Source organism: Scleropages formosus, chromosome 17 (assembly GCF_900964775.1).
Source record: "Scleropages formosus chromosome 17, fSclFor1.1, whole genome shotgun sequence".
In the NCBI taxonomy this organism is placed as follows: Eukaryota; Metazoa; Chordata; class Actinopteri; order Osteoglossiformes; family Osteoglossidae; genus Scleropages; species Scleropages formosus.
The window spans coordinates 3,162,760-3,234,848 of NC_041822.1; the positions used below are offsets into that span (position 1 = coordinate 3,162,760).

Here is a 72,089-nt window from a genome sequence, read left to right on the forward strand (position 1 = left end):
GTTTCTGTAAAAGAATTAATACATTTTGGAAGACATGAATTGAATTTATAACCAAGAGAAGACCTTGGTCAAAAACTTTTTCTGGACAACACCGCGATGTGAGAGGACGCTGTCAGCACCAAATGATTTCGTTTCAAAACCGCGGAGGACCGACACAAGGGGATCCTTTCTCACTGATCATATGATGAAAATGTGTATTTTTTGGCCGTTCAAAGAAAGCTAAAAAAAATGCTGCAAATGCAAAACATGCAGCTGAGGCTTTGTTGCTGCAAAAAAAAAAAAGAAAAAAAAAAGCCGGTGGAAAACAATCTGAGATATAGGAAGACAGGATGCTTTTTTCAAACATCAACCACATGCGCTGAGAAAATCAAATTTAAAAATGACTCTGTAGTAAAAAAATATGTAAAAACTTTAATTTAACAACAGTTTAGCTTGGTACAGCTGGTAGCGTAGTGGTTACAGCTCCTGCCTTTGAACCCAAACGTTATAGGTTCATGTTACATCCCTTCCCCTCATAGTAGCCTTATGTAAGGTATGTGCCCCAAATTGCTCCAGTAAAGATATATGTATGAATGGGTAAATAATTGCAATCTTAAGGTTGTAGGTCATTTTAGAGAAAAGCATCAATAAAATGATGTTTATTCTGCTTTGGATGTTTGTTTCTTATTTCTTTTCATTTTCTTTGAGAAGGTCTTGTCAAATATGGAAATGATTAACCTGTAATATGTGAGCTGAGGAACTAGAATAATGAGAACCCAAGTAACAATTAGTTCAGAGCTGTAGCTGCACATAGTCTTTATATTAAATTTGTGTGGATTTAGGTGTCTCTCCAGCTAATTCTTTTAAGTTCCAAGGACCTTCATGTAAAACTGAAAGCTTTTCCTCTGATAAATTATTATATTATAAATTAAATAAATATTGTATATTATACACACACACACATTGTCTGAAACCACTCATCCCAAGTGGGGTCACGGCGAACCAGAGCCCAACCTGGCAACACAGGGCATAAGGGTGGAGGAGGAGGAGACACACCCAGGACAGGATGCCAGTCCGTCGCAGGGCACCCCAAGTGGGACTCGAACCTCAGACCCACTGGAGAGCAGGACCCGGCCAAACCCGCCACGCTGCCGCACCACCACGCCCTCTCTTATTGTATATTATATTAATTTTTAAATGCAATATTAAGTTCACAAAAATAAGCTGCAAGCGCACAAAAACATGAGCAGAGTAATACATAAAGCTAGAACTAAACATGTAAGTGAAAGAAATGATCAGGAAAAAGAGGAGAGGCAAACGGAGGGCTGGCATGACCGAAGACTGTGCTTTATTCGAGGAAAAGCTGAGGAAGCTCACATCATTCAGACAGTACAGAGGAGAACAGGAGCAGCGCACCGGGCGGCGTGAAGAGCCGGGGCAGGAGCAGTGAGGGACAGCGAGAGCGAGAGACCCGTCACACACAAAACACCTCGGCTCTACCACATCCAAGAAATCCACTTCTCTCTCTCAGCTATTTAAACAATTATTAATGCTGCTAATACACAATGTACAGAGTATTTGGATGGCTACCTTTAAACAGTTCAGTATTGATTATTGATCGATAAGTTAGGAATAAAATTTATTTACATCAGTGGACCAGCAAGTGAGTCAAAGTTAGTTAAGGCCTTGATTTCATGCCAAAGAGATGCAGATTCAGATCCAGGTGCATCCCTACACTGGTATTCATCAAGTCACTGAAATGGGCTGTAATTAATACATGGCAGATTAACGATCCACGCCGTGTCAGATGGAAGCACTGCCTTGTGCCAGTGGCACAACCAGAATGCAAATTATCCTTTGTTTTTTTTTTTTTAACTTTTCAATCACAAGTTGTTTACTGAAAAAACAGGAACGAAAGGTTAAAGAAGGGAGCAGCCGGCACAATGCGCTGCTGCTCACAGGTAAATGGAAACCGTGTCTAATCACAGACGTGTACCAACAACAGAAACAACATCACTTGACATCACGGACGAAATGAGAACCATCTCGGCAAGACTTGACTATAAACTCTGAGCCAGCAGTTACTGGGCAAGATCCTTCTCCGAATATAGCTATATACAGGTGCTCCCCAATTTACGATGGTTCAGCTTCCGATTTTTTCGACTTTACGATGGGGAGCTGGCGATAGACATTCAGTAGAAACTATACTTCATGTACGGTTAGATGTACTAAATGCATGTTCGACTTATGATATTTTCGACTCATGATGGGTTTTGCAAAATGTGACCCCATCGCAAGCAGGGGAACCACGTATATATAGCTACAGCTATATAGTGCTGCCGCACTGCTGGGTAGACTTCAACAGTAGTTACTTATAGGTTTTGTGAATAAAAATATAATTTTTTGCCCCACAGAAACTTACATCAGCTTCTGCTGAGAAGTAAATTCAGTTTCTTCAGTGATGTTCTCATTATAACTTCTCAGCTGAGGTTTTCACACTGCCTTTCATTTGCACTGTCCATTTTCTTTAAAGTACAACTACAGTCCTGATTGAGACTGAGCAAAACATGCTCACAGATTCAACGGGATAAAATTATTTTTTTGTAGCGGATCCCGCACCAGAACACATAAAAAGAACGCATTTCTTCCCAACGCAAGCACAAAGCAGCAACACGGCCTCCGAGGCCGACGGGAGGGTACAGTGAGCCGGACACTGGAAATCCGAAAGCCGCTAAGTTTGCTGTTGCAGTCAGAATATTTGTAATGCTGCGGAAAACTTGTAGCGTGCCCCTGTATTTCAATTGTGCATTGGGATATAATGTAACATATTCTTTTAAAATTAAACAGAAAGAGATCCGACAGTTGTGAATGTGAATACAAAATATTGAACTTATTTTTGGATCATTGAACGTCTTACAAATTTACACTGTAATTTAGAACTTTACATAACGGTAAATGCTCGGTTTCCCGAACAATGCTCTTTTTTCAGAGAAACACTGAAAAGTAGCCTCTAAGGAACAGCTGGTTTCAGTGCTCTGTGTGTATTGTCCCAAATCCACTTTGTGCTCTGTGTATGTGTAAATCAGGGTACATATATTATAGAGAATACTTGGTGTGTAGATCTTAATAGGGTAAAGGAGGGATCCCCTGCTCCTTGATGAAAAAAAAATCTTTTTTGAAGTTTTAATGCTGTTTCACATTACACATCACATTAACGCACAAAAGTTAAGTTAATATATATATGTATATATTATTACTGAAGAATGGAATGCTTACATTTTGGGAGCTGCCTGTGTATCACTTTAGTCTGATCAGCTTAGCAGAGCACTGTTCAAAATCCCAGATAAAACATTAAAAAAGTGTTTATACATATTAGGTTCAACAGCAGCTTTATATACACTCACACGCTTAGTTAAAATATGTGCCTATAAATACATCGGTGTGTATTTATTTGTGTATACACAGATACATTTTTAGGTATCCATTTTTATACATATTCATGTATAGATATTTTCATGTATTACTGTACACGCATACAAGGTATTTTGTTTACATACTTGTACTCAGAATATTTTTTTTTTTATTATTTTCGAGTGTCAAGCTATTAAATGTAAGGTCGTTAAGCTGAATTTCACAGCCTGCACTGCATAACCCCAGAAAGGTAGGAAATAGAAAGGAAAAGATACACCTTGATGTGAGCTCAGTAGCAATTGTTAACCAGCGCAGCATGTGTCCCTCTGGGGAGATCTTACCCACAACCGAGTATCAAAGCAGAAACCGCTGCAGTTTTTTTTTTTTTCTTTTTTCCAAAATGCAAGCTATATATAGTACATTTACAGGTTTTGTCTTTTTAAATGTAATTCAGACTGTATTTCAAACAGGAAGAGATTTAAGGGTCCAAGTTACAGCAGAAATCTTTAGGCGATAAAAAAACATTAGTCCTTTGGTCCCTAAAAACTGATAAGGAATGACAGGTAATAAATACTCCATGGAGATTTTACTCTGGATGTTGCTGTGCAATGGCATCCCCAGGAAATGGAGAGGCACTCCAAGTGAAGATGAGTATCCAAAATCGGGGTTTATATCAGCACACTCACTTCGACTCATCTACAATTATGACCTCGAGTATCTTCTATAATGTTTTCTCCACGGTATTATTTTTCCAGACATGAGAGGATGTTTGCTTTGTCAAGGCTCTCCAAAAGGCTCTCTTTCTGATTTGAGTCTGATGGTGATGCTTTTCTTGTTCGGCCCACTGCGCACCGGCCAGTTTTTTGGTATTGGTGAAGTCTTCTGTGACAGTGCCTAACAGAGGCTTCAACAGCGGAGGAGCTGGGGAAACAGATCGATGGCACCGCCAAGAAACAGGACTGCTCTCTCCTTCGATTTCCTGCTCACTGAAGTCCAGCCAGGAGGCCCAGATGCACGCCATCTCCATATTTCGTCTTCATATGTTCATTTTTGCCCCGATAGAGAGCATTACCAGCAGCATTTTGTTGTGTTTCACATCATCTGCGTGCATTCCAATACCTGCAAGACAATCATGGCAAATAATAATAATAATAATAATAATAAGTTATTGATAAATTAATCATATATTACACACACACATTGTCTGAACCACTTGTCCCATATGGGGTCGCGGGGAGCCGGAACCTAACCCGGCAACTCAGGGCGTAAGGCCGGAGGGGGAGGGAACACACCCAGGACAGGACACCAGTCCATCGCAAGGCACCCCAAGCAGGACTTGGACCCTAGACCCACCAGAGAGCAGGACCTGGCCCAACCCACTGCGCCACTGCGCCCCCCCAATCATATATTAATTTATTCATAATACAGATGCTCCTCGACTAACAATGGAGTTACATTCCGATAAACCCATCTTAAGTGGAAAAATCCTAAGTGGAAAAAATACAGTACCGCACCTACCGAACATCATAGCCTATTCTACCCTAAAAATGCTCAAAACACTTACCATAGCCTACAGCTGGGCAAATTTAAGCAGGAGACACACATGGGCATTTAGTAGACATGATGGGATGTGAAAACACAAAATAAAAAAATGCTTTCAACACAGTATCGGTCCTTTACACTTGCGGTTGTTTACGCTCATTGGTGTGATCGCTACAGAGACTGCGAGCATGGTTGAGTGGATGCTGCGGCTCGCTGCCACCACCCAGCATCAGGACAGAGTATCGTACCGCATATCTCAAGCATGGGAACAGATCCAAATTCAGAATTCGAAGTCTGCATTCTACCAAATGCGTACCGCTATCGTACCATCTTAACTTCGAAAAATCATAAGTCAAACCATCGTAAGTTGAGGAGCATCTGTACATTAATATATTAAAAATAAATCTGTTTGTTGTCTAGTCAGACTGAGGAAACAACTAATCGTTCATTCATTTAGTTGATACTTCTCCCTAATATGACTTGCAGTGATTTATCCCATTAAAGCTTGGTCATTCTTAGTAGTACAATTTAGGATAAATACCTTGGTCCATGAAATGCAAGGCAGGAACTTGAAGAGCTATGCACCAGCTGCCCTTATGTGAGTAGTTCTAGTCTCAGGGCCTCACCTGTTCACACTGCGCTGTAGAACAGGCTGTAAATGTGGCTGGCTAGTAGGGCCGGTTTGCATCCTTTGGTCTCTTCAGCTGCACCTTTAGCCTCTTAATGCCGATCTGGAGGCCGTTTGTGGACTGAATGGCTGCCTGTGCACTGGCAGGGTTGTCAAAACTCACAAAGCCTGCAGGGGAGAGGTTGCAGCAGGAGGGGCATGGAGAAGGACAGGTCGGCCAGGACAGGAGGGGTAGAGTTTGGGTTAGAGGCAGGAGAATGAGTGCTGCACTGGTCTGGTCTGAGAGTCATTACATGGAAGAAACGACAAAAAACAGTCATGACAGAAGTGAGCGGCACAGTGGAGAAACAATTGATGATTTAAAATAATCTACAGAGCGGCAAAAAATGAGATTAATATTGGCTATATGGAACAAAGTACAGACACCCCTCGACTTACGCAAATAGACCCGTTACGTAAGTCAGAAGTTACGTATGTCAGATTCTAGCACCCTTCACTATCGTATTCACAGTCGATATGGCCAAACCTGGCTCCCGTGCTATAGACTAATCTTTGTCCACCTTGATGCTTCCTTATTATTTTCAATTTCATCTCCAAATCGATTGCTGTACGCTTGCGAGATGGTTCTCATTTTTCTTTCAAGTGTACGTTTACCACCAAGCAGTGTGAATAATGAAAAAAGGTCAAAAATATGCCAAAAAAGCACTACGCTGAGGAGAGGAGATGCGTTCACAGCTTAAAACACGCAGGAACTGGGAAGATGCAGCTTCCTGCCTTGTCTGGTTACGCCGAATTGCGCTTAACGTATTTCAGATGTTTTGCGTAAAATAAAAGCGTTATCCGTAAATAATGTGTATGCTGGGATTTTTTTTTTTTTACGTAAATCCGGATTTATGCAAGTCAAATTTATGTAAATAGAGGGGTGTCTGTATAAGCTATTCAGTAGAGTAGTCTGTCAAACTAGCCAAACACAAGAGTTTCCGGTGCTTTGTCATACAAATAGAGCTACAGTTTCGGTTGTTGCAAAAATTTTCTGCCAGGCTCAAGTACACTTCACCGCAACCCTTTTCCCACTGTCCCCACGCTCAACTTGGCATTTTTTGCGCGACTAGGAATCTCCCTCTTTTTCCATCCTCACATTTTGTCTTTCTGTCAGGATGACGTATGAAATGAAGTGACACAATTAATGGTGAAAAAATAAGTTGTGATGGTTTTATGGTTTTTACCCACCAAAGCATTTACTTTGGTTTGTCGCCCGATCCACAAACACTTTGGCGGAGATGACATTACCGAAAGGCAGGAACATCTGCGTGAGTTCGCCGTCCCCAAACTCCTGAGGGAGGTGGTAGATAAACAGGTTACACCCCTCTGGGCCTGGAAGGAGATGGACAGAAATAGAGAAAGAGAGATAAAACAAGGGATGAAGAAAAGTGGAGAGGATAGGAGAGGAGAGAAGAGGAGAGAGGCACCAGAGGACAGGGAAAAGAAAGAAAAGTTATACAGAGTTCATAGAAATATGCAGAATTCACAAGCATTTGAGAGCATCACGTTAAGACAAGAAAAGGGGATTATAAAACAGGAGGTACTTGTGGTAGGTAGGCACACACACACTCTCGCACATACCCAAAAAGAGGCACGCAAACACACACTTGTATATGTATACTTGTATTACTTGTATACTTGTATGCTTGTATTATATTTACTCATATAATACAAGTATATACACTATACAGTATATGCATATATAGTATATATACTTGAATTATATAATAGAAAGAAATAGAGAAAGAGAGATAAAACAAGGGATGAAGACTATATATATGTAGTATATGCATATATAGTGTATATACTTGAATTATATAATAATAATAATAATAATAATAATAATAATAATAATAGTTGGGGTACAGTGGTGCAGCGGGCTTGGCCAGGTCCTGCTCTCTGGCAGGTCTGGTTCGAGTCCCGCTTGGGGTGCCTTGTGACGGACTGGCGTCCCATCTGGGGTGTGTCCCCTCCCCCTCCAGCCTTGTGCCCTGTGTTGCCAGGTTAGGTTCCGGTTTGCCGCGACCCTGCTCGGGACAAGTGGTTTCAGTGTGTGTGTGTGTGTGTGTGTGTGTGTGTGTGTGTGTGTGTGTGTGTGTGCGCGTGCGTGTGTGTGTGTGTGTGTGATAATGGTAATAAAATACTGTAGAACACCTGCATCGACTCATCCATCCATGAACAGTAACTGCTTATCTGATGCAGGTTTGTAACTTGTGTGTGTTTGCATGCCTGTTTTTGGGTATGTGCGAGAGTGTGTAGGCTTGCAAAAGTGTATGTATGTACTTGCCTTCTCTCTGCTGCTGGGTAAGGAGCAGGGGAGCTTGGGGAAAGGCCTGACTGATCTGTCCATATGCTGCAGGGTAGGCTGCTGAGACACACACGTACAAGCAGCATTTTACACACATTCAATGGATCTCCCACAAAAGCACAGGCAAGTAGCAACAAGGCATCCTGCTGCAGTACATTTACATTCATTAATTTAGCAGACGCTTTTCTTCAAAGCGACATAGAAAATACAATGTATTCATTACATTAGCAGGAAGAGACACTTAGATGCATATGCATGATTCTTAAATACAATTACTTTGTTTCTTTCCACCATATGAACCGATGTTCATCACACGAGTAGCTGCATGAAACTTTATCCGAATATCCATGATTCCTAATAACCTTCCTAGTAATATATATATTTTTGAAATACATATAAACATTTACATTACATTACAGGAGAAGTTGAGTAAAGGTTTATCTGGACATCATCTTAAAGTTATAGTGCATGAACATTTACACCTTACATGAACTTAAGAGATCATGGGCGAAGTGAGTCTGGAAGAAGAGAGTTTTAAGACCCTTTGTAAATGTGGACAGAGATTCAGCAGTTCTGAGTGAGAGGGGGAGGTCGTTCCACCACAATGGAGCCAGTACCCTTCAACAAGGTACTAAAACTGAATCCATCTCTATTGCAGAAAATCACTTTGGTTGAAGCCATCAGCTAAGCTGTAACAACCATAACAGCAACAACCATAATAACTGAACCACTGCACATGGAAAAGAAACATTTTTCCACACTTATCCCAATACCCATAAACACACATAACAGTGATAAAGTGAGATGTTTTTCTTTGAAAGAGCCACGCATGCTAAGCAGTGAGGTATAAAAAGGGGTTGCACTGATATACAGAAACATGGGTGGTACGGCGGCACAGTGAGTAGCACTGCTGTCTCACAGCACCTGGGTGGTGCAAGAGGATGTGGGCTTGATCCCCACTCAGTCTGTGTGGAGTTTGCATGTTCTCCCCATGTCTGTGTGGGTTTCCTCTGGGTGCTCTGGTTTCCTCCCACACTCCAAAGACATGCTGTTGAGGTTCCCCATAGTATGTGAGTGACAGAGAGAGTATGTGTGTTCCACTGATGTATGGATGAGTGACCCATTGTAAGTAGTGTATCTAGCAGTGTAAGTCACCGCGGTGAATAAGGTGTGTGGGCTGATAACACTACATAGAGTTCATTGGAAGTTGCTTTGGAGAAAAGTGCCTGCTAAATAAATAAATGTAATGTGAACATGCGGTGACTGACCTGCGTATTGCTGGACTCCAGCATACGCTTGCTGTAGGGGGTCTGCTGTTGTGGGACTCTGCGACGCTGTAACACACAGAGAAAGAGTGAAAAAAAGAGAAAGTGAAGATGAAGGTGCTGCAAACAGATGAGAAAGAGAATGAGTCAGAGCGACACAAGGCATGTCTGCAGAAAATGCCTCTCTGTTTTCCTTCCCAAACCCATAGCCTGAGGGCGAATCTCCACAGGAGGTCTGCGGAAAGTGTCTCAGATGAACAGAAGTAACACACAAAACACACAAAGCCAAATGTTTCCTTTTCTTTCCACTGGTCTCAATTCAAAGGTGTGAATTTACCAGCAGGAATAAAAGTTTATACCTTCACAGTGTATTGGGAAACAATAAAATGTGAAAATAAATAAATCCTGTTGTTCAGTGGATTAAATTCATTTTAAAACGCATCAGTTTAGAACGGAACATGTCATGCCCTTGCATTCTTAAGACGGACAGGTGTAGAGATACTGCTTCACCCCAGTGTTTTTTCCTTTCCTGCAAATAAATGAAATATACTATTGCTTTAGTATATAGTATGAGATGTGGGACCAAAAGTCTGTTTGTAACTCAATTAGTTTGTAACTCCAATGCAATGTTTACCAGAAAGCCATTATCAATACAATATGCATAATACAGATGTCGCTCAATTTATTTGCAGTTTAGGTTTTGTAATAGCCTCAACTACACTAATAATAATAATAATAATAATAATAATAATAATAATAAAGAAATTAATGAATAAAAATACTCTGTAACACTTGCATCGATTCATCCATCCATAATCAGCAACTGCTTATCTGATGCAGGTTTGCAGCAGTCCAGAGCCTGTCCCTATCTGAAAACCAATTTGAAACAACTGCATTAGAAAACATGTATTGTTTGATGGACGTCAACTCCAATCTAATATGAGTCTTCAAATATTTTACATTTATTTCCAATCCTGAAAGACCCCTACTTCTGACTAACTTTATTGCAAAATTATGCTACAGATTTAAGGAAAGACTTAAATTAATGCAATTAAGACATAATCCAATTTCTTAAATGTATTGCTCATATTTCATGCGAAACAACTCACTGATACGTCTAAACAACTGTTTATTTTTACCGGAGCAATTCTTGGTTAAATAGTTTGCTCAAGGCTATACAGGACAGAGGGTCCATATTAATATAATAACATGAGGATGAAACACGACAAAAAAACAGTGCAAACAAGTTAACCGCTGGACCAAAACTTCAATAAGCCGTAACAACAGGCCAAGATACCTCTGCAAAAATGAACAAAGTAAAACATTAGACATTAAAGACCCTCCCGTTCAATAGAGTTCAATTCAATAACACTACTGTATGTGAAAGAACTCATTACTGGCACTAGTGTGTAGGACAGGAGACAGACTGACTAGTTCTGCTGCCTCTCAGCTGGGCTGTGATTTTGAGGCCAGCTCAGTCTGGATGGAGTTTGCATCTACTCCCTGTGTGGGTTTCCCCTGGGTGCTCTGGTTTCTTCCCACAGTCGAAAGTCTTTTTGTTTCAGGCAAACGTATAACTCCAAAATGCCCTTGATATGTGCGTATGTGTAGGTTTGTGAGTGCAGCTGCCCAGCGATGAACTGGAACCCCATATAGGGTGTGCCCTGCCTTACACCCTATACTTCCAGCATAGGCTCTGGACCATCGTGACCCTGCATTCAACAAGTTGTTATCGATAATGGATGGACAGTTAGATATGGAGCATTACTGACTAAACAGTGGAATAAGGTGTAAAAAGCAAATTGTCTGCATAAAGTTAAGAAGCAGGCAAAACTTGACTAGGTCTCTCTTCTTTTTCCAAACAGAATGACAACGTGCTTTTGTCTAGGTTCTTTTGACACCTCTGCCTTCAAGGGATTAATGTTTTTAACGAGACTCGCTTCAAAAATCACAAAACTGGCAATACATTATAAAGACAGTATGACACGTAACTACAACAGCACTGTCATGCACGAGTACACCACTGAAACACTACAGCCACCAGCCTGACGTCAGTGTGGGATGCTGGGGTACCTTCGTCGAGGGAGAAGTAGCAGCTCCCCTGAACCCCAAAACAACTCCGCTGGTTAACGCCCACCTGGCCCTTCTGGGAGTCCTCTCTAAAAAGGATCCCCTGCAAAACTGTGAGACATTGGAAAAGCATTTCCTCCCTGGTGCACAGCACTGACGCGCGCAGTGCCCACGCACTCTATCACTGACATCAGCTGTGAAGACAAAGAGGACATGCTAAACCAGCCCTTCTGAGCTTCAAACTAATACAGTCATCATGATATACAGGCAGTCCCTGGATTATGAATGACTTCTGCTCCTAAGTCTGTCTTTAAGTCAGATTTGCACGTAAGTCGAAACAGTTCGGTATGGTTCGTATCTAACGTCAATTTGTCAAATGCTTGTCTTAGTATATAGTGTACCTTTCTATGCATAAAAAACATTTAAGAAACACTTCCAGATACACTAAAACATCTTTAACATAATAATACAGAAAAAATAATAATACAATGTAATTATGTAATGATAATGATAACAATAATAATAAATGTTACTACAGTATTTATAATACAGAGAGAGAGAAGGAGGAGGACAGAGAATGTGTGTGGGCATAAAAAAATTAAAGAAACTTTCATGTTCACTTTTTCAATGATTGTTGGTGTTTCACCTTTTACCGATCGCTTTATTACTTCTACTTTACTTTCAGTCATGATCGTTTTCCTTTTCTTTGATGCATCACCATCACTTGCATCACATTTACGCTTTAGTGCCATGGTTAGAAGAATAAAAACAAAAAAATTAAAGCCGAATACAGTAACACATGAGACACTGTTAACAGCAATGTGGTCTGACTGTAAAGAAGGAAGTCTTTGTCCTACCTTGGGCTCACGAACCAACGAACCGCTGTAGACGCGCAATGTTTTATTGTGCATCGCAAAGTAGTGCCCGTTTGTTATTATGAATCATTGTATATAACTTGAATTTTTAATATAGTAGGCTGTACGGGGGGATGGTTTGTAACCACGGGTTGTATGTAAGTTGAATGTTCGTAACCTAGGGACTGCCTCTATTGCAAAACAAGATTTGATTTTAAACAAAAATATCTTGAGAGGACCTGAACTTGGGGATCAAAAAAGTTAAAAGTGATGTTGCACAGAAACAGTAGGAAAAAGGTAGTACTTCCTAAACTGAATCTACTTCTTTTTCATGTTGCAAAAGTTAGAATCTTGTGATGGTGTAAAAAAGACCTGATCAGGGAAATCACTGTGAGCGAAAATCTCTGACAGCCCTGAAGATGCCAGCCAGTGACACTGCTGTTAAATGATTTAAAGGCCATCCTAGCTGTGTAAGTCAGTACTTAAATTTACATGAAGATCCGAATTAAATTATAATGCTGTCTTTGCGTATATCTCCCTCTTTAATCCACATTCCCTTACTCGCACTTTCTCTTTGCCTCAAGTTAAGAAGTGCAACAAGTGGAAATGAGAAGGGTCTTGCCCCAAGAAAATAATTATTTCCGCCAACAAATTATATAAAGGTGGTCCCCGACTTTCGATGGGGTTACGTTATGCAAAACCCATCGTAAGTAGAAGATATCGGAAGTCGAAAATGCATTTGGTACACCTAATACCCACCTCTGCGTGACAGACTGGGAGATGCAGATTACTGTCGTTGCCCAGCATCGCGAAAGAGTATCACACTGCATATCGTTTGCCTGGGAAAAAATCTAAATTCAAAATTCGAAGTATGGTTTCTACTGAATGCGTATCGCCAGCTCACCATCGTAAGGTTGAAAAAATCGTAAGTCAAAACCATCGTAAATTGGGGACCACCTGTATTGTGAATAAAAGGAAACCTAAAACGAAACTAAGAGACATCTGAAAATCAAATAGGTTTAAAAATGGTTCGGTCTGGAGGTTTTTTCACTTTTGCGTGAACGATGTTGCAGCTCTGTTTCCGACACAGAGGGCAGATTCTCTGCAGTACGAATATGAACGTGGACAATCACGGCTCTGCGTGAACAACGATGTCACCTGTCTCCTTCTGGCGCAGAATGTGGCCGAGGCTCACCTGGGTAGGGGTGGATCCCGTTGGTGAAGACAGCCTCGGCATGGGCTGGGCCATTGGCCTGTGGAGGGGGCAGCCCTGTGAAGCCGTTCATACTGATGGAAGAAGGAATGCTGGTGACGGCAGGGACAGGGATGCCTGGAGGTGTACTGCCGCCTGATTGCAACCAAGAAAGCAGGAGAATGAGAGAAACAAGCAGAAGGAATGTTAGGCAAGATGTTTAGTTGTTGTCTTAGAAGCTGCCAGAAGGTCTGAGGGGACTTCAGGAGGTACTACACTCTACACAAGAGGGACCTGCTGTTGGACTCTTGAGAGGAGTACTCAAACTGAATTGCTTCAACAGTTGTGTCTGATAATTTAACCATTCAAGATTAAGGTCCATGGCAAAGCTGCTCCTTGCCTGAGGTGGGTGTCATGGGTGGCCCAGGAAGCCCATTGACAGTGCCCATGTGCTGCATCTGAGTGGCTGCAAACGATGCCATGGGGCCAAGGTAGCCGCCCTGGCCCACAGATGCCATCAGAGCTGCCTGCTGCTGGACCTGCAGCGGTGGGGTGGGTTAAGAACAAAGACAGAAGCGATAACCAGAGTAAGGTGCCATGATGACAATTCCAAAACAGACATCATGCAAATCATCATGGCAGAAGTTCCCAAGCCTGGTCCTGGAAAGCACCAGACACACTGGAAAACATGTTTGACATCTGAACTTTTCACGTGAAGGGACCAGCAAGAATATGTAAGCCTACCTGTACCGAAACTCACCAAACCCAGTTTAGGCATTTCTTCATTTTCATGCCTACGGAGCCCATTTTTATATAATTAGGCTAATTTTATATAAAATATATTTTTAAATAGCCACGGTTGGGCCACTCACTGCCTGAGCGTAGGCTCCGTAGGCCCCGAACTGTAGAGCCATGGGGCTGAAGATGCCCATCTGGCCTGCCATCTGCTGCATGCGCCGAATGGTGCGCTCTTTATCTGTGTCGGCGAACTTGACCACCAGGCTGGAGGAGGCTCCCTGGGACACACGGGCGCACAGATACATACAAACACACACACACACACACATACACACAGCCACAGTTAGAGCCGTACGAGTGTGTCCGATTCGCCAGGCACTCTGCTGATCTAAATGATCCAACCCGCACGCTAGACCTGGGGTCGGTCCGATCTCCTTTGTATCACAGCAGACTCAAAACTCAAACCAAGTATTTTTGGATAAAATCATTCTGCCAACACTTTACTTTAGACTTACGCTACTTTCAGTTTTTTTTCACCAATTTAAAAATAAATGTGTTTTTATCAATCAGTGTATGTGTAGTAGAATACTGACTGATTTCTCATTGTATACCACTGCTGTCTCTCTTAGTACCACATGTGTTCAGTGTTTCAGTGCTGTAACTGTCATTGAGTAACTGTGTGTGTGAACTGGTTACAGAGGTACATGGTACCTGTGTGTGCATAGCGCTGTGTGTGTAGTAGCGCTGATGTCTCACAGCACCTGGGTAGTATGAGAAGAAATAGGTTCGATCCCTGCTCAATCTGTGTGGAGTTTGCATGTACTCCCAGTCTGCGTGGGTTTCCTCTGAGTGCCCTGGTTTCCTCCCACAATCCACAGACATGCCGTTCAGGTTCCTATAACCTCAATCTTCATTGGACTTTTTACTACTACTGTACCCTACCTGTTCAGCATTACACCCATGTGCAGTATGTTCTTACATCTTTTGTGTAATATCATATGCAATATGTTTCCTTATAGCTTTTGTGCAATATCATATCCATGTGCAATATGTTTCTTATTTCTTTTGAGTAACATCATACCCATGTGCAATATGTTCTCCAAATAACTGACAATCACTGCACTGTAATGTCACTTTATGATACAGGTCAACGCATACTTTTTCCTATGCTTGGTCATTTAGCTGTATCATGTCTGTATGGTTTTGTGTTCTGTCTGCATTATACTATGCTCTTGTCTGCTGCATTATTGGTAATCATGTTTGTATTAGTCTATGTCTAGTTCAGTATGTGCTTATGTAGTCTGTATGTGTGAATGTGCACTGTAGCTTTGCTTTAAACTGGAAACAAATTCCTTGTATGCTCAGGTATACTTGGCCAATAAAGCTGATTCTGATTCTTCTGAATAAGGGTGTGGGCTAATAACACTACGTAGAGTTCATTGGAAGTCGATTTGGAGAAAAGCGTCTGCTAAATAAATAAACGTAAATGTATAGGTGAGGTAAACGCTTCTCACTGGCATTGTCTGACTTCCATGGAGGGCATTGATGGCTGCCTGGGCCTCAGCATGGGAGGAGTATTTCACAAAAGCACAGCCTGAGAGACAGAAAGAAAGCATCCATTATTGGATTACAGCTTTCTGAAGTGTGCAGACACAAATACATGTGCACACATACACACACTACCCTGTGGAAAACTAGAGACACAAGTTAACTAAAAGTCATACCAAAATAAGCATTATATTCTCAGTAGTGGTAAGAGGTACAAACTGTAGATGGTCTCAAAGCAATGAAGCTTGCCTTTGCTGTTTCCATCAGGACCCCTGAGGATGGTGCACTCTTCGATGTTGCCAAAAAGCTCAAAAAGGCGTCGCACGTCTGCTTCCGACTGCTGCTTGTTGAGCATGCCCACAAAAAGTTTCCTGTCTTCTGAAACAAAGAGAAGATCATAACCGAACCTGACAATAAGGTCAGCATCTACAGATGTTATTTCAAAAGTGCAGCGCTATCTTACATTTATTTGCTAGATTTATTAAAAAACTGTTCTGCTGTACAAAATTCTAAATATTCCTTTTTTACACCCTAAATGCAACCGTATCAAATAGAATATGTCACGCAAAGGACGATTACAGAAGCAGAGCGTATAATATTTTCATAACGGAAACAGCAAATCACTGCTACAACTGAAAATGACTCTTTCAAACAATGTGGTCATACATAAAATAATTCTAATCAAAGCAATAGGAAAGCAGCAAGTAAAACGTAACAAAGTAAAAAGAAGTAAAGAAAGCAAGAAAGTAAAACAATTCTAATCAAAAGAATATGACAGTTTATTTGAATTTCTAAATTATTCTCAAAATGCATATTGAGAATGAGTTTTAGAAAAACATCCAATAAAGTCTTCGATTCACTGTAAATAAGTAGCACAATTTTTTACAGCTGTGACAGTCCCATGTTTTATTTGTTTTGTTTCCAATAAAAAACATTATTTGATGTTGGAAAACTTTCTCTCATGTCATGTGTCAACCTCTACTCCACAACTGGCCACACAACTTATATGACAATTCATGTGAATAAATCATGGTGGCTTACTTTAACTGTCTCATATTGTCACAATGGATGAATAATTTTCACTTTATCTTTTTATGTGTTAGTGGTAAACAGATTAACACTTCTGAGTAATGCATAGTATCACACACAGGTAATTTATACACAAGTACAGAGACATAGTCTTATGTAATTTCATAGCTGTGAACACTTTAAGTGGATTAATTGAGTGAACCCCATATTCATTACAAATGAATTTTACCTTTTTTGTAATATCAGGTGTCAGCATTCTTAATGTTACACAGTGACAAAAAAAACCGAGTGATAAAAAGTCTGTATTTTGAATGCAAATTGTGATTTAATGTTTTTAAGCACTTGCTTAAATCTGGCTTTTTCCATCATTGAAACTCTGCAATTAAAATTGGTCAAGGCAAAGGTAAAAAATGTAGTCATTCTTCCCCAACAGGGAAGAATGTGAAGAATATCTTTATGAAGAGAATCTCAGAACCTAAGCCCATTCCACAGGTAGTGGCATCACTAGGGTTGGTGTCACCCAGTGCATTATCTCACGGTGTATCCCTCCTCACGGACCTCCTCCAGTACCAGAATCCTTAGTAATGTTTTTTGTACTAATGTTACTCGTAAATCATAATTCCCGTATATCTTGAATGTAATGGCAATAGTAATGGCATAAACAACTGGCAAAATTAAAATAACAGCTTTAAATTACAATATCATACACACAGCCTAAAATGTATTTACATTTACATAGTTTCATGTGATTAAAGTGGAAATTTGGGAAAAAAACAATAGAATTCAAAGTAAAAACGTATAAGAACTACATCAAAATTACGTTTATTTTAACGTTATTGATATAGGTTCACAAATACTAATTACTGCAATATTGTAGCTAAAACACCAGAAAATGCGGCAAAATCAGTGACTATAAAAACAGCTACGGCGACGAAAACAAGAGCGCGTGCTTGTAGCGTGTGGAGACAAAACTACGTGATTCGAAGCGTCAGTGTAATTGGGTAATAATAAGAGCCTTGAGTGGAGCACATTGGAAGGTTCGAAAAGTAAATGAGCACAGAGTTTTATCCTTGTAGGTATATTGATGCATGTCAGCTGGGCTTTATTACAAAAAATGTTTCTGTTCTTATACATTACATTTATTTATTTAGCAGATGCTTTTCTCCAAAGCAACTTCCAATGAACTCTATGTAGTGTTATCAGTCCACACACCTTATTCACCGCAGTGACTTACACTGCTAGATACACTACTTACACTGGGTCACTCATCCATACATCAGTGGAACACACACACTCTCTCAGTCACTCACACACTACGGGGGGAACCTGAACAGCATGTCTTTGGACTGTGGGAGGAAACCAGAGCACCAGAGGAAACCCACACTTGTCCCATACAGGGTCACAGGGAACTGGAGCCTACCCGGTAACACAGGGTGTAAGGCCAGAGGGGGAGGGGACACACCCAGGATGGGACGTCAGTCCGCTGCAAGGAACCTCAAGCAGGGCTTGAACCCCAGACCCACTGGAGAGTAGGACCTGGTCCAACCCACTGCACCACCGTGCCCCCCACTCTCTGTCACTCACTAGTTATAACTAACTACAGGGATATTTTTAATAAAAATAATACATTTCTGCTGAAACACTGCACAAACATTTTATACACAGTCATTTTGGTGTCACCTGGTGCGGTCCCCACCCCCCTGCACCCCCCTAGTGATGCCACTGTCCATAGGGCTGCCTTGTAGAATAGTTGTTGTACACATGTTGAGAAACCATTCATCATCTAATGTAAAATTCTTCTACCCACATTCCTTAACCCACTTTACCATGCTAATTCAGGACATATAAAAATTACCAACATTTTCAATATAACTTTATTATAACTACAGTACCCAGTTTGGATCTGTGTAAAACACTACTGTTACTATACATTTTTTCAATTTACAAGCTCTGTACAACATGTTTTAAAAATAATTAACTTTTATGCACACAAAATATTTAAATGCAAACCATATTCTACAAATGGCTGCAACATAATTTCTGAGTTACTCTACCTGTTCATCTTTTCACAAAGACTGGTAGAACTGGCCCTTTGAGTCCATAACAAGGGCTTGGTGTTCCATGGTGCGAGTTAGTATGACTAAGAGGACATATCTGAGGGTGAAGTAGATGCAGGGTCTTTCTTTTGACATGAAATAATGTGCAAAATGCACAACTGTCCTTGAGATCGGCTTGGGATTTGTCAGTTAGATAGAACTAGCTACCCACACCAGTAAGTTTCGACAGCTTAAAGATGGATGTGCGGAGAGTGAAATATTAATGAGGTTGTGTGCGTATATTTGTATGTGTTTTTCTTGGAGAGGGAGGGTGATTGTGTTTATTTTATTGGTACTGCTGCTTAGGATGCCTCTAACTGGATTACCTTGCCAAATCAACATGAGAAATTGCTGCTCTACGTTCGCAAAAAAGGCATTTTACAATTCCCCAGAAAGGTTTGTATAAATCGGCGGATGGCCATACAGACAATGAAGTAGAATAGCAGTACAGACGCTTGAAATTAAGGCAAAATGATACGAAAGATAAAGAAAGAAAAAGGGATGTTCAGATGTATTATAAGGGCTGATGTTTCCAAACTGTTCACATACAGTAGCTATCTGTGTGAATAATTAAAACTAAACTACATGGTTGTCCTGTTGCTACATGAACAGTGGACATAGAAATTTATGGATTGTGACTAATGAGTCCATGACAACTACTGCAGTCTGACAGAAACCGCAACTGGGCAACTGCCGATAGCAGACTGTACAGGAGCATGGCTGTCACTTTGACTGTTCACTAGAAATAGACTTTGAGTCATGGTACACTCAGGCAATCAGAGCTGTCCATCTTGTATTGGCTGGCGCACATTTTTGAGCAAAAATGTCTGCCAGGTGAAAGAGATTAGTTTCCTCAGTGAGACCCAAAGGTGACTAATTGAGGTACCGTAGGTCTCTTTACTTTAAAGATATTAAAATGGAAAAAAAAAAAAAAAAAAAAATGCATTGAGCTTGGATTTACCGCGAAAGCTAACCAAATTAAGACATCAAAAGTTCTATATTTTCAGTATCCAAACATTAGACTATGACTCAAATCCTTATTTTCAAAGTCACATCCACCTTGAGTAATATTAAAAAGGCAAAATTCACACGTCTTAGCCAAAGATGTCACTGAACGGCTCATGCTGCTGACTTACATACCCTTTTATGGATTCACGTCCAAAAATCCCTTCAGGACTCCACAGCTTTGAACACTGACTGAGTAAATCGTACCCATCAACATGTATAATATTTCTGTTACTGTAAACTCTCAGAAGCAGTAATGATGCATTTAGCTTGTATTGGGGATTGAGAAAACAGGAAAATCAGGCCTTCGTAGGGCTTTACGAAAATGGGTGACGTGTCAGAAATGGAGAAAAAATGTCAAAGAATTCTTTTTCTTCTTTAGTGCTTTCTCTATTTTGGCTGTCAAGTCTTCCTCTTTGCTTTTCACATTTAATTTGTGCCTTGATTTAAATGCATTCTCCACCCTCTCTCTCCATGAACAACAGCTAATTTGAGCAGGACTGACATAACAACGCACCATCAATGCAGATGACTAAACATGCATCGGCACCTGATTGACTTTAACCTGCCTTGCTTAGCAAAAAGCAAGACCAAGAGCAATATTGTAGGAATAAAAAAACATGCAGATCTTCATCTTTTCTACCTAGTGTAAACAAGGGCCTGACCTGATAGAAGCATTTGCTAACTGCTGAGCTCTTTATGTCCCGAAGCATTATTTAACAACACTGACACATAAAGCATGGCTGGGAGACCTCATTAGTGCAGACACAAACAAATAAACCAATATGTAAATATATTCATAAGAACAGATAACAGCCAAATTGTTCACTTTGCTATATACATGAACCATTAAACTACACGACAGTCCTCTCTCATATAATAAACACTCATATTATGAGAGCTCGCATTTACATTCACATGGAAATTGTAACCTCAGATCTGAATAACAAGCCCAACTCACATGAGAAAGGCCTTACGAGAAAAAATTTTTAATTCTTCTCTTTTGCATCTCCCATGATCTCTAAAGTTAATGTCAGCGTATGTTTATGGTCAATAACTTTGTAATTAGAACTGTTTAGTAACGGATAACCTTTATGCAGCCAATCATATGATATACATTGGTTCATACGATGAAAAGGAACAAATTAACTCTGCTTTAGAATCACATGTCTGTATCCAAGTCTTTCTTTCTCTTGATGTAATGCATTTTCCCATGAGATGTAAGTCGCTTTGGAGAAAAGCATCTGCTAAACGAATAAATGAAATTCAGAATACAAGTCTTGGTTATGTCAAGCACCACACAAGGCAAGCATCCCCCACATATGGCATAGCCTCTCTGGCACATTTCAGTTAACTTGTAGCCATATATCCACTTACAGCCATTTCTCTGAAATTATGTGATTTTAATGTATCATAACAATATGTTCTAAAGCAAGAAAGTTTTAAAGGCAGTGCTAAAAAGATGTTGAACAAACAAAGGAAAGCCTCAACGATGTTTCAAACCTGAAGTGAAAAGGCACAGAGAATTCTCTTGAAAGACAATATCATTACAAATTGCTTGTGCTTTGATTTACAGTCATTTATTGCCAATGATATTTAATGAATAGGTCAGCAGAAAGGTGTTAAAGGTGTTATGAGTGGTAAAATAAAAAAAAAAAATGTTAGGTAGTGTTCTAATAATTATAATCTTAATTTTATATAAAACCTTTAAAAATGTCTTGAACAGCTTTACAACAAAGAAGTAAGGGATGTGGATTACATCACAAACTCATTCAGTCTCATATATACACATGCCATATGCAGATGAAAGTAATAAATTTACTTGAAAACACATATTTATGCAAGGAAACACATATGCACATGGCATGACCGTACAAACTCCACACACAGTGAGCCAGCTTTAAGCCTATAGACTAGGAGTTGTGATGCATCAGTGCTACTTGCGCCACCATACTGGAAATAAACAACAAAATTAAAAACGAAAAGTAAAAGGAAAAAAGATCAAGTGAAAAAAAGAGGTGAAGAACACAGAAAAAAGAAGCATGGGGCTATGTTAAGTGTCAGCAATTTTACATTTTGGACTTAAGCCTGGATTTAAAGGTTTTCAGAGCAGTTCTGACAATGTGGACTTGGTCTAGAAATCAACTTTGTCTATTCTTAACAGATAAGACACATATTTTGCATGTTTTTTTTGACTCGGGAATATTTTTTGTCCTTTACATTAATAGTAATTAATTTGTTTTACAATATTTCCCCTTAAAAGTAGATTTTTAAAGAGTAAACTGTGCATGTTATTTGAGCAAAGTCTGTATATACCATAGAAGGCATCAGAAATTTATGGCCTGGGTTCACTGGCCTTCCCATTATTGCACATGAGCAAGCAAACTGCTTGTGTATGAACTCTTGCCTTAGCAGAACGGAGTTCATTTGTGTGTGATTATGTCAACAGGCTAGAGTTCATGGATTTCAGCAGCTGAGAAGAGCACAGGAACACCCCACCCATACCAATCCCCAACCCAATGACATGCCACATAATGTTATGCTTTATGTGTGATTATTTAAAACATTCGCATTAATGATATGGGGTACGAACTGTTCTAGTGGGAACAGCAAATGTATGTATTACAATGAATGATAAATTTACAATGAGTTCCATACTTCTAACAAAATAAATCAAATGTCAGTATATGACACAGGTAATATTAAGTGATGTACAAAGCATTGATATAAAAGTGTTCAACTACCTCCTCTGGTCTCACTGTCTGCTGGTTTAACCTGGATTGGTCTGTTCATCTAGGGAGAAAGAAAGAGAAATAGGGATTCAGAAGAGAGAGAAGAAAAGAGGACACCATTCAGAAGCGTGGAGAAAATTACAGAATTAGTGTTAGGTATACTTTTCCATAAAAGAGTGTGGCAGTTTTAAAGGTCTTGTAATAGATTTAGCACTTTATTCTAACTACGGAATAGGATCCAGAGTGAGCCCATATACCACGGACAGTGTGCTGTAATTGTAACCACAACCATTAATATGCAGCCATATTTATGATAGCCTGATAATCTGATAGCCCCAACACATGTCTACCCCTCCAAAAACTAAAGAAGTTACAGTAATCCAACCATATTACTGTTTCCAGTAATATATTTGTTCTTGATTTGTGCTTTACATTAATATAACTGTTTTTTTCAAACTTGAAAAGCATGAGAGTAGTCAAACAGTTGAAGGAATTTAAATTATTGCTTAGTTTGTAATGTACAGTATTGTAGAATGTACAGCTATATGGCTTTTGGTCATTAGTTTTTTTCATTATTCCTCAGCTGCATTTCTATGAAATATTGCTTGACATCATGCACATATGCACCATGCATTTGCAAATGTCCATAACTGCATCACACCAAATTCAAGCAGAAATTCAGCAGAGCACATGAATACCGTTAACCCTTGGAACGTAAACATTTATAAAGGGAATAGTAAGTGCAATTTTAAGATGAATGTTTTCCGATATAATGTAAAACAAAATACAGGTGGTCCCCGACTTACGATGGGGTTACATTTCACAAAACCCATCGTAAGTTGAAAATGCATTTAATACACCTAATACACACATCTGTGCCCAGCATCACGAGAGAGTATCACACTGCATATTGTTTCCCTGGGAAAAAAATCAAAATTCAAAATCTGAAGTACGGTTTCTACTGAATGTCTATTGCAAGCTCACCATAGTAAAGTTGAAAAATCGTAGGTCGAACCATCGCAAGTCCAGGAGCATCTGCATAGCAAGTAGCCATTTACTGGGCCTCTGTGGTGCAAGACAGTTTATGTTACCCAAACAGTGTCCTAATTGTAATAGACCGCGACTCATTTTCACTTATATCATATCACTGTAGGAAGAGAATGTGAAGAAGCTGAAACCACTTTTAAAGAATGAGTGGAACAAAAGTATTTGTACAATTTATCTTCTACTTATTACTTGGGCAGTTTGAAAGCACAATAAAACAACTCTAAGGATAAATAATACCTCTCAGTGTGTGCGCACACTACAGCCAATGATTGTGCTACACATTTAGTAATCTACTTTAGAAAGAGAACAGAACTAATTGTTCCATGGACTGCTTGGCGAAACAGAGCACAGCATGTAGACACAAAATGCATCTTTTAGTATCCTTTCAAGAACGTATCTGCTCCACAGTTTAATTCGGTAAACACTTATGCATTCAACTTCAATACGCATATGCATGTAGTAAACTAATCATTTATGGAGCAGATTCCTCCACAGAGCTTAAATTATTTATAATGTTAGACATTAAGAAACCCACTTGCACAAACGGTATTTCTCTGGTTATTTTAAATTATATTAACATACTGGGTCAAGGGTGCAACCAAAGTGTCAATTTCTCCTATGATAAGAAACCACAACCCCTGGGTCCAAAACATAGTGTTCAAACCAATACATTTATGTTTATTTATTTAGCAGACACTTGTCTCCAAAGCAACTTCCAACAAACTCTATGTAGTGTTATCAGCCCACACACCTTATTCACCGTGGTGACTTACACTGTTGGATACACTACTTATAATGGGTCATTCATCCGTACATCAGTGGAACACACTCTCTCTGTCACTCACATACTGTGGATGAACCAGCACATCATGTATTTGGACTATGGGAGGAAACCAGAGCACCCAAAGACTTACACTGCTAGATGCACTACTTACAATGGGTCACTCATCCATACAGCAGTGGAACACACTCTCTCTGTCACTCATACACTACGGGTGAACCTGAGCAGCATGTCTTTGGACTGTAAAATATTATTATATATTATATATATTATTGACACCCCATAGTATATAACTAATTACTGATACACACATACAAAAACAACCCAGATCCTGCTTCTCCACCCCCTCTGCTGTTGCATCAGACCAGTTTTTAATTGGCTGGCGGAACATAGAAAATGACAGCGTATACAAGGGCTGCCAACAGTTATTGAAGGACTTTATTCTCCTGACCTGTTTCTTGGATGTCATCTGACAACAATTTACAAGCAGAAATTAATAGGGTCATTTTTTTTAAATAGACCATGTTGCTGAAGATTTTTGCTAAGTAGTTCTGCTGATGGATGTCTTTATTGCGTAATATATTTACTTTAAATTGCAAATACTGTATTAAGGCTAAAATGTATGTGATAATGCAACTGATTAAAATTTTACAGCCCTAAATAACCTAGACCCGTGTACGACGGCCGTCAACGCGAGCCTCTTTGTCGACGGGAGAGGAGTGGAACTTGGCAGTCTCTGCGGAACGTGACAGAGCAATCGGGGCACATTGCAACTCCCACACTGAGCCATCAGTGGCTATATTAAGGAACTTAAGCTGAATCTAGGCACGACATAAAAGAAAATAAGGCAAGAACAGATGAGCTACTGAAGACGAAATCTCAAAGTTATACATCTGCTGTTATAATTTACTGGAGATGAACTGATAAACACATTTATAAGGGGCCTTACTATACAGCAAGACTTCCTAGGTTCTGATGTTGCAGTAACCTGACACTTTTCTCCAAAGCAACACTGGTAGTCAATATACAATTATTTACCCCTTTAGGTAATCTTAGTGGAGCAATTTCAGGTAGGTACTTTGCTCAATAGTACAACAGTCAGAGGTAGGGATCAAACCTGCAACCTTTGGGTCCAAGGACAACAGCTCTAACCACTACACTACCAGCCACCCTTTGGGCTTGGTGGTAACATAGACATCACCTACACATATTTGTGAGCAAACAAAAAGAAGGGTAATGGTGATGGTAAGAGCAGTATGAGGAAAGACATAACAACCTCTTATTAAAGCAAAGACGAGTGGACTGTGATAAGGAACAGCATGAGACTGACCACCTGGGTGTGAAGCCAGAGGGGCTGATGAGTGAGTGAATGGACAATAACGTCTGGGAAATAACACAGGGCAAGCGGAAGAAGGGGCAGTGCGGTCCCCACGCTTTTTAAAATAATTACGGTGCATTTTCTGTACAAGGGATGTCAAAAGCAGATGTTTTTAATTCCGGAAAATAACAATCCTGTGTTTTTGGCAAAACACAAAAAAGTCTGACATGCTCTACTTAGTGAGAGAAACAGAAATCAATAGCTTAATGATCCCGAGCTGGTAATAGAAAAAAAGGTTGTGAAAGGAAAATCAAATGTCTTTTTGATGGAGTGTGACTCCACACTGTAGTGCTCTTTAGTGACTGTGAGCATGTTATACAGGCCTGATGTGCTCTTGAAAAACATTATTGATCTATTGATCTGCTATTTCACACCATTACTTCCTATAATGTTCCTTCGGCTCACTCGATCATCAAGGTAAAAGCTCATTTTTATAGTGACAGAAGAAAGGAATGCGGTGTACTGGAAACTGCAGACATCCACAGAGGGAAACAGATGTCCTCGAATAAAACGCATCATTTTGGGTTCCTACCATCTCAACGCATTGACTCGCTGCTTCTTACGGCAATGCTTGAATTCATTCTCTCAACGTAACAAAGTAAGGCGGCCGATCTCCCACGACGGAGGTTCCTCTCCCACACAGCGACTCCTCGGATGATGACTTCCCTGTAACGCGATGTCTATTTTCGGAGGGATCACACCCAAACCTGGTTTCACACCGCAGTTATTTCTCAGGGAAGCATATCTTTACAACCCTCCAGAATCTATAAAGGAAGCAAAATGACAGAAGTTTTATAACTCTGAATGTATCTATTTTCCCTTACTACCCCATGAAAGCACTGCAGTATCAGAACAACGATGACAGCAAATCGCCTTGGGCTGAGACTTGAATCGTCTCTAACCGTGCAATACTAAAAGCGGGAGGGAAGCTCACGGCAGAATTTGCAAAGTGAGAAATCAGAAGTGTGGGACTCCAATCTTTCGTGGTTGTCAGTTATTTATAAGATGTTACGCTACCCAATGCTGCTAGGGAAATTAAGAGGGGGAGACAGGAGGGGTGAGGCTGTTCCGAGTTGATAACAGGCAAATGCAATTACAAGGGCAGGAACACAGAGGCCTAATCTACTGCTGGGGAGATAACTGGACCTGAAAGTACACATTGGGCTGCATGACAGCCGTTCCATCTCTCCAGAGAAGCAGGGGGTTCTGGCATTGCCTGCTTATCATGACACCCACTCACTGAGATGGATAAGTCATCCAGTCACCTGTTATCCCCCCCCCACCGCATGTTGAACAGTACCCAATGCCTGCTGTGGTGAACCAATCAGCTCTGGTTTCTCTGGAATAGTCTACTTATAAAATTTCATTAAAAAGTCATTAATGCCTTCCTTTCTCTTTTTACTGCCTCAAACCTAATAATTAATTCTAAATGCAGCGGCTTCCCGCTTGACATCGGGGTTGGGGATGGAAATGCTGCCGATATCTGGACTTCTAACCACGGGACAGGAATAAATGCCCCCCCCCCCCATGAGATCCTATGACTGGTACCATTTTTGTTAAGCAGTCGGGAAACTGCAATATGTTCTTGAAATAACACACTGTGCATTTAAAACAGGCACAAAATTTGCAGAATGAATGAAACTAATATTGCAAAGCTGCAGACTGAATAAAACTAAAATATCTGTGGCACGCAGGACCTTGTCCACAAACACCTCCTGGCAGGTGTGACCATGGTGTGTGATGTGTGGTGAACTGATGGAAAAGGAGGGGGGACCTTAAAAGGATGGCCAGCACCATAGTGGTTAGGGCTACTGCCTTTGGACTCACAGGCTTGACCCCCACCTCCAGCTGCAGTACCCTTGAACAAGGTACTTACCCTAAATTGCTCCAGTAAAATTATCCAGCTGTGTAAATGCGTAAATAATTGTAACCTTAAAATTGTAAGTTGCTTTGGAGAAAAGCATCAGCTAAATGAATAAATGCAAGTTGTAAGGACGAGGCTGGAGGTTCGAATATCCAGAAGAGGTTCTTCCAGACAGCTGGTAGTGGAGTGATTACAGCTGCTGCCTTTGGATCCAAAGGTGGAAGGTCTGATTCCCCACCTCTGGCTGTAATACCCTCAAGTTTGGCACTTACTATAAATTGCCCCAGTAAAAGGACCCAGCTGTATAAATAGGTAAACACTAGTGATCATAGCAACGTTAACACTGTAAGTTGCTTTGGTGAAAAACATCTGCTAAACGAATAAATATGAAAGAATCTGGGTTGTACTTCCATGTGTCTTTGTTTCATGTTTTTAATAAAAATAAATAATGTAAATCCACCTTGTACCATCTCAGCCCTGGTCACTCCTCCAACTGTATAATATTTTAAAATACTGTGTAAGAGTTTCTTTTTCTATGGTGTCGCATGATGCAAAATGTAGACAACACACCTTAGCATTAAATATACATAACAAAACACACACATATATTTATTTTACAATTACACCGGATTTTTATCTCCCCCCAGCAAAGATGCAGAACACTGGAAAACCCTAACCTCCTTAATTTAAAGTTAGGTATTCATTATAACGTATGCTTTAGGTCTGTATTTGGAAACAATTAAATGGTCCTTCTTTGCCTGTAAGCAACACACACACATACACACTTTCTGAACCGCTTGTCCCATACAGGGTTGCAGGGAAACGGAGCCCAACCCAGCAACTCAGGGCATAAGGCTGGAGGGGGAGGGGACGCACCCAGGACGGGACGCCAGTCCACTGCAAGGCACCCCAAGCGAGACTCAAACCCCTGACCCACCAGAGAGCAGGAGCCGGTCCAACCCACTGTGCCACCACGCCCCCCTGTGAGTTGTATAGGTTTGGCCAAAAACATGAGTTTTAAAGAAAAAATACTTATGAGTCCAGTACCTAAAGTGAACATTAGTGAACATGGCTCAAAAACAGCACGGTTATAAAAGTGCACGGTGTTAACTGCGCAATGCACATATGTACTTATATAAAATGTTATATAAAATGTTGTTTCTAAATGTGACTATAACTTACACTTTCTGTTTACATATCACTAATATGCTTGTATTAGTATTTAATTTCTTTATCTCACTTGGATTAATTTTTGTTTGCTAAATGTTATCATTTGCTAACCAGCATATCATCACTCTTACAGAATATAATTATTTTGCATCTTAATTTTGTGGGGGAGGAAGTGCTGAAGCAGCTTGAACTCTATATTCAGCTCATTTTAATTGACAGGAATTCCTCCTACAGTCTTTCACATATTAATCAGCATTCAGAAAAAAGTACCCATAAGCAAATACTAAGAAACATAAGACTGTCTAAAAAAAATGAACCAGATTTGAAAATGTCATGACTAAGGACTAATTTCAAAAATCTGAAAGCTATTATTACTAAATTTTTTGTAATTCTGACAACTGGTGATTGACACACTCTAATTAAACTTTTTTTTTTGGGTAAACAGCTGTGTGGCTCCTACTCTTCTTCCAGAACTTTTCCAAACACAGTATTATCACCTCCCACCAGAATTTCACTGAATTCAGCAACTGGTCATTTAGTTGTTATATTGTTCGACATCTAGTAGATACCAGCATTCACACCAGGGATGCGCAAAAGAAAACGACAACTTCCTTATCCACACTGTGAGGAAGAGTGTTTTCTTTGTATTATTCTTCTGTCCGGGGGGGTTGCAGTGCATTTGACTGGGTCTGGGGTTCGAGTCCTGCTTGGGGTACCTTGTGATGGACTGGCATCCCATCCTAAGTGTCCCCCCTCCCCCTCCAGCCTTGCACCCTGTGTTGCCGGGTTAGGCAATGGCTCGCCGTGACCCCACTCGGGATGAGTGGTTTCAGAACCTGTGTGTGTATTTTTCTGTATGTTGTTGTACAGCTCTTGTGGAAATTCAGCCCTTTTTCTATTGATGACTCTTTTTTAACAGTCAAAATTGAACCTGCTCTTCTCTGGTGTGGTTGGCTCACTTCTGCTGCCTTTTCTTAAAGAGGATCAACTTTTCTAAGAGTTAGAAGCCCTCTAACCTGCTAACTTATATTTATATTTATTCACTTAGCAGACACTCTTCTCCAAATCGACTTCCAATGAACTCTGTGTAGTGTTACCAGCCCACACACCTTATTCACCGCAGTGACTTACACTGCTAGATACACTACTTACACTGGGTCACGCATCCACACATCAGTGGAACACACACGCTCTCTCAGTCACTCACACACTACGGGGGGAACCTGAACAGCATGTCTTTGGACTGTGGGAGGAAACCCCACACAGACATGGGGAGAACATGCAAACTCCACACAGACTGAGCGGGAATCAAACCCACATCCTCTCACACCACCTCAAACCACCACGCGAGACAGCAGCGCTACTTGTGGAAAACAACGCTTTTTTTAACCATTATTTCCATGAGCTGAAGTGACAGGGCACGTGTCCCGTTATGCTCCTGCACTTCTGCCTCCAGGTCATTCGTAGTCAGGTTCTTTGACTCTTGAGCTGTGTCCAACACAGACAGTTTTAGCAAAATTTAGTTCTAAAACGAAATAAAACAGTCCGTCCATATCACTGTTTATCAACAAAATCCTTCGCCAGACAGACTCTGGCCACCCAGCGAACTCGAGAGGTAAGGAAGACAGATGCTCAAGCCCGCTCTTCTAGAAGCTTTTGTAGTATCATTGCTTGACTGACAAGTGAGAGAACTTAGGTGCTTCTCTCCAATCTGCTGGTTACATTCTGTCCTTCTGGCTCCCCTTGTTACTCTGCAGAGACATCCTGTACCTTTTTTTTGGTAAATCAACATAATGGGCAAAAACAGTTAAAATATGCAAGGAGGAAAGGTGTAAAGTGCGTACAAAAAGCAAAATGTGAACTGGGCATAATGAAAACTCAGCTATAACTATGCTCACTCCTAATCAGAAACATGCTGGGTATATGAAAACATAAATCCATTAACAATTACAATCCCACAATCACAGTTTTATTTCTCTCGTTTTCATCTCAATTATGTTTTTTAATGTTGGGGTAAATCATTTGTGGGCAAAGCGCCATAAGAGATTAAATGATTATTTTCATATCCCTTCGGGTGCATAAATTAGAAGAGAAAAGGAGTGAAAATTTGGCATATGAAATCAACAAATAATAGCAAACTGTTTCGCTGCATTGGATTTATGCATATATCTCTTCTCCAGTCGATGCACAGAAGAGCTCAGTGCATGAAAACTGTACCGAAAACTGTACTAAAAGTGTATAATTTAGATATGTTTGCCGTTGCGGTCTCCGTCCATATCATCAGAAGAGCTGGAGCGACTTGGAAAAGCTTCAGTGGACCACACTGAAGTTCTTAGTGGCTGCCCAGGTCTCTGCTGAGATGTATTAAAAGCTGCATACAGTGAAGGAGGAGATAAAGAGCTCCAGCTGCTCCATCTTCAGCAGTACACCAATGCCCCCATACAGACACACACACTAAAACATCAAATAATCCTCATTTCAAAAGTTCTGCACATTTTCATCTTCAAAAGCATCAGCATGAATCAGCAAAAGACGTACTTATATGATAAACTGCTATTCTCAGCAGCTTGGCTCGTTCTATACCAAAGATGCCTGCTTTATTTAGGAAAGCACTGGCAAAGGCCTTAATGGGAGGCTGATGTGATGAAATGGGATGATGGGGTTATTAAAAAAATATAATGAATCAAAACAAACTTCACTAAGTGTAAATGATAAACATACAAAACAGTAGCTGTCGGAGGATAATAAAGAGTAGGAAAGAAAGGAAGAAAGAGACATTGATGGCAAAGCGGTGTATTAAGTCAGGGTGGACTTTTTGGGCCTGTGTTACCATTTATCTGTCAAAGAATGTCCTACCCACACACCGGACTTGGCAGCACGATGAGCTATCCCACAGCAAGAGCTGTAAATACTGTCTGTGGACAATGACACCAGCACATAATCACTTTCTTTTGTTGGAGAAGATGAGGACGTTCAGATGCTGGCTGTGTGTGTCTGTGAAGAAAACAAAGGGATCCTGCCAGGAAAGCTTTTGCATTTAAACATGTGATCAAATTTACTGCATCTGTGTTTCTGTGTATAATATATACCCCATGACAGGGTTTTCATGTTCCGAGGAAGACCAAAAATAATACAAATGCACACGCTGTCTACAACCGCTTGTCCCGAGCGGGTCGCGGTGAACAGAGCCTAACCCAGCAACACAGGGCGCAAGGCTGAAGGGGGAGGGGACACATCCCGGACGGGACGCCAGTCCGTCACAAGGCACCCCAAGCAGGACTCGAACCCCAGACACGGCAGGCCCCGGCCAAACCCGCTACGCCACCATGCCCCCCGGTAATATGAATACACAGTACTGTGGAGGACAAATACGGCTTTCTTGTATAGACACCCCTCTACTTGCGTAATTTGATTTACGTAAATCCGGATTTACGTGAAAAATCCCCGGCATACACGTTATTTACGGATATCACTTTTATTTTACGCAAAACATCCGAGAAGCGTTACGCGTAAGTCGGCGTAACCAGACGAGGCAGGAAGCTGCATCTTCCTCGTTCTCGTGTGTTTTGAGCCATGAAACCATCTCCTGTCGTTATTGCAGTGTTTTTTTATTATATTTTTACCCTTTTCATTATTCACAATGCCTGGTGGTAAATGTGCGCTTGAAGGAAAACAAGCATTGTCTCGCAAGCGTACGGCAATCGATTTGGGGATGAAATTGAAAATAATAAGGACGTATGAAGGTGGACAAAGATTACCGTCTATAGCACGGGAACCAGGTTTAGCTGTATCGACTGTGAATACGATAGTGAAGGTTGCTGCATGTATAAAGGAGAACATGATGATGATGTTGAATGGTGGGGGAAGAAGGGGAATCTGACATATGTAACTTTTGACTTATGGAAGGGGTTGAAGAATGGTCTATGTGCATAAGCTGAGGGGTGTCTGTACATTCATATAACTTTCTTGTTACACCTATTTCCTATATTAGTGTTGCAGTGTTCTCGAGATGGGAGCGAGGTGGTGCAGTGGGTTCGGCCGGGTCCTGCTCTCTGGTGGATTTGAGTCCTGCTTAGGGTGCCTTGTGATGGACTGGCGTCCCGTCCTGGGCGTGTCCCCTCCCCCTCCAGCCTTACATCCTCTGTTGCCGGGTTAGGCGCCGACTCGCTGCGACCCCACTCAGGACAAGGGGTTTCAGCAAATGTGTGTGTTCTTGAGACTTTAGCGCTTAACTAATTTTCTAAGAAATGCAACATTGCTGGTGATTTACTCTGATTTGTATGACGGTTTGGAGAAAGAGAGCTTTAGGATGGCTGGTAGCGTAGGGGGTTAGATCTGCTGCCTTTAGATACAAAGGTTGCAGCTTTCATCCCCACCTCCAGCTTATACTACCTTTGGGCAAGGTACTTACCCTAAATTGCTCCAATAAAAAAAAATACCCAGTGGGTTAATAATTGTAACCTTAACATTGTATGCTGCTTTGGGGAAAAGCATCGGCTATATGAATAAATGTAAAAGTGTTGACGTATAAATACATTTAGACGTAATCTTGTGTTCGACCGATCGTTTTATCCAAGGTGACAAACAGCATTTGACCCACTCATACTGCTAAATGTTTTACTGAAGGAATTCAGTGCAAGTACCATGCTCAAGGGTACTGCAGCAGCAACAGGGAGTGAGGGTTGAACCCGTCTCTTTCTTTAAGGCTATCTGTTTAACTACTACACTATCTACTGCCCTGACATGGGAAGCGATGAGATCCAATCCACCAAGTCAAGGTTTGAACCTGTGATCTCTGCTGTATTTCTATTCATAAAGAGAGAATGCTATTGTTAAACTTTGATTAGCTGATGCTTTCGTCTAGTCCGACTTACAACGTTACCTAAGCAGCTTTACAACGGTTTAACAATTCATACAGCGGGTAATTCTTACTGGAGCAGTTCATGGTTAGTACCTGCCCAAGGCTACTATAGCCAGAGCAGGGATCTGAACCTGGGGCAATGAAAGCGGAATGCAACAGACCCTAACCACTATGTTATCCGCTGCCCCATTAAAGTTTACAGAATAAGCCACTCAGGAGTGTCCAGGAACAAAGCAACAACACCTTCAAAATCAATAGCAGTAGTGGGTAATGCTGGAACAAGGCATCATGTTACATTTCTGCACTTGGATCTGGCACTTTACACAAAGGCCAGCTTGAAGGTGCTTGGGTGGACCGGCTAACCCATGACAGACATTTCCCATGTTTCCTTCGTGATGAGTCAGTATTTAAAATGAGGAGAGGACATGAGGAGGGTCAGTGTTAAATATTTATTGCCCCTTGTCAGAGCAAAAACAATAGGACAAGGGAGGGAGAGTGCCAGGGGTGTGGAAAATATGCAAGTTTATGAATCCTACATTCATATAACTTTCACAGCAAAACAGAGCCCCAAAGTGTCATATATCTTACATCAGCATATTCAATGCAAAGCAAAGGAAAGTCATTAAAATATGACACCAATAGATGAAAATGTATTCAGCACTTTAGCACATCCATACACAAAGGTAAATGGAACATTATTCAAATGTCCCGTTTCAGACGTCAGCAAAATCTCTGTATATTTAAACCTCCGTCTTGCGTCGATTACCATACATTACATTATTCTTTTTGGATTGTTAACAGATGTTCTCACCCAGGGTGACTTAGAGAGCTGACATTTTACACATCACCCATTTGCACGACTGAATATGTTCGAAAGCAGCTGAAAAGGTCTGTGGTCAAGGACAACCTGGGGGAAGATCAAACCGGAGGTATTGTCACGATAGCCTGTTTTTTCAAGGCTCTTCCATTAGAAAAATATTTTTAAAGAAAATCTTTTTAAAAAATAATAAATAAACATTTTTAATATATATATATTGAAATGGATTAAAATGAAAAAATAAAATATAAATGTAAAGCACCCTGGACTCTGCCTATGGGGCACAATAGTGGAGACATAGATCACGTCCCCACTCACAGTTTGTGGCAGAATCCATGATGCAGTTACTAGTCAGTCTGAATGTTAATTGTATCACTTATTAAAGAGCACAATTTAAAATGATCTATGTAGCTGAAAACACCAGCATAATAATCTAGTTTTTGAAAAGATAGGAAAAACTGTTTAAATACGTTTTATTTGCACAAGTCACCGAGTTCGCTGACGAATTCAGCTTCGGCACTGAAACATGTTAGAAATCTGTATGCTTTACTTACACAACCATCAGTCTATCATCAGCAGTAATGCAGATCAAGCCAGTTTGAGCTCCGTCCAGCTAATGCCACATGAATAAGTGTAAACGTAAATAATAATTACAAGATTATTAAAAAATGCAGGAAGAACCACACAAAAACTCTGGATATTTCTTACTGTTGGACATCCTGCCTTTGAAAAGGCATTGACATGTAATACATTGATTACCCTCAGTGATCAGAATAAAAAAAGAATTCAAAACATAACATGTGAGAGTCAAAAGCCCCTCATCTACTGAATAAAGTGTTGTTGTACGGAGACACAGCGTATGCATCACAGGACAAATGAAATGCTTACACTCATAAATATTGATCATCTGAGGATCCTGAGGAATACCTACCCTTATGCGGGTTGGAATACGGGAGTAAAACACAATACGAGACACGCAAATCGAGACGCACATGCTCACAAAACTGTGCAATTTCATGCAGCATTGCAACGCCAAGCCAAGAACAGTAAAACCACAAATCCTTATTTTCACATCATCCTGTACTTGTTCTGTCTTGCACACACAGGCATCACATGCATCACACAATATTTATAGGACAGCCCTGAGAGGCTTTATTTTTTTTAAGTTTCGGTGCAAGCCCTTTGGGTGAGAGAAGTGGAAAGAGTGGTTAGGCAGGTTGCGTGAGGGACTGCGGGGTCTCGTTTCTGGGTGACTGGTGATTGGTGACCTACCCCTGGTAAAGTCTTCTGCTCGTGCAGGGCTGTTTGAGCTTTCAGCGCTGACTCTCTGGCACAGTAGGTGAGGAAGGCACAACCTAAGAGAAGAGCACACGGAGAGACATTTACTTACACCAGTGTTGTGGAACACGATGCTGCTGCATGACTGTAAGAGAGAGACAGACAGGAGGAATGTCGAATACATAAAAAGTTTTAAAAAAAAAACTATATCTATGGATTACCATTGATTTCCAAAGTCTGTTTGCATGCATATCAGGAAGACTATGTTTTGTCCCTGTGCTTGTATCTACTGGTAATGTGAGAATGTTTCTATGTGCAGGGTGAGTATTTTTTAACTGTGTGTGCTATACATTACTGCATTTGTTTAGCAGACACTTTTCTCCAAAGCAACTTCCAACGAACTCCATGTAGTGTTACCGGCCCACACACCTTATTCACCGTGGTGACTTACACTGCTAGATACACTACTTACACTGGGTCACTCATCCACACATCAGTGGAACACACACACTTTGGGGGAATCTCAACAGCATGTCTGCAGACTATGTGAGGAAACCAGAGCACCCACAGGAAACCCACACAGACACGGGGCGAACATGCAAACTCTTCATAGGCTGAGCAGGGATCGAACCTACGTCCTCACGTCCTGAGCTTCAGTCACCTGGGTCAGCTGGCAGTGAAGTCCTGGCAATATCTGAGTGGTGGGATGCTTTGGGTTTCCAGTGTTTCACCATAGTTAATGCTTAGTAAAAATGCTTCAACTTCATTAAATTAATTATTTTCAATGAAATAATTTTCCTCATTTCTGCTTTTGCATTTGACAGAAAACAAAGAAAAAAAATGAACAGATCAAAACAACTAAAACCTGAGAACGTTTCAGCATTTTTAAAGCATATCACTATTCCGAGCCTTACTTTTCAGTTCATTTGGTTGACTTTCCCTCCTTGAGGCAGTCGATAAGTGCAGCTACTTTCACTGGAGGAAAAAAGTGAAGCTGTGCTGTACTGTGATGATGCGAGTGTGTGATCATCTTCTCTAATGCAGACTGCACTGCGCTGGGTTTCATTAATTATAATTTCTGTTAGATTTAATTGTTTTTGTGTATTAAATGTGCTGCAACTGATTCACTTCGAATTTTCGAACAACCAAGGTCGACATTCAGGAGCATTTAAACTACAGAACTGCCATGTCTTGTAATTTATCGTAAGCAACTGGCAGGTACCGTCACACTGTCACATCTGTTACCGTCGGTTCGAATTAAATACAATCGCATGAGATCAAAGTTAGGCACCTTTTCAGCTTTGCATTTCATATCTGTTTCACGGTAATCTTTACTTGTTCATTTAGCTCACACTTTCTCCCAAAAGAACTCAACGTAATTTCTGTAATAAGCTACTTGCAATTGTTTACCCACATAGGTAACCTTTACTGGTTGAATTCAAGGTTAATTCAGGGGAAGCTAGGTGGTGTAGTGGCTAGAGTTGCTGCCTTTGTGACTTTGTGTGATTCTTAAGTACAGTTAGTTTGTTTCTTTCCACCATATGAATCAATGTTCATCACATGAGTAGCTGCATAAAACTTTATCTGAATATTCACAATTCCTGATCACATTCCAAGTAATTTTTTTTTTTTTTTTTTAATTTTGAGATACATATAAACATTTACGTTACATTACAGGAGTAACTGCGTAAAGGGTTATCCGGGCATCATCTTACAGTTACAGAGTATGAACATTTACACTTTACATGAACTTAAGAGATGATGGGCAAAGTGAGTTTGAAGAGGTGAGTTTTATGGTCCTTTTTAAATGTGGACAGAAATTCAGAGGTTCTGAGTGAGAAGGGGAGGTCATTCCACCACAACGGATCCTGAACCGAGAACCTCCGTGCTTTACCTTTCGTACGTGAGACCACCAAACGGGCAGGTGTGGAAGAGCATAGAGGTCTGGTTGGGGTGTAGCGGATGATCGAGGTTACAGGTTCAAGCGTTTCCTCCAGCTGCAGTACCCTTGAGCAAGGTACTTACCCTAAATTGTTTTAGTAAAAATTACGCAGCTGTATAAATGGGTAAATAATTATAGTTAGATGAACACTGTAAGTTGTTTTGGAGAAATTGTCAGCTAAATGAATAAATGTAAATGTAATACCTTGAAAGGTACTACAGGAGGAACAGGGATTTCAACGTAGGGTTTTCAAGTCTACAGTGACAGCTCATTCCACTACACTACCTTCTGCGTTGGTGTTTCATGGTACGTGTGTTTCAAAGAGAGTGAAAAAGGCATGTTGAGTAAAACACAGATCCACTGAGGAAGAGGATGGAGAATTAGTTCTTTCTGTGCTGAGAAGCAGTTATTGCACAAAACATATTTTCTCATTTACATTTACATTGTGATAGTAAAGGTGCTCCCCGACTTACGATGGGGTTATATTCCGCAAAACCCATCGTAAGTCAAAAATATTGTAAGCTTAAAATGTATTTAATACACTTAATACACATATAAATAGCTCAACAGTTACAGGTCATGACCCTCAGGAGGGAATTCAAGTTAGTGAACTAATTGTTTGCTTATGTCAGGTGTATAAATATTGGACTGAGTTTGTCATTGTTGGCTTGATCATGCCATATCTGAACATATTTCAGCAAAAAATTGGGGATTTTTTTGGTCAAAGGACTGAATTATAATGTATCCTGTTTTAATTACCAGTTATTTAAGCACCAATTTACCACAAGAAGAAATACATTAAACGTCAATAAAAACTTGGACAACGTAGTTTTGCAGGCACATCAAATGAAGACAACGGGTAATTATGAAGTTCTCCACATTTAAGCTCAGATGACATCCCACCACCCAATCTCTGGCGTACAGATAGATAAATGTGAAGAAAAGAGAAACGGTCTGATTTAGCAACATGAGTTCCTTTAACTGTTGATGCACAGTGCTGACCTGGTTCTCAAAAGCTGCTGTATTCGTGTTCTGAGAAAAGATATTATACCAAGATAGCAAAGCCAAAAAGGGTTCACCATTAGGAGCAAATGTGGACTAACTCCACAAGAACACCTTAGCGACTAAATGTTTGTCTGACGATAACTGGCGCAAAAACCATGCATTGTGTATACTTTGCTTGGATGCTACCAAATGAAAAATGACGCCACACATTTCCATGCAATACACCTGGAATGAGCAATGATCATAAGACCCCAGTGTGAATGGCATTAGGAAAGGTACCTTAAAACGGCCATGTCAGCATGATTCAGAATACAGATGGTCCCCGACTTACGATGGTTAGACTTACGATTTTTCGACTTTACGATGGTGAACTGGCGATAGACATTCAGTAGAAACTGTACTTCAAATTTTGAATTTTTTTATTTTCTCCTGGTCAAGTGATATGCGGTGCAATACTCTTTCACGATGCTGGACAGCAGCAGCGATTCGTATCTCCCAGTCTGCCATGCGGTTGCTATACAGATACCCCCCATATCTACGATGTGTTTTGTGCATCCATCATGTCTACGAAACACCCATCTGTATCCTCTGTTACTGGTGGGAAGAAGATGAGGGCAATTACTCTAGAAGAGAAACTCAAGATAATTGCCCAACATGAAGGCGGCAAACCCGTAATGGCCATCGCATGTATGTATTAAATGCATTTTCGACTAACGATATTTTCCACTTACAATGGATTTCACGGAACGTAACCCCATCGTAAGTCGGGGACCACCTGTACAATACAGAAAACACACAAGGTTAACACCTCACTTAGAGAAAGTGAGCTATAGTGCATAAAAAAGGCCTTGATATGCAAACACACATACCTGGTGTGACTTGCAGCAATAGAGAGCAGCTTCAGCTGGTGTTAGGCCTCCACAGCTTGAGATGCTTACTCATGCTCATGTAATTGTTTTGTCTTCTAGCCCTAAGTTGTGTTATAGATTAATGCAATTTCCAGATTTCTGCCTGAATAAAGTTCCGACATCAGAAGATTTATTTCTTAATCCTAAAGCTAGTATAGGACATTAATTAGATTTTGAACCTTTTGATAGAGCTTTCATCAGTAGATTGATAAATAACTTGATCCTTATCCCTGTCGAAAGCTTGTCTTCTAGTCATCTGCCCTATTCTAGTTAACATTAATCTGTTTGTCTTCTGATCTTATTTCCCGTGAAATGAGAATTGCTTCCATCAGGCCTATTCTCAAGAAAGAAAACTGGGAAATTCCTTGAGTGTTTAATGGAGCACAAAGTTCAGACCCCAGTTACCTTTTTCAAAGTTTTCAGTCAGTTTTCTGCAAGGCATAGTACTGCTGCATTGGTAAAGGTCTTGAATGACTTATTATTAGCCTGTGGTGATGTGAGCTTATTTATTCTCTGACACACTAGCGCAGCATTTGATAGTTAATCATTCCATAATATTCAAGCACTTGCAGTCTCTGCTGCCTATCAATGGTACAGCTCTTGGCTGTTTCAGGCTGTTTCATATCTGACTGGTGTCAGTTTATTTTCTCTGGGCCCAAGCAAATTACTGGAGGCCTCTTTGCTTTGGGGGTCCCCGTAGTATCAAGACCTTTGCTTTTTAATATATTCATACTCCCTTAAGGCTAAATAATCCATATTCATGAACTTGGGATCCATTGTCATGCTGAACAAACTCTGCTTTTGCTTGTGCTACTCCTGTTTTCTATTCCCTATATTCATGTATTTTTTTCTTTTTTTAAAAAAAAATAGTAACAAAATGGAATTCAGCTTAACTGGGTCACTGCAATATAGAGATGGAATCAATATACAGCATAAGAAAACAGAAATACACATAAACAGAGGCAAATAAAGTAAAAGGGCACAAAGTTACAGTATTTAGTAGGGATGGTCGTATGGTCATGTAACGCAATTACTGACTATTACAAAATAATTTGATTAATTAGATTTCTTCAGGATATTGTGTCCTGTTTGACTTCAAATGTTCCAAAATTACTTGCAGACAAAACTGAATTCCTAACAGTTGCAAATAAACGCCAGCTGGCAAAACTGGATGATGCTGTTCTGGTGATAAATGGCTCAGTTGTATATCTATTGCTGTCAGACACTTTGGGGTTATGTTTGACCTTTATTTTTCTTTCAGGCCCCATACTTAGAATTTTGTTAAAATCTCATTTTTCAAACACTGCATTCTTGAAATCATATCACCAACAATGGATATAGAGACCACAGTCCAAGTTTACAGAAAATAAAGGTTAGTGTCCTCTTCCATGGTTTATATTATGAAAATACAAACACTCAACATATGGCGGCAATGTTCAAGGTCCTGACACACTCTAGACCCCTGCAGCACATCACCTGTACTTTGAAACTAGCGCTGTTGCCAGTGAAATCATACAATCATCGTAACATACTCTTGCTGACATACAAGGTGTTAAAGCACCTAAAGCCTACCCATCTTTTTGACCTTATTCCTAATTATTTTTTCCCTAGGAGCGGACATTTACTCTGTGTGACACGTCTTAAAGTTGACTGGAAAGGCACTATATACATAAAATGTAGTGTTATTAAAACTTGTGATAACACTTTCACTTTCCTCTCTGCTCCGTACACACATTCCTTAGTGAAGAGTCTAAATATCATCAAATTAACATCAAATAATTATGTATACAGGCAGCCCCCGGGTTACGAATAATGTACGACTCACGTACAACCCGTAGTTACGAACCACCCCTGTAAAGCCCATTATATTAAAATTTGAGTTACATACATTGATTCATAATAACAAACGGCACTACTTTGCAACGCGCATCAAAACATTACGAGTCTACAGCAATTCGTCGGCTCATAAGCCCGAGGTAGGGCAAAGACTTCCTTCTTTTCAGTCAGACCATGTTGCTGTTAACAGTGTCTCGTGTGAGTTACTGTATTTGACTTTAATTTTTTTTGTTTTTACCCTCGTAACCATGGCACTGAAGCGTAAATGTGATGCAAGTGATAGTGATGCATCAAAGAAGGGAAAAAGATCACGACTGAAAATGAAGTGGAAATAATAAAGTGATCGGAAAAAGGTGAAACACCAACGAACACTGGAAAAGCGAACATTAAAGTTTCCTTAATGTTTTTTATACCTACACACACACACACACACACACACACACACACACACACACACACACACACACACACACACACACACACACTCACTCTCTACTCCTGCTTTCTCTCTCTCTCTATTATAAATACTGTAATAACATTTCTTATTATCTCTTTATATGTCTCTCTCTATTAGAAATACTGTAGTTATTATTATTATTATTATTATTATTATTAATAAATATGGGGGATGCAGTGGCGCAGCGGCCTTGGCCAGGTCCTGCTCCCTGGCGGGTCCAGGGTTCAAGTCCCACTTCAGGTGCCTTGTGATGGATTGGCGGCTCGTCCTGGGTGTGTCCCCTCCCCCTCCAGCCCTATACCCTGTGTTGTCAGGTTAGACCCTGGTTGCCGTGACCCTGCTTGGGACAAGTGGTTTCAGCCAGTGTGTGTATTAAATATGTTTTAGTGTTTCTTTAAAGTGGGGGTGCGGTGGCGCAGTGGGTTGGACCACGGTCCTGCTGTCCGGTGGGTCTGGGGTTCGAGTCTCGCTTGGGGTGCCTTGCGACGGACTGGCGTCCCGTCCTGGGTGTGTCCCCTCCCCCTCCGGCCTTACGCCCTGTGTTGCCGGGTAGGCTCCGGTTCCCCGTGACCCCGTATGGGACGAGCGGTTCTGAAAATGTGTGTGTGTTTCTTTAAAGTTTTTCATGCATAGAAAGGTACACTATATACTAAGACAAACATTTGACTAACTGACGTTCGATATCCACCATACCGAAGTCTGCTCTGACTAACGTACAAATCCGATTTAAAGATTTAGGAATGGAACTCCTTGTAATCCGGGGACTGCTTGTGTTGTTTTTATATGGTGGAATGCGACAAATTGACTATACTGCTGAATCACGTGTCTGCATCCAAATCGCTCTTCTGTTGATGTAATGCACTTTGTATTGCTCTATGAGATGTAGGTTGCTTTGGAGAAAGGTCTCTGCCAAATGAATAAAAGTAAATGCAAAGCAAATGTAAATCAGATCAATTTGTACCTGTCAAACAGGTATTCATTCAGCAACAGGTATTCATCCGGTAATTCATTCAGTATTCAGTAAAAAAGCAATATAAATTCTTCTTTGTTATTGCAGTTTAGCTCAGGGGCAAGTCATGGGGGGGGGGAAGAAAGCTGTGCTTAGGAGAGAATGACTTCAGTTGATGAAAATATGTGCTGGCATTCACATGTGTAGTTTTTTTTGGAGTTGTATTGAAGGAAGGGTGTAATGAAGGAACGATCCAAAGAGATTTGGACACCGCATGGAAAAATGCAGAAATTCCTATTACTGGACATTAAGAGTGACAGAAGATAACAGGAGACAGGAGTGTTGAGTAGTCGTCTAAAACAGAGGCTGCAGGGGGGTAGTAAATGGGAAAGGGGCAGGAGGAAGGGGGAGTTGGGCTGAGCAAAAGACTCAGTGAGAGAGAGCATTACGGCAGCAGGGAGGGAGATAAGTCGTGACAGAAGCACAGCGGGCACATGGCAGATAGCGGGAGGGGGAATATGGAAGCAGAAGTGTGAGGAGATAATATCACAGTGCTTGTGTGAACAGAGTCCCCTCATGTCCCACACTCTTATCTCCACCACCACAGATGCCCTGGAAGGGCAAAGATCCACAAGCACAAGAGCAGTGGGTGAAGAAAACCAAGAAAAGGTGTAATGAAAGAAACACAGGACAAAAAGACGCACAAAAAAACTTCAGCAAAAGCTAGTTTGCAGAGTTCAAGCTTCGAAACGGCATTGTGACTTCCTCTCCCTTTGTCATGACAAACGTGCCATGGCCTCTTAGTTCTTAACCCGGACACCTTCAATGCACGCTGTCTAGCCCACATATGTACAGAAACTCAGTTTTAATTACAGCACAAGGAGCACAATACCAAAAACAGGTGGGAGCTTCATGCACAAAGTGCCAAGCTGCCAGATACAGATGCCATGTTCATTATACCACACATTAGCTGGATATTGCTTTGAGAAATGTGTCTCCTGGATGAATAAATATTAATGTAAATGTATACATTGCATCCTCTATGTAATTAAGATCTGTTTAATAACAAAACGAAGGGCCACTTTAAAGTATATAAGCGCTGCCCCCCAGCTTTAGCCCATTTCAAATTCAATACTGAATATTCCATCCATTAACCCACATGGCTCTTTCTAAAATGATTTCTGAAAATGGAAGGAGTTCTTTCAAAGTGGCTGATATTGGTAAATCAGAGCTTAGTTTAGAACAAAGCCTGATTTGCTCTGCTTCAGTTCTTCCTCTAAAAGCCTCCAACTCCCCTTCCGGTAATGCACCTTAAAATAACACAAACAAGCCTATCATGTTTTCATGTTTGACATCCCCAGTCTTCACCAATCCTGTCCTTAGGCTCCCACATACAAGAAATTCTATCCCCGCAAACACTGACAATGCTGATGGCTTAAATGCAGATGATTACTATCCTGAGTGTCTTGTGGGAGGACTGTCTTGATTGATTTGTGTCGTGTAATTAGCATTATTACTGAAGACAGCTCAAATCTACAGCTGTGGTAGAGAGCTGACGGAAGCGGCTCCTATCTCCAAATCTAGAGCCCCTTTCAGGAGATCAGGGACAATTATCTATCCTCGGTTTTCCTTCTCGTTGTTGAAAGTGTCTTGAGCGTTTCTTAGGAGTAACTGATCCTAAATAATTAACAAGAAGACATTTCTTACACATATAAGCAGTGCCTTAAAATCTTTCATGCAGAACTCCCTGGTATAGAAAGAAACACTGACTATAAAAATCTGAAAGGACCACAATACTTCAGGTTAATTTCAAACAGTGCTGTGGAATCGGAGTCATGGAGTCGGAAGCAGTTATTAGGTTACTGGAGTCTGAGTCGGTAAAAATGTACCGAGTCCGACTCCGACTAAACGTACTGTATATGTCGTCGTATAAGTTGATCCAGCATATAAGTTGACCCCCATAAATTAGATATGTAATATAGGTTTTGGCCGGATAAGTCGACCCCCAAAATAATGTACAATTTTTGGACAGTGCCGTGGGGGTCGGAAGCAATTATTGGGTTACTGGAGTCGGAGTCGAAGGTTTTGTGTACCGACTCCACAGCCCTGATTTCAAATAATGAAACTGTGACATTCTGTAGTTTAAAGAAAATTAAACCCAGCGGCTAATTGCAAACAAGAGCCTGTTATATCAAGCGTAAGCAACACAATAATAACTAGTTTTGATGTTATCTGTCTGATTAAATGACCCAACCTCACACAAGCAATAGCTCAACAAAGATCAGAATAATAAAAACAAGTGAGGTAAAACAGCAATTCCAAGTATCTCTTGAGAGTAAAGTGGACACCACAGCATAAAAAGACAAAAAAGACTATGAACTTCTCAGAAGTAATAATATTTAAACAGCTTTAAATAGGCTTAAGCTTTGCTTCCTTCACTTGTGGGCTTGTCAACATGTGGTAACGTTGGAATGCATTTGCAGTGGATGTCAATTAGATTTCCCGGAAGGAGCAAGAGCTTCAAACTTACTCTTATTGTAGTACAACACTAGGAAGAATCCCCTAAAGTCTCTAAAAAAAAAAACTACTTTGAGGCAAGAGTAAGTGCTGTCACTTTAGATTCATGGTGACCACTTAGATGGTTTTCATGACAAAGGAGGGTGAGTAAGTGGTTTACTATTGCCTTCTTCCACTTGTGTTCGGGCTGCGGGAGGAAATCCACATGAACATACGGAAAACAGAAACTGCTAATAGATAATGCTGGATTCAAGCCCACATTCGAAACCCCAGCCCATCGATGGTGATGCACTAACATTACCCACTGCTCCACCATGCCAAAGTTTGATGTAGAATGCAGAAGGTCAGTGCAGAACAACTAAACATCATTATGATCCTGAAACCCAAACAAATGAGTAAAATCTGAGGTGCACCTCACAGCCAGTGACAAAACCTCCTTTCAGTACATGGCCAAAGGCTGCAAACAGTGAAGGGTCCCCATATGTTCCTGGTTTTAAAACTCACAGCTTTAAAGCACCTCATCTGCAAGCTCTAGAAAGCACTACACATAGTTGTGAAACTCAAGAAAATGTGACATGCTGCACTGCCGACGTTCTAACCGAAAATATTATCATTACACAGAAACATTGTGATTCGAACTTCCTCATTCAGACTGTCTGGAAGCAGCAAACCTATCCTTGTGAGAATCATGCCTTTTCATAGAATGTTTCAAATGGTCAAAACAGGGCTTTGCTTCATGAAGAAATATGAAAAAGAACAGAGCAACATAACAAGGGGACAGCCGGTAGCGCTATTACCTTTTGCTCCAAAGGCCACAAGTTTGATCCCCACCTCTGGCTGTAGTACCCTTGAGCAAGGTACTTACCCTAAAGTGTTCCAGTAAAATTACCCAGCTGTCCAAATGGGTGAATAATTGCACCCTTACCATTGTAAGCTGCTTCAGAGAAAAGCTGAATGTATGTAATGTGACTGAGCTTACCTATCCCACCTGAGTCCACAATTTAAACCCTCAAAGGTACATGAAATAAGTACTTGTAGAACAGTGGCGTGTTATACGGGACTGGAAGGCCCTACCACAGTTGAAACAAACACTTAAAATCATTTTTATGTTAAACATCTCATGATATTACCCTGGCCATAACTTCCTTTTGGTTCTACTGAGATGGTGTAGTACTGAGTCACATTTACTCTGTTACCTCTACTTAAGTACACTTTTTGAGACACTGCACTTTCCAGAGTGGGTTTTTCGATCTTGACACTTTTTACCTTTACTCAACAGTTGTATAGAAAAAAAATGTACTTTCGCTCTGTTACATTTCTGTCACGCCCTTTACTTTTGAATTCTTTTCCAGTGTTTTAAATTTCCCTCCTTAGAACTAAGCATTCCCCTAAACCATTACTTCTGTGGATTTCACTCGCTGTCATTCCCAGCCACTTTTAAGGTGAACCAATGGAAATGTGTCTTCACTGTCAGCTGACTTCTTCTGTTGATTTTATTGGTTAAGTTTACTAGGAGGAAGAACAATCACTCTACTTTAGAATAATAAGCTATAGCTGAGCTTCACCCTTACTTAAATGGCACCCTAATTTACATTTATTCACTTAGCAACACTTTTCTCCAAAACAACTTACAATTCTTTAAACATTTATACAGCAGGGTAGTTTTACTGGAACAATTGAGAGTTAGTACCTTGTTCAAGGGTACTACAGGGAAAAATGGGAATTGAACCTGCAACCTTCAGGGCTAAAGGCAGCTTCTGTAACTACTATGCTACCAGCTACCCCTAATTGCTTTGTTCCAAGAAACTGAACTCAGGAAAAATGTGTTTATATATGTTTAATACACAAGGAATATGTCCTTCCGTATGGTGAAAATTGAATTTTATAGCTGAACAAGTCTTAATTATTTTTGAAATTAGTTATTTGGTGAGGTGCTCATATTTTATTAAGTGTATGGAGTACCACATTTTAGTTATTACAATAATGCTCCTACAAATGAACTGCTAAAAGGTTTGAAAAGCATGGTAAAAATTATGTGGTTTGAAAAATAACCCAGTTATTAAAAATGTTTATAATTTTCAATAACAGTATTACAACATCAGTAGTTTAGTTTGCTTATGAGTGATAGATGAACTTATTATGGGTTCATTTATGGGAGTGAACATCTAACTGTAGAACCAAGTTCTAGAGAGTCTCCAAATATTTGATGCATGTGTTGAATACAGAAGACCAATATAACTTACATTTACATTGATTTATTTAGCAGACGCTTTTTCTCCAAAGCAACTTACAATGAACTCTGTGTAGTGTTATGAGCCCACACACCTTATACACCAAGGTGACTTACACTGGGTCACTCATCCATACATCATGTAATGTAACTTCACTAATGTTCACTGGTTAGGTAAGTAATAAAACGAGTTGCGTGTGACCGTTAAACTGGAACGTGATGGTGAGCATTTGCAATACACTGATATTTTTTAGAGGTTAAATTTCTAGGATTCAAGGGAGTTACTTCTGATGTCATGCTTGTTTAGGTTTACTCTTTTAGCTGATACTTTTCTCCAAAGCAGCTTACAAATATTTACCCAGATAATTTTACTGGAGTAATTTCAGGATAAGTACCTTACTCAAGGGTACTACAGCCAGAGGTGGGGGACCCCACCTGCAACCTTTAGATCCAAAGGTAGCAACTCTAACCACTACAGCAGCTGTCCCATTACATACATATCTAAGGCATGCTACTGTCTAATTTTGAATTCCTTAGAGGAACATTACTAGGTAACAGCAAAATCAGCTTGACTGAAAAAGCAAGTTCAGAGAATGTAATGAACCATACAGGGCTTTACCTTTCTTCGGATTTGAAGCAATTCAACTGACTGGTCTTTTTCTTTTGTTATTTCAATAGTGTCACTTTTGTGTCTGGATTTTCTTATGATTTCACGGTCAGTAGTGTAGCAGTTAGGAACAGTGACTTGTAACTCGGAGGCTGTCTGTCTGAACCCCGATCTTACCACTACTGTATTGCATTTGAGAGGCATTTATCCTGAACTTCTCTTGTATAAATACCCCACTGTTCAAACTGCAATTTCACTTTAGATAATGGTGTCAGCTAAATGGGAAATGAATTAACTTGATTTGGGGCTGCGAGTAGTGTGGGGTTAGAACAGTCACCATTTAAATCCCTACTGTTACTCTTGCTGTAGTACCTTTGACCAACGTACTTACTCTGAATTGCTCTATTAAAGTTACCCTACAGTTATTTCACCTGATACTTTTGTAGTTTCTCTCTCACACAGTCTGAACTGCTTGTCCCATACAGGGTCACATGGAGCCAGAGCCTAACCCAGCAACACAGGGCAAACAGCTGGAGGGGGAGGGGACACACCCAGGACAGGACACCAGTCCATTGCAAGGCACCCCAAGTGGGACTCAAACCCCAGACCCACCAGAGAGCAGGAACAAGTCCAACCCACTGCACCACTGTGCCACTGCACCACCACACCCCCACTTTTGTAGTTTCACTCATGTAAATTTTTGGATGAGTGCATCTAGTTTTATTTGAGTGTTTATGTTTTGAAAGTAACATTACTATTACTTGATTACTGTTTGGCTGCTCTACCCACTTCTGGATATTTGTGAATCGTTCATAAATTCCACTGAAACCTGCTGGACTGTCCAGTGGGAAGAAATGCACTGGGCCGAAAGTTCTCCTTAAAGAGGCATTCAAGAACCTTAAAATATATATTATGTGCACCAGTTAATTCAAGTACTCAGTATTTATATAATTAGTTCACAAATGTGTATGCTCAATATTTATGATTTAACAATACAAAAAGGTAAGAAAAGGTGTTGCTAAATGCTTCCAGGTGAAAAAAAAGGCTTGACAAGTCTTGTCAGTCTATCTCCCTTTCTAGCTGTAAAATAAAAATTCTAATCTTTTCAGTTGCCTCTTGAGCAGCTTGAACATGACTCTATTGCTTCAGCCCCGTGCTTCGTGAGAAACAATGTGCTTTGACATGAACAGGTAAAAGCAGACTGCCATTAGGCACCTGTACAAATTAGAGTCACTCCATGTCCACTCCTGTTGATCTAAACTCAGTTAAATTAAACAGGATAACTCCGTTGTTTCATCTTCCGCTTTCTCTTCCTGAGAACTGCCAGGCATCTGGCATTGTGGTCCTCCTGGCTCTGCATCAAGGCAATCAGCGTGTCCTTCTCACGGGCTGACGTCTACTGGGAGACACCACAGATGGTGCTTGGCTGCTGTCCCTCTCCATCCTGTCTCTCAATCCAGCCCTCCAGCTGAACCCCTCCCAGTGTCAGCCCACCCCACAGGACTGGAATGGAGCAGAGCATAGACAGCTCTATAGCTTTTTGCATAATTGCATTTGAACTATACAAACAGAACAGCCAGAGGAAGGTGGAGGAAGGGGAGTGTGGAAGAGGATTTTTGGCAACTGGCCAGTTATGCTTTTGATGCCTTTAAATTTACAAGAATTTAGCTGTGAGGATTAATTTAATAGTTTTAAATAAATAAATGGGAAAAAATTTGTAGGACACATCAAGAACTCAAAAAAAAAAATGTGATTTTAAACACAGCACAAGCTTACACATATAATGTCACAGGATACAAGAGCTAATACATAAGTGGAGCAAAAGAATGTCATTTGAGTTCATAAAATACAACTTCTTTATATAGTCTAAAATAGTTCTCATTTATTCAGGAAAACACCCTAGAAATACTGATAATGTTAGAATGATTAAAATCCAGGTAAAGAACCAATTTATTGACCATGTTATTTACTGTACTTATTGGGATACACTTGTTTGTGTTATGAAATTTAATTTGTGGCTGACTAAAATTACTTCTGCTGTTAAGCTGCTGAGACCTTTCTGCGTGCGTTTCCGAAGTCTTCTCAAACTCCCCTTGGAGAAATAATGAGCTGCACAACCATATGGTATACGGTGATATACTGACGCTATACATAGTATACGGATCCATATCATTTTAATCCTTTGTGGACTCTTAAGGCTTTCATGGTAGTAATAAAGGTGGAATATTCCTGGCAGCCCATATCTCCACCTAAACAAATCACACCACTTACTCCATGAAACATGGTTCAAGAGGAAGGATAAACAGAGGCTTCCACAGTGACGGCACACTGCCTGATGGTAAAAATTTCTCTGGGTAAATTAAGGGTTATGGTAGTTAAGTAAACAGATGATTTCTAATTAAGTAAGGAGATTTAGTTGCTCAGTAAATGCAAATAAAAGCTAAATATTTGATTAAAGCCTGCAAAGGCCTTCAAATGAACCTGGAATAACAGGCAGGAACTGGGCTTTTATTTTTAAAAAGCAGGAAAAAAAAACCCATATGAATAGATCTGTAACTAACAGAGGTCAATCTGCGTCACCCTGCTTAAGCGACTCTGAAACAAACAGAAATGAAATAAATCGTTAAAGAGATGATTAAGAAAAGCATAAGAAGTCTGTTTTCCTCCTCTAAAGAGCACACATTAACTGATGAGTTTCATACTGATCTCAGGGCCCTCAAATCAGACCTAGCACTAAGCATAATATTAATCGAGAAAACCCGAAGTCTCTACATGAGTTCACGGCCATCAGTTGAGTGCTGGACCCTGCCCTCAAACATTCGTCCTTCCCACACGCATCATCTGTTCTCTCCACACCCTGATTAACTCAACCTTCCACTATTAAAGCAATATCAACCTTAAATTATTGACGGTCACCATAAAAAACTATCCCCTTTTAAAAACTTAGTTGCATTTTTAATTCACAACATTAAAAAAAGATGGGGGGGATGGTGAATATTTTGATTTAATAAACTGACTGGACACATTTAAAGAGGAGGAAAAAAAGCAACAGGAAAACTGATCTGTCGTGCTTAAAATCTGACATTTCCACCTGAGCAAGAACTCCTGCATGAGAGACTGCATTAAGGGGGTTAAAGCAAGGTCTACTGAAACCAAAATAGATAGCATAGCCATGTTAAAAATGCAAGATATGCCACAAAGTCCACGTGCTTTTAATATCACAAGCATTGGTTTATAATGGACATAGAGGACAAATTCGGAAACACGTGTGAAAGTGTTCCGTGACACAGAGCTGAACGGGTTGTTCTTTGAAGAGATTTGACGCTATAAGCATTTGAGAAAATTTTCTTTTACCTTTATTTCTGCAGTGAAAAATCAATAAATATCAATAAACATATAAACAAACGTGTTTTAACTGAAACAAAATATCAAATGTATTTATTACAAGTATTTCAACAAGACTAACTGACAAGTAATTTCACACATATATGGAACAAAGAGCTTTTTAACGGAACAAATTCCCTTGTAAACCTGTATCGTGTCAACACTGTTATGATGGAGGCGGTAATCGTATTGCTGTTCGTACAAAATGATTTATGCTATTGTCCCGAGGTCTCTGTAGCCAACCATCAGGTACAGGGGTGTGTGCACCCAGGCAGCCCAGATGCTGATGCAGCTCTGCTCACTGTCACCTCAGATAGGAAGGCCTCCAAATCAGGGTCATGTGTCCTTGCTGGAATTAAATCACATTAATACACTGTGTGGCCAGAATTGCTTTTGTAGTTTTTTTTGTACTGTTGAGATACTTCATCGCAATTTAGCAAACATGCTTATAATAGGTCAGTGACCCCCCCCCCATTTTCCATAACTTCTATCAGGAGATACTGCATATGAAGACATCGAGGACAACGTTTCTCCTTGTTGGTTTCTTCAATTTCTTTTCCTCGGCTGGAAACTGGCCACTAGCCTTCCTCACTATCCCTCCAAGCAGCACTGCTGACTCATCTTGTGTCTTTCGTCTCCAATCTAAAAATGTAATTATTAAAAACTGCAATAAAAAGTTTCATCCTAGTTGACATTTGGAGGCAAACAGACACAGCAGAGAAATCTGAGTGGGAGCGGAGGAGAAAAGCGGAATGCGTAAGTTAAGGCTGTGAAAATGGGTGTGGATGATGCAATGGCAGTGAAATCGCAGAGACCCGCATAAACATTGTCAAGGAGGAAAAAAAAAGGGGGGGAAAAAAAAGGAACCTTTTTTTCCTCCTCCCGTTTTTAATTTGGAAACTCACTGGCGTGAAACAAAATTATTTGGTAAAAGAGAATCTCTGCATCTTTGAAAACTGCGTTTTAAAGAGTGGCATTTTGTTGCTTCTTAATTTTGTCTCAGTCAACATATTTAAATTTTTAACACTGCAGTAAAATTCGGGGGGGGGGGGGGGGATTTTCTCTGAAAACCTTACAATTTACACTAAAGGGGGGGAAGAAAAAAAAACTTTCAGAACTAAGAAAAGACAAATGCATCACGAAGTAGAACAAGAAGACCTCAACCAAACTTTAATCCAGCATTGATGAGACATGATCCTGAGTAAAGAAGTGGCATAACATGGTACATTTAATCACTGGAAAGTTTAACTGAGAGTCCATGATATTGTTTCAGACACTTTTCCCTGATATAATCGACAGTCTCCTTTCTCATTGCGTGCACAATTTAAAAATACTGATGTGTTAAAATTTAAACACCTAATTTATTTTGATAGGTTAAAATGAGGATACATTTTTGCATTCTTACTGAAGCAGAAGCTTGTATGGATGCACATTACTAGAATTACAACAATTTAGTGACAATGACAGTACAGCAATGCAATGCCAGAGAAACAGCTGAGAAGGTAACAGGAAAGAAAAATTATCTTGAACTGCTCCAGCTGCTAGTTAAAATACCCAGCTGTATAAATGAGTAAAATCTGACACTGCTTTGTTTAAGAATATCAACTTAGAAATAAAGTAATAATCAAGAAATCTCTTTCACGTTCTCTCTATGGTAGTAGCCCCTGATTTTTTTGTTTTGTTTTCCATGTGGTATATGTTCAGTGGGGTGTGTGTTTTCTGCCACTACGTCTGATCAAAATTGGACTGAAGTATTTTCCAACGGGACCGTACACGACTGAATGAAATTGCCAGCACATGGATCAACACACAGGACAGAGTGTACGAAGGGAAGGAAAATGAGAGGAGGGAAGCAGTACGCAAATAAACGTCTATTACGTTGATTCACAAGAGGGCAAATATGCTATTGCATGTAGGGCTGCTTCTAAAGAACTGCACTGGATGGACGCAGCATTAATGAAAACAGTTGTAAAACAGGACAGGCCATAGTTACTGAGGAGGGTAGCTCAGTGGTGACTGGCCTGATGACTGTGGCTAATGACCATAATACAATAGTAGGGGTAAATAATAATAACAATAATTTAACAAACATAATTTCAAATGTGCACGTAATTCCATGATGACCGCATAACCTTTTGAGTTTCTGCAGAGCAACTTGCTCCAAGGAAGCGTTCGGGGCAAAAGATCATTATATTTGAACGTGACAGATGTGGCATATTAAAGCTTAAACATATTTATATGAAAACATGCAATACAAAAATATTTAACATCAGTTCTGTAGCAACTGCTGCAACACCCCCATCAACTGGAAAAGGCCGTGGGTCTTATTGGCGCTGGAAGTCTTTATAATAATTGGCTCAGCTGAAACTTCATGGGGTTAACATGTTCCATAATCAGTGTGCATTGAGGAAAAAGTGAATCAATCTCTCAATAAATCTAAACAAGTCGGCACGTGGCGTGTATCATTCGTGTTTCACTCTTTTGTAATTTAATTGACCTGAATTAGAGAAGGGCCGAATCTGCGTCGGTCACTTTGTTTAGTGCTGGACCTCGTATGTGGTGAGAAGCGCCTGAACTCGGATCATCATGATCATCCAGCTCGAGATTTATGATTTCATTCCAGCATTCAGAAGGTTACACACACTCCACGTGTCGTGTTTTAATAAGGGGGACAATTTGCGCCTCGCCTTATAATAATGGAAAAACAGTGTTAGAAAATTCATGGGACCCCAACAGTCAAATCCTTGTGATCACCACCACCATCAAGATGATCCTCGTTGTAAACACCACCACTACCACCACCACCATCATCATCATCATCATCATCATCATCACGACCACCACCACCAGCACCATCGCACCATTCTGATCATCAACTACTCGGCTGCGCGAAGGCATCCAGGTGCGCACTTTCTGCTTCATCACACCTACCTTTGTGCATGCCTGTGAAGCGGTCCTTCAGCACCGTGAGCTCGTAGATCTTGCCGAATTCCTCGAAGAGGGGTCGCAAGTCCCTCTCGTCCAGATTGCGCGGAATCTGTCCGACGAAGAGTTTCACGGCGTCGTGGTCCTTCATGGGGATGGTGGCGCAGCTCGGGGGACTTTGGCTAGTATGGCCTACAACTCCATTGAGGAGCCCGTTGGCCGCTCCGGCGCCCGGTCCGGTGCCGTCCACCTGGCCCGTGGTCAAAGTTGCCATCTTCTCCGGGCGGGAAGGCGCTGCCACCGCCAGTCCGAGCGAGCGGCGGAGGAGTGTGTGCGGAACAAGTGGCAGCAAAGAGGGCAGCAGCGCTCCGCAAGTTTCTGCAGCGCAGCAGCGTGTAACGGCGCGCCTCGCCGCACTTCACTCTTTAATCCTCCACACACACACCTGTAAACACAAACACAACATCTGCCGCTCGCCTGTCCCGAAGGAAGTATTTCGCCTGCACTTTTATCATCCTCCACACGGCACACACCGATAAATAAATCATTGGGCAGAAGAAGAATATGAGGCGCGCGTCAGCTCTCCGGCTCCCTCTCGCTTGTCTTCATGTTGCCCCTCTGTTTGTTTCTTCCTCTTTATTTCCGTTCTCTTTTCTTTAAACAGTGGCTGAGGGTCCTTCCAGTTGAAGCGCGCGCGCGCGCGCACACACACACACACTCACACACACACACACACACACACACACACACACACACACACACAGGCGCGCGCGCTCGCGCGCACACGCACTCACGCGCACACGCACACTCACAGCGAGAGCGCTCCACCGAGGCTGGGAGCAGCAGGGAGGGCTGACGATTTAGCGAGCACTAGCGGAGCTCCAGGCTGCGTGGCTCTCCCTCCTCCCTCCGCAGCCCGCCAATGGTACCTTCCAGCGGCGGGGACGCGCGACAGACAGTCCAAAGAAATAATAACAGCAATAATAACAATAATAATAAACAAGATTTTCGTTTTGTCCGTCCTCAATTTTAATTAATCCCTGCCCCCGATATTCCCATAAATTTCAAGTGCACGATCAAAACGTGTGTGAAAGGGAGTGATCGCGCCTGTTGGAATTCTTTTGGAACAGAACACAAAAGACACACTATTGAAATATTACTGCGCATCATGCGTTCGAGTCCTGGGCGCTCGTGTTAAATGGCTTCTTCTTTTTCTAGGGTTCGGCTCTTTGTGAACAGGTACGATTCCCCCCCCCCCCCTCAGTCTTTGTGGGATGAATGTATTCGAAAAGAAAAAGAAAAAAAATATGGCATTTAACCAACGTTCTGTTATGTATTTCCGATATTCGACATCAAACACAGAACTTGATCACAACCTATTTTTTTTTTTTAAAAAAAAAAAAAAACAACACGGTTTTGCTGATGGAATCCGAGCCATATCAGAGCAACATCACTTTCGGATGAATGAGAACTGAGGGTTTAAAGAAACGCCCCTCCCTCCTGACATAGCTCATGATCAAGTATATCGGTCCACATGTGGGTGTTTAAAAATCTCAAAATAAGAATTAAAATAGAATAATTATATCGCATGTCTTTCGGCCACCTATACAGCTGTGAGCAGTGCTCCTCCTATGGAATGAATAGGTCCAAGTACTGTATCCGAATCTGGACAGCGGCGCCAGTCACTGTCCGTGGTGCTGAAACAGGGCTGCCGCCCCTAAAATACACCACTATTTGATACTGCAACTTTTTGCCTGTGAAGAAAAGGCAAGTTTCGGCTGAACTGCCCTCTTTCACGCCAATTCATTTCATTTTATGCTAAGTGCCCTCTAATATAAAAGCCTCCTCAAAGGCCCTAGTCTACCTGCTGGAAGGAAACTGCTGCTCCAAGTTATACTGCTGGTGGAAGATGGTTGATGTGTATCTGTCACGTATCGTGTCACGTGACAACACAAAGTTTAGCTGAGTGATGTGCGTGTAGGAATTCTTTTTGAAAAGAACACAAAAGAAACGCTATTGAAATGCTGCGCATCATGCGTTCGAGTCCTGGACGCTCGTGTTAAATGGTTTCTACTCTTTCCGAATACGTATGGGGTTGGGACAGCTGGTAGCATAGTGGTTAATGTTACTGCCTTTTGGCCCAGAGGTTGCAGGTTTGATCCCCAGCTCTTGCTGTGGTGCCCTTCAGAGAGGTACTTACTCTCATTTGCTCTAGTAAAATTACCCAGCTGTATAAAGGGGTAACTATTTGTAACCTTAATATTCTAAGTCACTTTGGAGAAAAGCTAAATGAATAAATACAGATTGTCAACTAAAACCTAGCTGATCATCAGAACTAGAAAACATTTTGTCAATGCAATACTACCCCTCAAAATACAGAAAAACTGACATATGCATCAGCTTTAAAAAGCAAATATGCAGAATTTTCTCCCCTGGCAAAAAAAGTACTCCTAATAAACTACACAGGAAAAAAAGTCTGAGTGTGTTGGGGGGCCTATGGTCAAGGAGAGCCAGAGTCAAAGTTTTAAAATGGAACAAAAGATACCTGCAAGGATTTTTGTCATAGAATGACAGCTAATGACATGACAGACACCTGTGAAACAGGACAGTATGAAGCACTGCTAAACAATATTTTGTGTTGGAACTGGCATCTATGATGCAATCCAATGTAACAGACATTTATGTGAAACCATTACTCAAAACTCATTTGTTCTGTTTTTTACAGAAAATAAATTTAGGCCATTGTTCTTTTTGAGTAATATGAATCATCTGCCAGTTCACTTCTGATTTAATTTTTTCAGATTTTTTTATTATTCAGATAAACCATATATTGAGGAGTACAACTCTTCATCTAGGGAATCTGAGAAAGTGATATTCAGTCACAGGTCAAGCAACACCAAATAATCTTTGTTCTTTTAGAGAATGGTTATTATAAGCCTGACCGGCATTGCATCATTTATTTGTATGGGCAAACAGCGCTAACCCCTGCAAGCTATAATCGCTGTCAACGAATCTCCCCATCAATAGTCTCCAACAGTGCTTGCGCATAATATGCAGTTTTCTTACACTTTCAGGTAAAGAAGCATTTCAAGCCCCTCAGCATAGCAGACGGTTGTATTAGACTAGATGGGAGAATTTTTTTTTTTTTTTTTTTTTTAAATAAAAAACCATAGTATGTCACTCTTGGGTATCTGGAGTCTGTCTGCCCTCTTTAGCTTCATCTTTGCCTGCCATCAATAAAGACTTTAAACAATCTTGGGGACAGCTGTTAATGTAAAGGTTAGGGCTGCTGCTTTAGGACCAAAAGGTCACGGGTTCAAATCTTATGTCTGTCTTTAGCACCCTTGAGCAAAGTACTTGCCCTAAATTGCTTCAGTAAAATTACCTAGTTGTGTAAATGGGTAAATAATTGTAAATACATTAACATTGTAAGTTGCTTTGGAGAAAAGCATCATAAAAAACAAAGTATTAGCAAATTGCTTCTCATCCTTTTATTTACCTATCAGTAGTAATTTTCATATAATTTCATGAAACTAAAGTTAGCTTAAAGTTAGTCATCTTATCCATAATTTTTCAATATTGCACATTAGTACCTTTGTTTTCCATTGAATCCAGTTTGCCTTGAAATTGACATGAAATGCTCATTTATCATGCCTTACGTGGTAGATGTGGTCCTTAGGGAAATGGTCCTTAAGAAGATCTGTGTTACGACCACAGACACAAATGAGCAAAGATATTGTTCCTTCTGTTATTTAGTGACTGAAAGAAAAAGGCACACAAAATCTGCAGAATCAGGAAGGAAAATCCCAGATGTTACCACATTACACTCTCCACCAAGAGACACTGAGCTCAGACCTTTGAAAAATGTGATGGAAAGTTATTCCTTTTAAGACAATCACTATAAGCTCATTCAGACTTCAGCAAGATTTATCACCAAGTTATATCTCTTGATTTTCTTACATTTAAAGTAAAACCATAAGAATTCTGATGCATTAGCCAAACTGATGTTCTCTTGGGAAAGGCACTTGCACTGATTTTTTCATTTATGCATTTGGGAGACAATTTTCTCCAAAGTGATGTACAACTGAAAAGTGTCCTTCACAACATACAATCAGCATCAGACACAAACACGTAATAATCAAAGCACAGCTTGTTTGTTAGATATTACCATGTTGTTAACATGATCCACTTTACTAACACACACACACACACACACACACACTTGCCCCAACCAGGGTCACAGCGAGCCAGAGCCTAACTCAGCAGCACAGGGTGCAAGGCTGGAGGGAGGACACACCCTGGATGGGATGCCAGTCCACCCTAAGGCACCCAGACCTCCCAGAGCAGGCCCCAGCCAAACCTGCTGCGCCACCGCTCGGTCCCCACTTTACTAAGTAGCTACAAAATCTGTTGTACTGGGTGTAATTTTGTTTTTTTTATATGCACCTTAAACTGAAAGGTACACATAAAGTGGAAAAGCCAAACCATTTTATCTGTGAAGGAAGCGCTTATACTGTGAGACTGAAATGCATTTGACAGGTGTTTTAGTGTGTTTCAGTGTGTTTCCAAGCAATAGAAATAAAACCAATATGCACAACTGACTAAACCGATGCTAGATTTGTTGTGAAAATCCAAGCTGTTTACTGATTTCTTGAAGAGTTTTTGAATGTCCTAAAATGTCCAGAAGACCAAATTATTTTGTATTTGTGCCACAACTAGGCAAAAATTTGACGATTTTAAAATTGAAGCTCATTATACAAAATGACACTTTGAAATAGTTTAATATTAAATGAGGAATTTATTAAATACAGATATGAAGGTCCACTCCCATAATAAAAGCACTGTTATTAAAATGGATGGGTTGGTATAGAATATCTTAGTGGTACCAAAATATAGAATAAAAGAAATGTTCAGTTTTCTCTAACATAAATTGTAACAAATATTGGTTGACATGAGTATGTATGTACATCAGTCTATGGTAAGTTTCCTGGGCGTTTTAATTTTTGCACATAAAAGTAGTGAAAGATGAATTTTTAACTTATATGCCAGCCCTTTGTATTATTATTAGCCACCTGACACCTTTGTCCAAGGACACTTACAGTACTGGTTATATACACTGAACAGCATACAGTGACTTACCCATTTGTACAGCAGGGTATTCTTACTGCAATTACCTTGCTCAATGGTACTAAGTCATGAGTGGCGGTTCAAACCAGGAACTTGCAGATTGACAAAACACCAACCACAATGCTATCGGCCTGTTATGAGCAGCTCTCTTTTTTGGGATGTAAGCTTTTACAACTGAATTCTCATGCTTTTCACTTCGGGCCCATAGTGAAATCAAAACAAACAATGTGCCAAAGTCAATGAAAATAAAGATGTGCACAGAACACAATGCATCGTTTCATGTAGACAGAAACGGGCATGCGTTCCCAGCACCTTCCGCCTGTCCGCACAGCCTTGTGTGTTTTCCTTTGCTGGGAAAAGTTACTGGTCTGAGTGGACACTCATTCGTTTTTATGGCTGAACGTAAAGCACGTACGGAGCAAGAAGTCTGCAGCATCAGGGACAGATTTTTACGTCAGCAGAAGTGGTTCAAATTCTTAAAGTCTTAAATATCCATATAACTACAGGTGGTCCCCGATTTATGATGGGGTTATGTTCCGCTAAACCCATCGTAAGTCGAAAATGCATTTAATACACTAATACGCACATCTGCATGACAGACTGGGAGATGCGGATTGCTGCCAGCATCACACTGCATACTGCTTGCCTGGGGATAAAAAAAAAAAAAATTAAGTACAGTTTCTACTGAATGTATCGCCAGCTCACCATCGCAAAGTTAAAAAAAAAAAAAAAAAATCATAAGTCGAACCATTGCAAACCGGGGACCACCTATAGCGTAGTGTCTGTGTACCAGGTGATGGTTACGTATGTTAAATAGGAAGAGTACTCACAATGCAAACATCCATTGCTCATAACTGCCTTTCCTCTTAGGGTGACAGTGATCTGAAGACAAACGAGGATGAGCTGGGTATAAGGTGAGGTACACCTTAGCCTGGAAGACAGTCCATGGCAAGACATTGCTGACACACTAAGGGCAATTTAGAATCCCTAACTCACCTGTGTAGCAATTCTGTGGACTGTCTGAGGACATTCATTCAACATACACATGACAAGATGTTATAACATAGTATGGGGTGTAACGGCTGTACACAAGGACCCAGTCCAACCAACTTCACCATGAAGTCAGAGAGAAGAACATCCAACATCACCATCATACATCTCCACGATTCAAAAATCAAACGACTTACCTTCCTTCCCCAACCACCACACAGGGTGCCAACATGGGAAACCGTAGTGCCTCAAAGACCACCGTGTCATCACAGAGGTCTCTGAGCTCAACATGACTGAGACACTGGATTCAAAACCCTTCGAAACACTGCTTGCAAAATCACCAGGCATAAAACCACAGTTTCCTGAAAGTGGAACCGACTTTCAGGCATTATCCACAATGCAATGTAATCCATCACATTAAAGATAAAAACAAGGCACATGTCATATAATTACAAAGCAATTACTTTAAATAACCCATTTATACAAAAAAAAAAAGCCTCATGTACTTTGTTGAAACCCTAACATTTCTCATGACTTTGTTCAGCCTCATATTATACAAACTTAAAACTGTTCATGATTTCAATGAAGATCTGGGATTATTTTCTGCGACCACTTGCAGCATCCCAGCAATATCCAGATTCAGGAAGATCAAATTATTGAGTTCATACCCACATGAAATGTCTGAGCTCTCTAGCATTCAAAATAAAATAAAATGATATATTGAAGCTGGGGGGGGGGGGTGCGGCGGTGAAGTAGGCTTGACCGGGGCCTGCTCTGTGGTGGGTCTTGGGTTCAAACCCTGCTTGGGATGCCTTGCGGTGGACTGACGTTCCACCCAGGGTGTGTCCTGCTGTACTCTGCGCTGTTGGGCTAGGCTCCAGCTTGCTGCGACACTCCTCCGGACGAGCAGCTATAGACATTGTGAATCTCTGTGTGTGTGTGTGTGTGTGTGTGTGTGTGTGTGTGTGTGTGTACTGAGGTGGAAAAATATACACCACAGTTACATTTCTACAAATATCATGAATTAAGCCTCACTGGTATTTTAAGTTTTGTAGATTCTCTAGACACTGACAAAAAAAAAAAAAAAAAAAATGGAGTAGGGATCAAACATTCACAATGCAATATTTTTCAAAATCACATCTTGTGTCTTTGTACATGTCCCATTAAACAAACCCAGAAGGATTTCAGAAAAGATAAACGACAAGTGTCTGTGGCTGCAGCTTTCATCGTACCGTCATTCCTGACATCTCTCATCACAACTCTTCTCTCGTGGAGTTTTAATTTGACTTGTTTTTGTTGGAGTTTTAAATTTCCCCATGTGAAAACAAACAGAAGGAGCAACAACAAGAAGAAATTATAATATTCCATTTAGCTCAGTTTAAACACTAATAGACTGAGGTTTTCCCAACTGTATATGCTTTTTGGGAAATATTCATTCTAAAAGAAAGCAGTCTACAGGAGAAAAAAAAAAAATCTCCCAAAGCATTGATTTTCATAGTTAATGATAAGAACACAGCTGGTCAGACATAAATCAACATGGCCCTTGCTCCTGGAATCAGGTGAGATATCTAGTGAAGCAGGCATTCATTAAAAACTGTCATATCTCTGCTTCTGACGTGGGCATCCTTTCAAATTGTGCTCGAGGGGCTTGTCTTGTTTTAAAAATGCAACCTTGTAAACCCTATTGGAATTTGTTTTGAAGAAAACAAACAGTCTGCTTCGCTTAGGGGCTCAAGAAACAGTCAAGGCTGCTCAAATCTCATCCTTAACAGCCAAACAAACATGCAACTCGGAATAACTAAGATGCCTGTGATGCTAATGTACACCTTCCGCTAATTCACCCTGGGAAAGTATTAGCGAGTGCTTGTTAACTTGCAAGACAGAAATAAAACAATACGTAAAAAGTTTGTTTTCCAAAGATAATGAATCTTAAATGATTTTTCAAGTCATTACTTTTAAAAAAAAAAAATCAGATCCAGTTAAAATGCAATGGCAAATGAATAATTTTCCATAAACTTTTTTTGCTTTGGACTTAATATCCTTAAATAATGGTTGTTTGTACAAAGTGCATCATGAAAGAATACTGAAGAATGTTTGTATACATTCATAAAGGTGGTATTTTGATTTTGGACACTACCTACAATGAAAGAAAAACACCTGGAGACTCTTTTGGGAAAGAGAAGGTATGATTCTTTTTTTTTTACAGTAATCATCTACATTTAGCTGACACTTTTTTCCTCAAAGTGACTTACAATGTTAAGGTGACAATCACTACAAGCTTACATTTATTTACCCATTTATACAGCTTGGTAACTTTACTAGAGCAATTTACGGTAAGTACTTTGGTCAAGGGTACTACAGCCAGAGGTGGGGATCAAACCTACAACTGGCAGATCCAAAGGTAGTAGCTCATACTGCTACTTGAAAAGTACTACTACTCCTGGTACTACCGATCTGTAGTTCTAGCTTCAAACATACAGACAAAAACAAATCTCCATACATTTTTTTTTTTTATAAATTATGCACATTTCTTTGCAATCTGAGGCATTTCTTTTGTAAAAGAAACCACATTAATAAACTATTACTAATTCTACATAGCTTTAGCCTTACTACATCAAGGTCCCCAGTTCAGATTCCTACTCTTAAGCAAAGTACTCACCCCAAATTGTTGATTTGTTTTTCTCCTACAGTCATCTTTTCTTTCTGTGTAAGGATTCTGCTAAGAATATTTTCCCTTTTTAAATCCACTCTGCTTTTGGGTGGGTCATTAAAAGACAAATGAAGAACTCTGAAACTCATATCAATGCCCCTGGCTCAACCAAAGCTGTTCCTTCCATTGTGTTTTACTGTTCATGTAGTAAAAGCAAGTAAGGCAATACTGATTTACCAAATCAAATACTGACTTCAAAGGTTGCAAATAGACAGCAATACATTTTTATAAGAGTTACCCTCTCTGCCCACATCCCCCCTGAACTCAGGCTTTTATTCCTGTTAATGGGAGGCACAGACGCTCATCTGATAACAAATTAGCTTGTCTCTTGTTCGGTTTTTCGTTTTTCCAAAGTGCAATCAGCTTCAAGAGGTGGAGATGTTTGAAGGTTAATTGGAAACAGGTTCCGGGGAAATGCCAAGGTCAGTCTGAAGCAGCAGTCACTGATTGACTGGGGATAAACTCCTGTGAACCGTATCATTGCTGGTAATATCTCTTCTCTCTTGAAGGGGAGGACAAAAGAACACGAGAAGAAGCGTGAGCTACCGATTCAGAAGGGGTGACAAACCGTGACCCTACATTTTATGACCTTACATGATGAGAAATTTAAATATGCATTTCAGTATTCAAGACAGACCAGTATCTGTATTAGAGGGCTGATGCTGATGCAGTTTTGACAGTAAGCAAAAAATAAAAAAATTTTCTTGTAATATTGCATCTTCTTGTATGTCAGTCAAATAATCTCCTCTTTCTTGTTTCGTCACTAGTTAAAATTCTAATAACTAGAATTAAGGGGGCAAGACGGTGGTGCAGTGAGTTGTGTTGCTATCTCACAGCCCCCGGGTGGTGTGAGAGGATGTTGGTTTGAACCCTGTTAAGTCTGTGTGGAGTCTGCATGTTGTCCCCCTGTCTGTGTGGGTTTCCTCTGGTGCTCTGGTTTCCTCCCACACTCCAAAGACATGCTGTTCACCCATAGTGTGTGTGTGACAAAGAGTGTGTTCCACTGATGCATGGATGAGTGACCCAGTGTAAGTAGTGTATCCAGCAGTGTAAGTCACCTTGATGAATAAGGTGTGTGGGCTGGTAACACTACATAAAGTTCATTGGAAGTTACTTTGGAGAAAAGCATCTGCTAAATAAATTTAAATGTCATAACCAAATGGAGGTCCAGTCCTCGTGCTGTGTGAGTTCAAATCTGTAGGAAGCTCTGTGCTGTCCAGTACGCTGTGAAAATGACAGAGGAATTTAAACTTTAAGAATATCGTTTGTTTTTTAACAAACAATGAACTTCTAGTGCAAGTACAGATAACTTTTCTCCAAAGCCACTTACAATTTTTTACCCATTTATGCAGCAGGGTATTTTTACTGGAGCAATTCAGGATAAGTACCTTGCTAAAGGGTACTATGGATGGAGCTGAGATTCAAACCTGCAACCTTTGGGTTCAAAGGCAGCATAACTGTCCAATTTGCAACCAGCTGACCTAATAATAATAATAATAATAATAATAATAATAACAACAACAATCTTTTGAGGGCTCAGTGGGGTGGAAACAGACAAGGGGAAGTGTCCTCTGTAAGTTTGAGTAGCAGTGAAATGGAACACAGCAGACCTTGCTCTCCCTCCACAACTCCGTAATGGTTTCTGTCAGAGATGCCATTTCCACTGAAGCCTCAGGTCTGGAGAGCGAAATAGGAAACTGCTTCTCTTTATTAAACGCGTGTTTGCACTTCCCATTTCCGTCACACCAGCTGTCAAAAACATTCTCCCCTTGGCTTCAGGAAGGCGAAAGGGAAACTCATCGACTGAGGCTGTGGCATTACCTCAAACACTGGAGGCAGAAGCAAAGGAGAATCAAGGCGATTGGAGGAGATGCATTTGGAAAAAAAAAAATACAATCAGTAGTGAAAGATGGTCCCTCTTCAGCACTATCATGGAGAGTTTTTCCACTTAGTTTGGTCTGTGGGTTGTTGGTAGCTACGAGGATCAAGGATCAGACCAATTCTTGAGGGAAGGACAGCCCCAGCAGTTACGACAGGTGTCATTTTTACAGTTTTGTTTATAACGTGTCGCTTTTGCACATTATCGCTTTGCTTGAACAAGATGCCTAGTTATGTTTCTTCACTCAACAGTTTACACTATACAGCTGGATCTTTGAGACAATTCATTGTGATTACCGCTATAAAATTCATTTGTAGTTAAAATAACAAGAGAAGAACCTCTTCTGGGTATTTGAACCACCAGCCTCTTCCTCACAACTGACATTTATCTGATGCTTTTCTCCAAATCAACCTCAGTATTAAGGTTAGAATTAGTTACCCAGCTGGGTAATTTTACTGCAGGAATTTAGGGTAAGTTCCCTATACAAGGGTATTACAGCCAGAGAGGAGATCAAACCTGCAACTTCTGGATCTAAAGGCACTACCACTAACCACTACACTACCAGCTTCCCCATTACTTCTTTAATAAAGATATGACTGTAAGAAGCGGGAGCTTTCTTAGCTGTACTTTTTAAATTACCCATCTTATGAAGCATCTTATTCAGGCTGCAACGTGGCTTTGAGCTAATCAGGCGTGTTGGGTCGAGTCCTGATCGAAGACAGATGCATTGCAAGCTGTCACATGTGTCCACTGACAGCTCCAAAATGACCAGGCAACAGCTCTCGCTCTGCAGGCTGGTTCTGCGTCTTAACAGTGACAGTGGGCGCGGGCGGCAGACGACTCACAGCAAGGCAGCACAAAGAAAACAAACTGTCGCCCGTCCTGCAGTGTGGCTCCCCAGGCATCAACAAAACAAAGTAAACCAACAAAGACAAAATAATAAACGAAGCAAAAGACCCCTGGTGGGAAAATAAACTGGACTCCTTTCAAGACTGCCTGGGTTCCTCTCCCTTTCTTTCTTTTCCTTATTATTGCTTCGCATTGCTCCTGATGCCTACTGGGGAACTTGGTTTTTATGGACGACACCAGTGAATGATCTGTCGGTAACTGGCTCTCATTGAGATATTATGGGTGTGGTGGGTAAAACACTGGCCAAAGCTTTTTACACCCAATGAGCTCATAATGTATAATTGTACACATTCGACGAAATGAGTAATATAACTGGCTTGGGGAAAAAGTGACTGACATATTGACTAAGGCACACATGCTAAATGCAGGTGAATAAATAAAGGAAGGGTCTTTAATCTTGAAAATTGGTTCAGTCAGTTAACATTTCAGAAGATGGCTAATCCATTAATTCTAAATCCGTATTACCATAAGTGAATTCCCCAACAGCACAGGATGCAGGTTAGCAGTTATCAAAGTTCAATTTGGCCTCATTAATAATGGATCCGACTTTGACTTTCTAATATCCAGATTATGTGGAACTACAGAGCTCATGCATAATTCATCACCAACATTCAATTTAAAGTCCTGATGAGCTTTAACTGATAGTTGGAGGTGTCAAGTTGCATGTCCAAATTTTACATGCCAGCCAACAGCACCTTCTCACCCTTTCTTCTACTTCTGTAAACACACGCAAGCCCTTCTGCTTCTGTTGGCAACCGATGCCAACATTAAGTTTATATAATGATTTCCGAATGTTTTGTTAGCCACAAACTCAGGTTCTGCATGGGACCAGAACAATAAAGACAATTCCATTTAGGAACAAATGTGAACAAGGCAGATTTTACTCTGAAGAGAACAACTCCACCCCTAAAACTGAGATTGGAGAGCTGGTAAACTAACTGACACTAATGCTAACCTGAGCTAGTTTCATCACATTTTAGGATGCAATACAGCTGCTGGCTGCATCCTACTGCAGTGCAGCCCACAACACAAGAAAGGCTGTGAAATGTAGAAGGTGGATTTAATATAATCCCCTCCCACTACAGCCTCTCAAGAGATTTTTCTGATGATGGTACTGATCAAAAATTAGTTTGGAAGTTAATTTCAAGTTTCAGCCAAATGTTCTGATGCTGAAGGGGGTGCGGTGGCGCAGTGGGTTGGACCGCAATCCTGCTGTCCGGTGGGTCTGGGGTTCAAGTCCCGCTTGGGGTGCCTTGCGACGGACTGGCGTCCCGTCCTGGGTGTGTTCCCTCCCCCTCTGGCCTTACGCCCCTGTGTTCCCGGGTAGGCTCCGGTTCCCCGTGACCCCGTATGGGACAAGCGGTTCTGAAAATGTGTGTGTGTGTGTTCTGATGCTACATACTGGAGAAATATTCTGATGAAGGTGTCACGTTCAGTCTTCCACTTCACTTGAGAAATCTGTCATGACTAAATCCCATACATTCACTGCCATTTTGTTACCCTCCCTCAGACTCTAGCAAAAACCAATTTAAAAGCTCGGTCTTTTTCTGAATAATGAAGAGATTTTCACTTTTCACTCACTATTAATGGCAAAGACTATCAAACATGAAAAGTGTTTCACAAGCTCCCTTATAGCATTCTACTTCCTCTTTTATAGTGCTGTGCTACTGTTACAACACTTGACCCATCTCCTTCTCCTGTACCCTGCAGCAAGTCAAATTTACTGCAGAGAAAAAGATATCCATCCATCCATCCATCCATCCATCCATCTAATTTCAATAACCAATTGTCCTGAGCAGGTACACTTTTAAAATTTGATAGAAAATTTTAAAAAGGTGTACCATTTGCATTTACTTTTTGTTATTTTATGCATATGAGAGATGCTTTTCTTAAAAGTGATGTACAAGTCAATATTGCTATTACAATTATGTGAAATTTAATACCCCTATAAACTACAAACAATATAAAACATACAAAAGTATGTTTCACCAGCAGAGGGAGAAATCTATATGTAGACACACGATTTTTGAAGTACAGTGAATTTCTCTCATACCATCGTATGAACCAACAAACCACAAAAGAAAGCAAAGGTTGAGTATCATTGGCATAACAATGACAAGAGAATCTGTGGGAGTCAGTGACAGAGCCAAGGGAAAAGGTACAGATGGAGAAGAGTAGGGGGCATAGCACTGAACACTGTGGAACACCAGCAGAGAGAGAGCCTGCGGAGATGTCCAGGAGCTATGCCAGATTACTTGGTATGATCTACCAGATAAGTAGAACTCAAATTATTTCAGCACCACACTGTAGATGCCAAGATATCCAAGGGAAGAGAGATGAATCTAGTGGTTGACAGTGTTGAATTCTGCAGACAGGCTAAGGAGGATGAGGACAGAGTTGAAGGAGACCACTCTAACATCATTCTGGGTGAGGAATACGGATGACTGATTCTAGGATGCATGTTCCCAGAGTTTTTGAGAAGAAAGGGAGAAGAGAGACTAGCCTGTAGTTCTAGACTGAGTCTGGATCCAGAGAGGGTTTCTTTAACAGTCGTGAGATGAGGGCAGTTTTGAAGGCAGATAGGAAGCAACGAGAGGAGAGCAATGAGTTGATCATGGAAATAAAAGGAATAAGTTGTGTGGAAATGGCCTGTTGGAGAGGTAAAGGGATAAGATCAAAGGAACTGGTGCTGGCTCTGTAACAGCAAGATGTTGGAAATTTCACCATTTGATAGAGGTTGAAATGTGGAGAATGAGACTTTGGAAGGAGACCCAGCATGACTGGGGCAGGTGGATGCTGAGAACTTGTCCTTGATGGACTAACAAAATTGGTGGCAGTGAGAGAGGAAGGAGAAGAAGGAGGAGGAGGAGAGCAATGTAAGCAAGAAAGGGTGGTGAAGAGTCTGTGGATTGTTGACTGTAGACTTTAGTTTGATATGGAGGAAGGTAGTTTTAACTGATAAAACAGCAGAATAGAAGGAGCTCTTTGTAAACTGCCAAGCCTGGAAAACTTTGTGATTTACGCCATTGTTGTTCAGCAGCATGGAATTTGGTTCTGGTAGCAATCAATACATCTAATAACCATGGGCTGAAATTGGAACATACTGGTCTGGAAGTCAGGGGATAGGGAGAGTCTAGAAAGGAGCATAGGTTTGAAAGGAAGACATTGGAGGCATGGTCTGTAGATGACTTTGAGTATTGTGCAGTTAATGGGAAGGAGATGAGTATGACTGAGAAGAGGAAAGAGTGCAGAAGAGAGTTTAAGCTACGGTGGAATGTGAGAGAGGGTGTACAGACAGGAGACGGTTTAGTAATGTTGATGCAGACCTGAACAGAGATGAAGTAATGGTCAGAAACATGAAGTGGAGTCACAGAGAGGGCAGGAAATTTAAAGTTTCTACAGAAGACAAGGTCAAGGTGACTGCTTGTCTTGTGAGTAGCTGAGGACTTGGAGGTCAAAGACGTCAAAAGATTGTTGGAGTGACAGAAGTTTGCTTGCATGACTGTCCTCGGCATACAATTTGAAATCACCCAGGAGAATCAGTGGAGTGTGGTCCCTTGAGAGGGAACTCAACAATATATCAAGGTCACCCAAGGAAACAGTCAGGAGGGTGAGGAGGATGACCACTAAAAATGTGGTCAGGACTTTGATAGAGACAATATGGAATTCAAAAGGTGGACAGATCAGGAAGGTGAAGGAGGAGAACCAAATACTCCCTCTGGGGAGAGGTAAGCAGATCTGGGCCTCCACCTCAACCAAAGGGTGAGGGGTGTGAAAAACTTGAATCTGTCATTAGATTAAAAGCAGAATTCTCATGTGAAAAGTAACAAATATCAACATTTGTCAGGAGATGTCCCTTTAAGCAGTGGGTTACCCTTTCACAAACAGCCAAAAAAATAAAAACCGTTACCTGATGTGTGTTTACTGCAACCAACCAATTTCAAGAACTGCTTGTCCCGAGTGGGCTTGCAAGTGAGCTAGAGTCTATCGCAGAGACATTGGGGAATGAGGCTGAAAGCACTGGGGACACACTCTGGACACCAGTCCATCCCAGGGCCACAACTAGTTACATAGGTACAGCTACTGGAGCAATTGCAAGGCAAGCACCTTGCTCAAGGGCACCAGAGCTGGAGGTGGGGATCAACCCGGCAACCTTCAGAGCAAAAGCAGCTGCTCCAACCACAATACCACCAGCCACCTGTGTTTTCAGCCCTTTGAGTAAATACATAAAAGTACTAAGAGGGTAATTTTAAGTACCTATATGCATTTACTTGAAAGAAGTAAAAATTGTATTTTGAGTTTAATGTGCTGTAATTTTTTATTTTTTTTTAAATCTTCAGTGCACTCGAGGAACACTCATTACATCATAAAACCCAAGAATGACTGTAAAAGTGGAGTCAGCGTGTGAATTGCAACATGCTGACAGTAAACACAGTACAGATGGATTCCTCAGCTGTTCTTTTAAAGATGAAACAGAAAATACAGTCTTGTCAGCTGGGAACAGAACTTTTAATGCAAGGTCATTTTGAGTCACTTGGAATAGTTTTCCTGTCAGTTTGCTATCATCCTTGATGCTGACTATCTGCTGCCTTCATAAACACATCCTTTTCACCCTTTAATATTTTTCATGTTAATATGTAGAAAGGCCAGAAAATTTTTATTTCTATGGAGTAGTGAAACTCTAGAACTAAGCTTTGTCAAAGTGTTTTTGAAGGATGTAATTATAATAAAGCAGCACATTTTGTGACTCTCGTCATTTTAAACATTGGTCCTGGTTAAAACTGAATATCAACACAAAATTAAATCAAATAAAAACAGGCCACTGCTGAAGTGAAACATTTTTTTACAAGACATATAGTGTGTAAAACTGTCTTAGTCCTCATAAATGTTCCCATTTAATTGTTTCTGCAAATTTCAGGCTCATTGGTCTGTGGTTCTGCTGGATAATCTCATTGCAGGAGGAATACCAGGCATTTCTGGTCCACTTTGAAGAACTATCTACTATATTCAGGGCTGCATATCTTTTCTCAGGGGAAGGTGAGTCCAAACTATTATTGCCCCAGGGAAGGTATAAGGAATGGGTGGTATTGTGAATTTGGAGAAGACAGATTTAAATTATGTGCTTAAACAAAACAAGCATCTAAACTGGGACAAGCAGACAATGCTGATAATCGAATTATTAGCAGTCCAGACCCTTAGAAACTTAGCAGGGGTTAGACACAGTCCAGTGGAACTTTCCTCCCAGAAGCATAACATTCCATGTTTTTAGACATAATGGCTTTATAAAGCCATTGCAAACCCATTATAAACGCATATACGACCCAGTGTAAGTAGTGTATCTAGCAGTGTAAGACACTGTGGTGAATAAGGCGTGTGGGCTGATAACACTACACAGAGTTCATTGGAGAAAAGCGTCTGCTAAATAAATAAATGTAAATGTAAATAAAGGTGAATTTTTGCGTAATTCTTGTACTTAACAAAGACAACTGCTTCTGGGAGATCTTCAGAGACCTGTGTCCTCCTACTGCCATGGTGAGCCGCAAGCCCAGACGTACCGTATCTTTCCTTATTTCGCACTTCAGACTTCAAGTGCTGCTAATCATGTGCCCCCTGATAATAACACCAAAGAGTAATACAAATAAATTGTGATAAAGACCGATAAAACTTCTTTCTGTTAAGACAGACATTTCAGTTTTGGGAATGAAGGCTAAGAAGCCTGGGGAATTATTATGAACTTCTCTCCCATACAGACTTTCACAAAGGGAGTGGATAGTCACAAAAACACCTATTTTTATGTGCTGAGATTAGTCGTGGTTATTATTAGCTATACATTATACTGACTTCCGTTGCAGTGTTCCAACTACAATTTTTAAATGGTTTTGGTTTTTTTTTTTTTTTTTACAGAAACACTGAGAGAAATGAAGCCATGGCACTCTGGGGCCATCTTTTCCCTTGAAACCCAGCAGGTCTGTTCAGTGAAAATTGGACAGAAAAGCTGGAGGCACTGCAGTGTGTCGGACTGATAAGGGAAAGCCTGGAGCCCATTACCAGCAAGATATGATGTTCCTGAGAGGACCCA

The 72,089-nt window shown here is 40.6% G+C and overlaps 1 protein-coding gene across 6 annotated transcripts; it reads right to left on the reverse strand.

Annotated features, from left to right (window-relative positions):
* Positions 1-1,839: 1,839 nt before the first annotated feature.
* celf4 (CUGBP, Elav-like family member 4) lies at positions 1,840-55,145 on the reverse strand. 6 transcript variants are annotated; one of them, XM_018760077.2, is made up of 14 exons: positions 54,402-55,145; positions 35,630-35,712; positions 22,452-22,500; positions 15,827-15,955; positions 15,544-15,623; positions 14,164-14,307; positions 13,692-13,830; positions 13,295-13,447; positions 11,249-11,356; positions 9,179-9,244; positions 7,890-7,970; positions 6,791-6,934; positions 5,559-5,728; positions 1,840-4,509 (listed from the first exon to the last, which is right to left on the reverse strand). In XM_018760077.2, exons 1-13 carry the CDS (start codon positions 54,667-54,669, stop codon positions 5,601-5,603), a joined length of 1,572 nt encoding a protein of 523 aa, XP_018615593.1. In that variant the 5' UTR covers positions 54,670-55,145; the 3' UTR covers positions 1,840-4,509; positions 5,559-5,600. The 6 variants fall into 6 exon arrangements, with proteins under 6 accessions (XP_018615593.1, XP_029115260.1, XP_018615590.1 ...); XM_029259427.1 differs by lacking the exon at positions 11,249-11,356 and having other exon boundaries at positions 6,851-6,934; positions 15,827-15,952; XM_018760074.2 differs by lacking the exon at positions 11,249-11,356 and having other exon boundaries at positions 15,827-15,952.
* Between the last annotated feature and the right edge of the window lie 16,944 nt (positions 55,146-72,089).

Excerpts from the sequence above, each read along its gene's own strand:
- celf4 (XM_018760077.2), bottom strand. The coding sequence starts at position 54,669 with ATGGCAACTTTGACCACGGGCCAGGTGGACGGCACCGGACCGGGCGCC. Across the intron at positions 35,713-54,401 it reads CTTCACAGGCATGCACAAAG|GTTGTGCCTTCCTCACCTAC; the intron begins GTAGGTGTGATG and ends CTCTTCTCTTAG. Across the intron at positions 13,448-13,691 it reads ACCCATGACACCCACCTCAG|GCGGCAGTACACCTCCAGGC; the intron begins GCAAGGAGCAGC and ends GGTTGCAATCAG.